Raw genomic sequence first — 72,089 nt, 5'->3', positions numbered from 1 at the left:
GTTTGAGGTGTTAGAAGGTGGAGAAAACTTATTTCTCTCCCTTTTCCCTATTGTGAGAGAGAAAATATACAAAATTGTTCCTTACTGTACCATCTGGCTCCTGCCTTACCAAACCTTGATCCTTTTGCAACTAGATGAGGATTCTATCTATAAATATCTTCCTTTGTGTTTAAGAGTTTTAAGCAACATAAGAAGGTAGCCTGGATTTTGGAAGTCTGAGGGAGAACAGGGAGGGGAGGAAATGATACCATGTGAGTACAAGGGCCCTGGGTCCAAATGACTGTGTGGTAGCCCACTTATGGTAGGACATTGAATGATCCACCCAAGTCTCTCCTCAGACATTTCTGGTAGATCTCCCAGGACACAAGACATTCAGCAGATGTTTGCTGGAATAGTAAATAAGTACACGAATCTGTCAAATACTGTCGTTGATCTGTGCCAGTGGCTTTCAAACTGTGCTTGGGCAAACCTAGAGGACTGACAAATTGCTCTAGGACCCTTTGTGGAGAGAGAAGAGTCACAGTGAGAGCTCTGAATTTAATGCTTTCTATCAATCAACACAGACAAAGGCATGCATCAGAGAATCTGCTTGGGACAGGGATTCTGGAATGGGAAGGAATCTTTTTTTTTTTTTTCCTGGTACATCCCAAGTAGAGTTTTAACAACTCAACCTGTGGAATTTTCCATTTTGTAGCTGAACAATTTAAAATATCTCCTTTAAGAGGGAGACAAAGCCAAAGTCATATTTCAGTATCAATAGAAAAAGCCACAGGCCTCTGTCAGTACAGAACATAAAAGAAACTTTGAACATACAGACGTTGCCTGTCTGTATCAAATAAAAACATCAAGTGTTACTTTAAGAATACATGAACCTTAAAATCCTTTAGTTCTCAAGATGGGCATGAAGCCTGCTTTTTCTGTCTGCCAAGAGCTCCAAGTGTTGGAGACAGGAAGAGAACCCTTGAAGAAACCTGCAGGAGACATGAAGAGGCCCCTTGGTTTTCTCTTTGCTCTTCATTCTCATGAAATCCAGTCTGCATCCCTTCCTATATTTTCATGGGTTTTATGCTTTTCTTGGTTTTCCTAAAGATCTTAAAAACCTTTCATTGACGTATGACAAACCGGACCAATTTTCACAAAGTGAACTCACCCAAGCAATTTGTACCCTGTCTGAGAGAGAGTATTTACCTGAACCAGAGAAACATTCCAAGGCCTCCTCCTTCCCCAGCCATTCCTGCACAATGTGCTGGCTTGAATTCTAGCACAAAAGATTAGTTTTGCCTCTTTTTGAACTATATATAACTGGAATTGTACAGTATATAATATTCTGTGTCTGGTCTCTATTGTTTGTGAGATTTATCTGCTGTATCTCATTGCACTGGGAATTCCATTGTATGAAGGCATGGTGGTTTATTTGACATTCTGTTGTTGATACACATTTGGGTTATATCTCAATTTTGGCAAGTATGAATGAAGTAGCTATGAGTATTCTTGTGCATGTCCTTAAGTGAACAGGTCTATGCATTTCAGCTGGATGTGTACCGAGGAATGGAGTCATAAGTTGATTTAGCTTGGGGTGGGTTCTGCAAAAGAGTTTTTCAAAGTGGTCACACTGATCTGTAATCCCCTCAGCTATGTGTCAAAGTTCCCATAGCCTCACAGTATGTCCAACCATTAACATAATGTCTTTCTGTATTAGGCATTCTGACATGTATGATGTGGTACTGTCTGTGGCTTTAAATTCTGTTTCCTTGTTTAATAAATTTGAATCCTTTTTTAGGTGTTTATTAACCATTTGGAGATACTTTATCATGAAGTTCTTGTTCAAGTCCTTGTCTCATTTTTTCCCCCTCAGTGCCGCTTCTTTGTTGTTGTTGTTGTTTAAATAAAAAACTGTTTTATTGGTGTTCTTTATATTTTCTGGATGTGAGTCCTTTGTTGGATATGTGCAATTCAGTATATGTAGATGTATGCATTTCAATTATGCTTTCCTGTTCTATGGCTTGTGTTTTCATTCTCCTAATAATGCTTTGTTCTGAATATAAGTTCTTAGTTCAATTTATTTTTTCTTCCCCTAGGATTAGACTCTTATTTTTTAATTTACTTTTAAAGTACAATTTAGACTCCAAAGTGTACCATAACAATAGCCACATGTCTTCATGGTTTAACAAAAATCAAAGGACAGCTTTAAATCTCTTATACATTTAGCAAACAGAAATTGACTTAGTCATAGCAAACAGATATAAGACATGTCTTCAAATGACAGTGTGGCCCTTCTATGGCAGATACCATGTATAAAAGAGAGCACTTATTTGTTGTCCTGCCAGTAAACTTAAATAAACTTTCATTTTATAAACTTTTACATAACATTTAGACAAGGCTTTGACAGATAGTTCTCATATGCATATGTATATCTAGTCACATATATTTTGGGTGTCAACAATATTGTTATAACTTAAATAACAGTTGTTTGTTTAACCAGTTATAAAGTAATCACTTGAGATTTTAAAACGGGAACAAACCCTAATTCCTTTAAGACTTAGTTTCCCCAAGTAATATAACCTAACAAATGAAAAAAATATATTGATAGATAAGAGCAAATCAATGCTTCAGACTTAGCTTCTTCTCAGTATATTAAAGTTCAAGTAACTTTAACCGACTGTGCTAATTACAGCCAAGTTAATCACAAATGCAAACTTTTTGAGATTTACCTTCCACAAACCTTCTGCAATATACTTAGACATTCATGAATTGATACCCTTAGTTTTCTGTCTTTCATCTTGAACTTTAGTCCAAGAATATTACTTTACCAGGCAAAATACCTTCTCATCAAGAAACATTTCTTTTACCTTCTAATTTTCCATACTAAAATATTTCCAAACCTATAACTTTTATAATTTTTTAGTTTCAGACCTTTTTTTTAGTTTGAATATCCATATATATTTTCATATATTCCTGTATATGTCTATATACATTTATGTATATGTATATATATATATATGAATATATATGAATATACTCTAACAACAACCAAATTCCTGCTCATGTATTTTCATATATATATATACAGTTACATATTCATAAATAATAACTAAAACAAATTGTAAATATCCATCTCACAAGGAAAGTATTTATAAATTTAGACCCATTAAAATATTTTCATGTATATTTCACATATATATTCATATTTGTATTCCTATATATGGAAAAAAAGTTCAATCCCTAAGCTAACACTATTTTTCTATATTAGTCCTATATCTATTAATATATCTCAGGGAATCTCTAAACATATAAACCATAACATTTTATATAAAAGTACCTATGTATTTGAGGATATAAATTCATAAATTCACATAAAAACCCATAGATGTTTTATATATCTACTCATTTCCATTGGCATAACCCAGATTTCACACCTAATATAACAATATTGCTAGCCTTAAAAACACCCATATATAAAAGTGTATATATATATATATATATATATATATATATATATATAAATTTTGATATATAATATTACCTATATACTCATATTTATATTCATATGTGTTGATATATATGTTCCCTAAAAAAAAGCCATATTCAGAACTAGTTCTAACATTACCCATAATTGTGAGCCTTTTAAACAAAAATTATAAATATTATTGTAAATACCCATATATATTTTCACATATATTCTGAATATGAACTCTTTATATGTGTATATGAACTATATACAAATCCATATCCATTTAAATATTTTATGTATATTTTTACACATATATTCATATTCATATCCCCATACATGGATAAAAATATTCAAACCCAGTATTATTGTGTTGTGGTCTATTTGATTCTTGAAGTTGAAAGGGGTTTTCTTGATGTATGTAGGCACTCCATTGTTTGGGGCATAAACATTCATGATTATTATGTCCTGCCAATGCACAATTCCCTTAAGAAGCATGAAATGTCCTTCTTTGTCCCTTCTGATTAACTTTGGCATAAAGTCCACTTTATCTGATATGAGGATAGAAACCCTTGCTTGTTTATGTGATCCATGTGAGTGATATGTTTTTTTCCCATCCTTTCGCTGTTAGTCTGTGGATGTCTTTGCCTATGAGGTGAGTCTCTTGGAGACAGCATAGAGTTGTTGCTGTTTTTTTTAATCCAATCTGCCAGTTTGATTTTTTTTAATTTATGAGTTTAGACCATTAATGTTCAGGGTTATTGTTGAGATGATTTGTGTTTCTAGTCATTTTGATTTATTCATAGTTTTTAAATTGATATAGTTTCTCCTTTGATTGACTATTCCTTTAGTGTAGTTCCTCTCTTTGGTAGTTTTCACTTTTTCCCCCCATTTTACCTTCATAGAATATTTTGTTGAGAATATTCTGAAGTTCAGGCTTTCTGGCTGCAAATTCTTTTAATTTTTGTTTATCATGGGAGGTTTTTATTTCACCTTAAATATGAAGCTTAATTTTGCTGGTATAACTTGATTGGCATCCATTTTCTTTCAGAGCTTGGTATATGTTTTTCCAGGGCCTCCTAGCTTTGAGGGTCTGGGTTGAGAAATCAGCTGAAATCTATATTGGCTTCCTTCTACATGTAATCTGATGTTTTTCTCTCACGGCCTTTAAAATTCTATCCTTATTCTGTATGCTAGACATTTTCATTATAACATGACTTGATGTGAGTCTGTTGTAATTTTGCACTTGACTTTCCATTTCATTCTTAAGTTTTGGGAAATTTTCTAATATTATTTCATTGTAATGGTTGTTCATCCCTTTGGTTTATAACTCCGTGCCTTCATCTGTCCCAATAAATATTAAATTTGGTCTTTTTCATGTTATCCCATAATTCTTGGAAGTTCTGTTCATGGTTTATTAACATCTTCTCTCTGTGGTCAACTCTGTTTTCAAGATTATATATTTTATCTTTATTGCCTAAGGTTCTGTATTCCAAATGGTCTAGTCTGTTGGTGATAATTTCTTTTGAATTTTTTAAAAAAATTTTATTTTTATTTTTATTTTTAGAAGTTTATTTTTTTTATTGTTGTTTGTTCAAAACATTACATAGTTCTTGACATATCATATTTCACACTTTGATTCAAGTGGGTTATGAACTCCCATTTTTACCCCGTATACAGATTGCAGAATCACATCAGTTACACTTTCATTGATTTACATATTGCCATACTAGTGTCTGTTGTATTCTGCTGCCTTTCCTATCCTCTACTATCCCCCCTCCCCTCCCCTCCCCTCTTCTCTCTCTACCCCCTCTACTGTAATTCATTTCTCCCCCTTTTATTATTTTTCCTTTTCCCCTCACTTCCTCTTGTATGTAATTTTGTATAACCCTGGGGGTCTCCTTCCATTTCCATGCAATTTCCCTTCTCTCTCGCTTTCCCTCCCACCTTTCATCCCTGTTTAATGTTAAATTCTTCTCATGCTCTTCGTCCCTACTCTGTTCTCAGTTACTCTCCTTATATCAAAGAAGACATTTGGCATTTGTTTTTTAGGGATTGGCTGGCTTCACTTAGCATAATCTGCTCTAATGCCATCCATTTCCCTCCAAATTCTATGATTTTGTCATTTGGTTTATTGTTTTCTTCATTTCAAGGATTTCTGTTTTTCATTTTCCAGAATCTCTACCTCTTTATTGAAATGGTCTTTGCTACCTGTAATTGATCTTTTACATCATCCTTTACTTGGCAGGTCAGTTTAACCATGTACATTCTAAAATCCTCTGACATTTCTTCTACTGTGGTGTGGATGGATTCTGTTATTGGAGTATCTTGGTTTGCTTAAGGTGATTCGCTCCCTTGCTTTTTCATGTTGTTTTTGTGTCTGCCCATCTAACAATATAAATATGAGGAAGTAGAGTTTCTACCTTGTGGACTTATAGTATCCCTGGAGGCTTCCAGTACTTCACTATTTAGGGGGAGACAAATAATAACAGCAAACAATGCAAACCATTTATAGCATTAAACCAAATAGTTCCAGATATGATGTCTACCATATTAATTATCACAAAAAACAGAAATGATATGATCAGTTATTGCCTATAATAAAAACAGCAAGTTTTCAAAATGGTTCACATTTTCTGATGGTGGACAGGGAGAAAACAGACATAATATAGGATGTGATGATTGTGAGGGTTCAGAAGAGAAGACATAAGTAAAAGATTAAAGGAAGAGTGAAAGAGGGAACAACAGAGATTGACTGTTAACTGCAAAGAAGCTCAAGGAAACTTTGGGGTGACGGACACGTTCTAAACCGGGATGGTTGTGACAATTGCGTAACTATAAATTTACTAAAAATAATTGAATACTTAAAAAAATATAGAACAAGAGTCAAGCAAACAGGTTGGAGAAAAAACATGCAAAGTAAAAGTTAAAAAAAAATAAAAATAAAAGAATACAAACAGAACTAAAATATACTTACCAAACATCCTTGTTCACCAAAAACTAGTCCATGTAAAATAACTGGCTTCAGAAATGCTAGAGATGAGAAGAAAAAAAAAAGGAAACTGTATAAATGTCCATATACCATTAAGCTCACAATTAAACAGTGAAAAATAATTTTTCAAAAAAAAGGAAAAGAAAATTAAAAAAAAGAATCTTGATGAAAAGTTAAATAATTCATTCCATTGAAGTTAAAAATATTCTCAGCTTCTCTTCTCAGCAGCTTTATGTGGGGTCTTCTGAAGTGTGATGCTCCACCCTCTTCACTGCTGGAGTGAGAAAGGTAATCCTGTAGTTGGAATTCCTGGAGGCAGGGTTTAGGCTTAGGTGGGCTCTAGGCTTTTCACTGAATGCTAGTTGGTCTGGAGATTTTAAATCAGCACAGCTCCACAGCCCAGTAATTGCTGGTCCACACTGGAAGACTTTACCACGGGTTCCACTTGTGTGATGGGGGAGCCACTTCTTAGTTTCCCCTATGTCACCTGCAGACACCTACGTTTTCTGGTCTTGGGTTTAGTCTCTATTCAATCTCTCCTGCCCCCACCCTTCTGAGTTCCCAGCCAGATGTGTGTCTCCCAGCCAGTCCCTGCAAGCAGTTGGATTGATAGAGGAGGGGTAGAGCCGGTTAGGTTTATGCAACCAGTTGTCCCCTGTGTAAACTTCTCACCACGTTTGATTTTCTTGTGGTCACTTAAGCACACTCTGTACCATTCAGCATGTGTTTATTGGGCCCACATTTTGGGCCAGACTCAGTTTTGCCAGGAATTGGCTTCCTCAGTTGCCACTCTGGAAAACTGCAACTATAAAATGATTCCTTCCTTTGTCTTCTGCAGGCTGCCTGGAGAGATGGTAGCTTCTATCTCCAAACACAGATATCCTATATGAGTCCTTCAGATTTGTTGCACAATGTCCTTGGTCTAAATGCTCTGTACCCAGACACACCTCAGGCCTTCTAAAAATGGGGGTTCCTTTAATTCCCTCTACTGTGCTCATGCAGGGACCTTTCTGGCTGGAGCTTCTAGCCCAGGTGTAGCAGAGGCTGTGTTGCTGGGAATGTTTTTCTTATTTTATTATATCCAATGTCTTGGGTCCCTGATTTGCTTTGAATGTCCAGTTTTAGGTTCCAGTAAAGTCCCCTCCCTATTTTTTTGCTCACCCACCCTGCAGAGAAGCTACCTGTCTGCTTTCTTGATTTCACGCCAAGGAGTAGCGAGAAACGTGACCTCCTCTATTCCCCCCTTAGAGTATTTTGCATGCTTAGAAATGTTTGCTTACCCTTTCTTCATAAGTGTGAAATTCGATTGCTTTTGTTTTCACAAGTAGGTCTACAATGTATCTGGCATTGACTTTTGTAGCTAGTGTTAGATGAGGTTTAAGATTAATTGTCTGACTATATTATCAATATCCAGTACTATGCATAGGAGAGCCCAACTTAGCATGGGTATCTCTAGTGCTAAATCAAGTGACCATGCATATTTTTGTTGGTTTCTGGGATCTATGTTCTGTTATTCCACCTACTTCCTTCACTTCTTTTATTTTGTCCATTGTTTTTATTGGTGTCTTATAGTTGTACAAAATGGTGAGATTTATTGTTACATATTTGTACATGCACACAATATAATGATATAATTTGGCCAATGTCATTCTTTCATTTAAGAAAATGAATAAAATATTACATCTATAGTTAAGACCTCATGCTACCATATTAATCAAAACCTTAGCTTCCCTTTCCAGAAGTATTCATGAATCTGAACTTTATTCCTGTGGCTAACTATATTTTTACCCTACAGGTATATGAATTTGTAAAATATATAACATCGTTTATATGCTTTTAAATGTTCAATAAGTGGCATCATATCATGCAAATTATATTTTTTGATTTGCTGTTTCATCTTAACATGATTTTTGAGATACAACCATGTTGACACATGGTGCTCTTTCATTCATTTAAATTTTAACTTCTAAGTATTGCAGTGAATGAGTATAGCACTCATTTATTGTGTGTTTAGCTTTCTCTTCAATGAAAACTCAGTCGGTTTTAACTTTTTCTTTGGCTGTTATAAAGAATGTTGTACCAAAAATTCTCTTATGCATCTCCCTACATATGAACTTACTCAAGGGTAAAGATCTGGAAACATAAATGTCAGGTTGATGTGTATTTGTAACTTCAACTTTCCTAGATAATACAAAATGCACTCTGGTTTGGAAGTGCCTATTTATGCTTATTGGTAGAGTATGAAACTTCTACTACACATCTTTACTAACAATTACTTTGATTAAGATGCTTTAATTTTTTCTGATCTAATGTATGTGAAGTGAAACCCATTATTGTTTTAAATTGCATTTCCTTGTTGAAGAGTGAGATTTAGCAAGTTTTCACTTATTTACTGATGATTAGGGGTTTCTTTGAATTGCTGCTTCATTTATGTCTTCTCTTAGGTTGTCTCTCATCAATTTGGAAGTGTTGAAGAATAAATAAAGCTTCATTTAGAATTGTAGGTTTAGCCATTTTCACAAATGCTTTTGTTTAAAACTATGGAGTGAAGAAGACAAGGGCATAATCTCTTATTTAAACATGACTATGTCCATTATAGTAATTATCTTGTCTGTGGAATTTTGTTTTTTAGTTCAATTACTGTATTTTATATTTAAAAGATTTATAATTGTTTTTAGGTAATTTTTGAAATTTGTCTTTGTTTAATAATTTCTGTTCTTAAAATTCAACATTATTCCTTTGCTTATCTCTGATAAAACTAAAAATTTTTACTTTAAACTCCTTGTTCCCAGACATTGCTTCTACCATCCTGCTTTATCTTGAGAAGGTATGGGCAACCTGTAGGTTTCTAAAAGATCCTGGCCCAAGATGAAGAAGCTCCCTGCAGTTGGGTGAGAGTTAGATTTGGAGTCACCACTCTGTGTTGGACTCTGACTACCACTTACTGATTTTTAACCTAAAACCATTACTTCAAACATAAGGCAAGAATTTGTAAGAGAAAAGGAAACAAACCAAAACAGAATATGAGGACTGTATGAGATGAAATTTCTAAATTACTTTGTAGCACCTTTGAGCCCTAGCTATGACAAATATTGTCTCTGCATGCAATAGCTTCTTTGCCAGCATCTAAGTTAGGCGATTGTGACAACATCTCTAGGTCTTCTCACCTCTAACAGTGAAGATAATATCTAAGTTACATCTACTGTCAGGGTTAAAGGAAATAGCCAAATCTATGGAATTATATTGTAGACTTTAAAATGATTCAAATATAAAAAATACTGATCTAAACTGGCATCGCCATTACTCTTTATTTCTCTGCTTTATTTTTCTTCATACTACTTATTACTACTGAAATTTATTTAGATATTTTATTGTCTTTTACTACAGAATAAGGGCTATTTACTGCCAGAGCCTCTTGGCACCTACTAGGTGTTCAACACAAATTTTCAGAAGGATATAAGAGCAGGTAGTCTTTTTGTTATGTTTTCGTTGTTGAATGAACTAAACTATTTCTATTCTTTTACACCGATAACCTCAAATCTTCTTTCCTCCTTCTCAGAGTTTAGTGTATGTGTCTTTCCATCCTTTTCAGCATTGGGTAGTTAGATTCAGGAACTTCTGCATTCATTCCATATCCATAGAGCCTGTGTTACAAGATTCTCTTTAGTTCTCCTTTACCCCTGTGATGTCAGCAAGTTGGGGACATTTTCTTAGCATTAAGCAATCACAGGCACAGACAGCCAGGATGCTTATCTCATTTTGACTGACTACCTACTGGCAGGATGAACTTGACTGGAGAATTAAATATGGCAACTTTAACATTTAACTGCACAAGAAAGGCAGTGTTATCTGTTGATTTGAATGGATGTGTTTGCTCTTTCTTCTGTTTCTTGTACTGTAGTTATCAGTTCTGAGCCATTTCCAATTCTAGGCTTTTACTGATTTGTAGTGTCTTTGCTGGTTCAGTAACCTTTTTGATAATTACATCAAATGTTATCAAGCATTGCAACCAATGGCCTTTTTAATCACCACTATAATTCTTATATTGAATATTAGAGCGAATTTTATCTTTTATCTACAATGAACTGCAACTTCATAAATATTTACCCACTTGGAAAAAATTGTCCATGCTAAATAAGATAACATGGTATGTTAATGAACTTACTGTAAAATCTGCATTCATTTATTCTTTGAGAGGAAAAAATCATCAAAGAAAACACATTAAAAATGCTATTAAAGTCAGGACTATTTACTGTTCCCCAAGCACAACATGACATTTCCTACCTCCATAATGTTGTGTTGGTCTATTATTTGTTGGCGCACTTCCCCAAACCTCAAAATGCTGTTTTTCTGCCTGATATCAAAGATTTTCTACTTGTCCTTCATAGTTCAATACAAATATCACCTCCTCCTTAAAATTTTCTTCAGTGTTCAAATTGAAACTATTTCCTTTACCTCTTGTGATTATACAGATCTTCTAAGTTAAAAAATGTTTTCTGGAAGAAATTTTTTCTGAGAAAGAATACATGGAAAATTTGTGTTGGCATCATATATCACACATCTTAAATGTGAGATGCATTATGAGTCTCCAAGATACCCTTAATGACAAGGCCCAGAATAGCAAAGCATGAAATATTTGGAAATGATTATGAGGATTCATTTGAGAAGCAATTTGCTGATCATGGGTCACCATGTGCTTCTTTAGTTTAGATCATTCTCAAAATGGTCCTGGCTTGGAGCTATAGTCTAAATTCACTTTACTGATCTATGAGCTACAACTATGACTATTTATCTGTGCTATTTATTTAGTTGGTCAGTTGCTCTCTTAGAAGTCATGTCATTCCATAGACCATATGCCCACTCAGCATAGGATCTTCATAAACTCTCTAGGGTGTGCAGCCAAGGCCTTCTGGATTATCAGTGAGAGAAGCCCACAGCTATTCAGTTGGATATTTCAGCACTGTTTTACTAATTTTTTGGGGGGTCACTGTGACCAATGCACATGACAAGAACAACGTGGAGGAGGAAAAGTTTATGAGCTCTTAGTTTTAGGGGTTCTGTCCATGGTCAAGTGGCTCTATGTCTCTAGGCCTAAGGTGAGGCAAAACATTATGGTGGAAGGGCATGACCGAGGAAAGCAGCTCAGGCCACGGCCACCAGGAAGCAGAGACAGCTCTTCTCACCAGGGAGAAAATATAGACCCCAAAGACATACCTCCAGGCACTGACCTCCTCCGGCCACCCTACCTGCTAACAGTTACTGCCCAGTTAATTCATATCAGTGGATTAATGTACTCTCATAACCCAATCTTTTTATCTCTGAACTTTTTGTATTGTCTCATATGGGAGTTTTTTGGGGACACCTCACATCTAAACCATAGCATATACCCTTGGGGTAAACTTTGGCACCTATCCCCAGGCTCTTCATGCCTGCCCTACACCCTTCTAATGGTTCCTCTAACATATTGACAAAGTGGAGCTTTTCAAATCCATTTTCAAACCCATTGATCATGTTTCTCATCTATGATAGATTGAATCATCATTCCCTATAGCCACACCCTTTGCCCTGGAGCTTTGGAGTTCCTCCCACTAGCCTTAGGGGGAGCCACATTCCCCAGCTCCATAACGGGTTGCACCATGTGCTCATTCTGACTCAGGTAACACTCTGGACCTGGTGTAAACAGTTCAACATGTTTGTGTGACTTGACTGTGCTTTTCACTCCTATGAAATATCATGAGGAAAGCCTGCCTAACCCTCCAGCCTGGATCCAGTAATAACCAAAGTTGTCCTAAAACCCACTGGAAGACTGGAGCACATGCCTGGCACAATCAAAGTCAACTGAATTGTAGCCAACCTGAAGACATCCAGACATGAAAATTAATCTTTCAATTGTAAATTCCTGAGACTTTGAGGTTCTTTGTTATGCAACAACATTTTGACTAATACATCTCCCCACCAAAACCCTTGCTTAAAATGTTCAATTGTTTCTCCTTGCTTAGAAGATGTATCCCACAGGTCTGATGCAGTCTGGTCCCAGGCTCCCTCTTCTTCGCAGACACTGGCTTCTTTTCAGTTCCTTGTGCTCTATACCTTTCCTACTACCACTTAACTTGCCTTCTGAATTTCTGCCACTAGATCTTTTCATATCCATCCCATCTACCTAAAGTATTGTTTCTTCTCATCTTTTCCAAATTTATTTTTTGTCCTCTTGACACTTGGTTGTACTTAAGGGTCTATATTTGAGAATCTTTTCTTGACCCAACCAAAAAGTTAAATACATTTGTTTTTGGTACTCACAGTTGCAAGAACCATCTTTTGTAGACTTGTTATATGTGTCACAAGCTGTATGGCTATTAGTATATATTTCCCTCATTATTCGGTAGCTCATTGAGGGCAAAGATCTGGTTATTTTTGTTCACTTTTTATCTCTAGTACTAAGCATGGTGCCAGGCAAGACAAAGAGCTCAATTAACATTTGCCAAATGAATCAAATTGATGAGTTATGCTCCCTCATAGGCACCTTGGCTCATTCACTTCTGCATCAGCCTCATTGCCTAGAGATAAGATCAAGAATGGATTTGACATTGGAGATTTGGAACAGTCATAATCTTTTTCCACCTACTGATTCCAAATGCTCAATTTACCATCACTCATCCTATTATGACTAATTCTGTAAATAAATTGTGCCTCATATGGTCATGAATCTGTAGAACTTTTGTAGCACTAAGTAAAGATCTTAGATGCAGAATTCTGTCTTTTAAAGCCCAACCCTCCACTGGTTAGCAAGGACAACTTTACTCAAGCCTTTTAGCTCTCCTAGCCTCAGTTTCATCATCATTTGTAAAAAAGGAATAATTCAGCCACTTCTCAAGGCCATTAGGAGTATTTAATTCAATTGAAATAACAGACTGTGATCTGTGAAATGCAGTCCAGTGTGAATTGCTAGTGATAGCTTAGGGTGTTCTGATGTGATTAAGGCCTTCTCCTAGTCTTGGTACAACCTGTTGTTTCATTTGCCTTTTTGGGTACCTTTTTTTTTTTTTTTTTTTTTTTTTTTTTTTGAGAGAGAGAGCGAATAATGAACAATCTCAGGAGCATCATCTGAGAAAAGATGGTTTTAAACTAAAAGAGCATTTGAGCATATGGAACATGCTTTTGAGGGTTGGGAAGGAAGGGAGAGCCATTTTCCACCCAGAATGAGACTACTCCTTGGATTTGGGTAATGTCCCTGGCAAGGTTAGCTGCCCAGGATTCACAGTGACTGGTGTCAGTGGGTAGCTGTAGCTTGAGCCTCCCCAGCTGGCTTTTTAAGAAACTTTCTCATCCTCACTTGGCTGGACTCAGTACTCAGGACAAAAGTTGTTGTTGAACTTTTAATTACTGAAGATAATTTTCCTCTCTGATTGGGAAGAAAGCATAGGGGTCCAAGTTTAATCATCTCTCTGGAACCTAGTACAAAAGCTTCCCAAGCTTCCCTGTTAATTAATCTTTAATGTCATTAATAGGCTGTCTGTGTGATGACAAGGAAAAGAGGTAAACACTGTTCAGAAATCAATCAAGTTTCATCTGACCCTGCATTTAGTTTTCAGGTGGATAAAAACAATTACAAGCTTTACTCTGGCCAGATTTCTAGGGCCCATTGATAAGATTATTGAACAACAAAAACAAAACATATTCAGGCTACTATCTCTGCTTGCAAATATGCTAAATAAAGGTATGGTATGACCAGTGTTCCTTTTGAAACTGGCTCACTGGTTGGGTATGGATTAGGATGAAATCAAAAAGCAAATATCACAGGATCACTGTTTACGCGCGCACACACACATATGCACACACACACACACATACACACACTTCTGCTTATACTTATTTTTGTCTCCATGATGTGTTTAATCAAAGTATCTAAGAGGCACTCAATCTTGAATATTATCCAGACCTGACAGATTCAGTGTGGTACAGATTCATGGTCCATAAAGTAGGGGTCCTGGTCCTACAGGGTTACCACCCACTGAAACCTCACTAGAAAAGCAAATTCTTAGGTCCTGCCTCAAATTAATGAGGAGGATTTGTGGTTGAAGGAACTATCCAGGGGATTCTAGGGAGGGCTTATGTTTGGGATCCACTGTGGCAGAGCTAGGCTATATCTATTAATACAAGGGCTTTTCCTCACTGAGGGGATCAGCTCTATGAGGACAAGTGTGTGAGGTGACTGACTTTAATGGGATGATTCCACTTGACTCCCTGATAAAATGTTATGGGAAGTAAATTGCTTTTTCTGGGCCTCAAATGCCCCTATAACATTGGCCCTGAGCAGTTTCTGACCTCTCATAGTAGAAATGGTCATTCCAATTTCTTCAATTTCCGATGTCATTCTTAGTTTACAGGGGTAAATAATTAGGGCCTAGGGGCTAGTCTGCAAAGAAGGACGAGGCAGAAGGCACATTGCTCCATGTGAAGGAAAAAATTCTCCAGGACTGAACATGGCCCTCTGCTGAAGAAGTGGGGGTGGTAGTTCTTGTCAGTCTTGGAAAAGAAATATTTCCAGGCCCATGTGAGAGGCCACAGAGGCAAGGGGTACTCTGCTGACTCACAGCAGACGATTGTGAGGACAGAGGCTGGGCGGTCAGAAAACCTGTGTCTCCCTCCTGCTGTGATGGTCATGGGAACCTGGCCAAGTCCCTCTGGAAGGGAGAAACAAAAAGTCCAGGAGAACCAATTCTTCCTTCAGAAGACGAAACCAAGACTCAGTTTACCTCCATGTTCTGATAATTTTCCCATAAATCTTTTTCTAGGCTTGCTGAGCTTTTCTATCATTTGAATCTTTGAATACATCTCAGGACCCAAAGCCCATGTTGCATTTATGCAATTAGAGCAGAAATCCCTAACCAGCATGGATTTATGTTTCAGTTTTAGGGTTCCAACAGTTGGGGCAGAAGCCACAGAGTTCTCTTTATTACAAGTTGATGATGGAAAAGCAGAAGCATGGGAATTAATTTCACTCCTCCTGGTAAATTATTAGGGACCCAAGGACTTTAGGAGTGGAATCTGTGACAGATTCTTGAGGGTGATAAGTCAGGAACAAACGAGAATGGGTCATTTTGAAGAGACTTCTTATGTACTGCTAAATTTGGAATCTTGAAATTCTTTTCGTCCCTTCCTCAACGCCTATCTTCTCTCACTTTTTTCTCTCCCTCCTTTTTCGTTTTTTCCTCCTGAAATTGCAAACGCATGGACATAAATGGATATGGATGAGACCTCTGTAAAGGCTCCTTTCTGGAAAATACATTGTTCTTGCTTTGTGTCTTATAAATGTTTTTACACGGAATATGAAAGTTAACTTAAAACCTATGAATTAAGTGACAGCCTCTTTCATTAGGAGAGGAGAAAAACAAACCTTTGAAAAATGGTATTGTACATGTATTATAGGCAGCCCTTGCTTTGTGATACCCCTTACCTCTGCTAGCACCTCTCTGGCATGGACTACCAGATGGGTGATCCAGACTCAGCCTTGAGGACTCTGAGCCAGATCATTATGACCTTATCAGGTCATGGAAGCTTTCTTGCCCATTTGCTGTATAAAGTGGGTAAGGGTTTGTCAAAAAGCTCCACTGGGTCAGTTTGGTCTCCTGAACACTTTTTCCTGTCCACATTGGTTTGTTGTGCATCAAGGATGAGATAAGAAAGCACATATCATAGGGTCATCACCCCTGCTCCATACCTCCACCCCATTTATCCCTCTTCTTATTGATTTTGCTTTCATGTCTTTGGATTAAAATATATAAGAGATGACATCTAATCCTAAATATGATCCAGATAGTGTCTGCTATACTTTCATCCCAAGCAGGATGAAGATATACTGTATTCAGTATAGTAAACTTTTCTTGCCTTTCTATTCTTTGGGCATAAGGAATTTGAAGTTATAAGACAGTAGCCAGAGCTTAGGGTTTAATGGGGCTTTTGCTGCATCCCCAGGTGGAAGAATCCTTTCTCTGGTAATCAGAATTTCTGGGCCCAAGAACCTATATTTCTGTGGATAGAAAGAAAATAATAACAAAACTTTTGAGGTCCCTCATTAGAAGTGATGATATGTGGAGTCACTAGTGCTTCTAGTCCTTTGTTCTTAGGCCTGTGTGTTCTTCTTATTTGGACACAAAACTGCATAATGGACTGAAGGTATATTTTATGTCTTGAAGAGTGCCCATTCTTGCAGGAACAGTCCAAGCCAGTGGCTCAACAGTTGTACCTTCAAAATGTTGTTTTATGTCTCTATTATGCCAGCAGTTTCTAGGCAATGTGGTATAAGATGGATAGAGCCAAGGATTATGTGTCAATTCCCTTAATTTCTTTGTCTTGCCCAGATGAAATGTTGATGAGGACCTGTATCGGGAGGTCAAACACTTGATAAGCCCTCAAATAATGGTGCTGCTGAGACCCTGCTGACAAAAAGGGCAAACCCATAACTCGGAATGAGTCAATCTCAGTTACCATGAGTTGTTGTACTTTGTAGGGTAAAGGATGTTGAGCATAATCAGCTTGCTACTAAGTGGCTGGTTCATCTCTTTATATGTTGGTGACATATTGGGAATTCAGAATCTGGAAGATTAAATATTCGGCAGTGACAGTAGTTAGGAAAAACATTGGTGAGTAGAAGTCCATGCTTTTGGACCTGTGCATAGTCTCCATTCCTGCTTCTTTGGTTGCTGTCTTCTCGTAGCCATTGTGATAACATGGGCATGGCTGGTGACTGAGGCTAACTGTCTTCAGAAGGCAAAGTTTTCTGTCCACCTGGTTGTTTCATGTCTTCCATGATGGACATTTCTGTTGATCATTAAAATGCAATGCAAAGATCTCCACACTCTGCATCCAGTTCCATAAGTCCAATCACACGTGTCTTCCACAGACCTCCTTGTCCCTGTAAGCTCCTAACCAACCAGCTGAGCCATTTGCCACTGGCTTTGTCCAACAAGGGATTGTTAGGCCAAATCTCAGGGTTTCACTCTTTCCCAATCAAGGTCCTGAAATTAGTTTAACCAGCTTTCCAGAGTTGGGCTTCAACCTTTTCTGGAGCTCCACTATAATTTTAATTAACTCTGGGCCTGATTCTCAGGCTTTCCTAGCTTTTGGCTACTCATATACACTCCTATAAAGAGATGAGTATCTTTTTATATGCTGCCAAAGGGGCCATTTGGCTTCCATACTTTGTTGTAAATTAGTAATTAATCAACATCAGCTTTTCCTTGTCTTTTTTTACATGTAGCAAGAGAAAAATAAAATTTCATTGTTCTTATAATTGCTGTTTCTCCTGCTATCCTCAAGTAACTAAGATATTGCACCCACCCATAAACTTCCTTCTACCTACCACCAGTGGTAGTTTTGATAGCCTCTTCACACTGCTGCAGGATGACTATCAGTTTCACTCCAACTATCAGCCATGTGACTCTCATTGTCTGCTAGCCAGCAAGAGATTTAACTCCAAAATCCCATTTTAAATTCTGCTGCCTAGGATGGATCTTGGCACCAATGCCATGAATTGGATTTCCTGGGAAGGGACTCTTCCTGCCATTATGATATGGACAATTGTGTGCAGTTGTTTAATTGGGGCACTGTCTTGGGAACTTTATCTGTAATGAAGTCAAGGTTGAGCAAGAGGAGAGGCAGAACTGCAATGCAGTTACAAAAGATAGCTCCCCAGAAGGAAAATTGGGGTAGTGTTGACCCAAAAGGGGGATGGCTGCTGGGCACCTAAAGCAAAACAATTCTAATATTCATATCTTTCCTAGAAAATATCTTATTTTCATGTGAACATTTTATGTAGATTAGGATTTATGGACACATTTTATAGTCAGGTCTTCTATACATTATAGGTTTAGGGTGGCCACATTTAACAATTTCAGTAGCTTCCCCCTATGTGTGGGAGAACAGGTTCCAAGATCCCCAGTGGATGCTTGAAACTGCAGATAGTCCCCTACACATCATATACTACATTTTTTCTATACATACATAACATGATATATGGTTTAATTTACAAATCAGGCACAGTAAGAGTTTCAACAATGCTTTCATAATAATAAGATAAAACTATATAATAAATGTTATTTAAAACATGAATTTTTAAAAATATTTTTAGTTGTAGATGGACATAATACCCTTATTTTGTTTATTTAGTTTTACATGGTGCTGGGGTTTGAACCCAGGGTCCCACACATGCTAGGCAAGTGCTTTACCACTGAGCTACAACTCCAGCCCCTGAATGGTTTATTTCTAGAACTTTCCATGTAATATTTTTATACTAAACTTTAACATGGGTAACAAAGCAAAGAATGAAACCAACAAAGGGAGGATTACTGTATTGTTGTATGTTTGTGTTTCTGTTTGTTTCTTCTTTTATTTACATAAATATCAAGCCATCCTCAGGATTTCAATAGAAGTTAGCCACTTTGAATTGGAGTTTTTCTGTTTACATGTTTTTGCTTGTAGTTAATTATGCTTGATTTTCCAAGAGAATAATATGTTCTCAGTCTGGGATAATTAGGCAGTCTAATTAACCTTAAAAAAAAGCAAAACATGGCTTTATAGTGGCTATATTCCCTTCATTAGGTTAGTTTGGCTCCTCTTAACTGGCATAGTTAATATTACAGATTTGCATATCATTTCCCATGGTATTTAGCACCATAACCTGTAATGAAAACATATTTTAGAGCACACTGAAGATTGACTTAATGGAGTTGGCTATATCATCGGCAAAGATTCTTCCTATGGGCCATGGACCTATCTTTATATTTACTACAAGGCTCTTAAAGGTACAATTCAAAGTGGATAAAGCTTTTTGAGTAATCATTTTTTAATAATTAGCTTAGGAATAATTTGGAAACTATCACTTGCAGCACTTCAATAATGTAACGTAGGCTATTTCTGGAAATGTTAATGGAAAGAAAGCTCCTTAGAGACTACAGAGAGTTAAAAGATCTGTAAGAATGGCTATTAATTATGGCCCAAAGCCCTCTTTCTGTTATTAGGCATCACAGTTATAAAGCAAGATAATGCTGCATTCAGATTTCAGAGCACCTCTCCCACTAGACACAGGAGCAGTCTTAGCTAGCACAAAGTTCAGGCCTTGGTAAAATATACCTCACAAATGAAGGGCCCCACCTGTACCCTGCTGCATTTGCATTAAATTTCCTTTGACTTAATGAGGGAATATGCAACTTATACTTAAATTAACAAATATGCCACAAACATTCTAGTATTGAAATAACTAAAATAATTACATTTTAAAGACCTGCCTTTTCTTTGACCATTTTAACAAAGAAAAACTTTCCACTGTGTTAGTGCTGAAATTAGGAACTGAGATCCACACTACAACTCAGATGTGCATTTGCTTACTTGTGGCAGGACCAAAGTGTTCTCAGACTCAATCCATCCTTCAATCCTGACCCCCTTCCAATCCACCCAATTGTTCTATGAATTCTCTTGATGAAGTTCTGCATTTGAGATGCATCAGTATTGTGCACGACAGGTCCTATCTTTTCTTTGCAGTGTTCTTCCCTGCATACCCAAACTTGTTATAGGATACCACTTTCCAGAAATCAGATGGCTTCAATCAGCCAGTTTTTTCCCACTCTTGTTTGCCTAGAAGCAGGACTCTATCCTGCGCTATGGCCAGGCATTTCTTGTTTTTAACCTTGATCTTGCTGCATTTGGGCTCTGATAGATCATCAAAATAACAGGTAATATCTAAAAGGGCTATTTTTGTACAGTGTTTCCTGTCCTAACTGGGGCTTGCTTATGTCAGAGATATGTACCAAATAATCAGCTGCAGGCTTAATATTTGTGCAGGAAACATACATTATCATTTAGTAGATAGTCTATAACAAATCTTTGATCTTTTAGCTTTGGAGGCAGAAAATAGAAAGGCACAGGCTGTTCTGCTTATTTATTCTTCCAAATATTTTAAAACAAAGGAACTATGAATCCTCCTTCAGTAACAATTCTACGTGGTATTTGCCATTTTAAGGGTAGGTTTTCCAAGACAGCTCCTTTGGATTTGACTAATATTTGTTCTTCCCTTCTTCTGCTTAGTTGCACCAAAGCCACATTATAAACTAATTAGAGGCTTGTTATTTGAAAAAGTTATAATGAGTTTGCCAACAAGGGCATTGCCTAATCTCGCTGCAGATACACCAGTGGCTGTACATGTGTGAAATTAAGTTGATTGGGCTGATGCCTGTCCGCCTGCCTATTTTTATCTCTAGACCACATTCCTCATCCTATGATGCATTAATGGCTGCTATCAAGGGCTTAGTGTAATGTATGTGACACTGTCAGCATCCCTTTGATGGCTCTTCAAATGCTCTGTTAGCAGGGATCAGAAAGTCAGATTTAATAGCCTACAAGATTGATCCTAAGCAAGTGAAATCTGACTGAAATTTTTTTTTTTTTCTAATCTTGGCTGCAAAGAATGGATGTGTTGTGGCTGAATGCAGCTTTTCTGAGAAAAGGAGGTTTTGCAGAATCGTATAGGAAGCTGTCATAGCATCAGCCTCAGAAACATGTGTCAGTGTGTGGCCTGTGTTACAATGAAGAGCCGGTTCAGGACAGGGGTAGAGGTGAACAAGTGAAAGCATCCATCCATCCATCATCACAAAATGGCTAATTTGGGGGTCCTTCCAAATATCTTTTTTTGTTGTTGTTGTTATTTTAAAAGCAAATAAATCTTACCTTGGTGGCATTTGGGTAAAGATGAAAGCCCTGGGGGAGAAAAAAAAATCTCTAAAACTCCAAGCTGTTAGGATCATAAATGCATGTGTGCACATATGCAGCATTCAGAATCTATTTTTTAATACCTGTTTGTTTTCCCTACAGAGTAGGGAACTGCTCCGTAGGTCCTTTATTAATTTCATGTGCATTTATGGAGCATAATCAATAAATTTAAAAATTAGAAAATTGTATATTGCTGAAGAGCCCCCAATGAGCTGTTATTTATTTTCAAAGATCAGAAACTTTCCTCTAAGTGCCTCCATTCTTTTTTCAGGTAGGATTGAAATGTGCAAGAAATTCCATTAAATGCATATATAGACAGCAGGTTCTTCAAGGAAGAATATGATGTGGTCTTTGTCTTCTAGGAGTGAAGCCAGCTATGCAGATGTCTAACTACAAAATAACAGATGAGAGCTGTACACGAGAGACTCACAATGAATTGAGCAAAGAAATTGGGACTCTGGAATTTAATTATCTGTGAGCATGTCATCACAATCAACTTTAAGAGAGAAATCACAGCTATTTGTACAATATTATAAGTATTCATTATGCCTTGCTCACAACCAAATGTTACATGTTAATATGGAAGTTTGTCTTTCAGAGAATTTCAGAGAATGTCTACAGCTTATCAAGAGCATCCTGATGTATTCACATCACAACAGTGAAAAAAATGTCTTAAACCCAAGGATCTTGATAATTCTCCAGAAGTTGGTGTACACGATGCCTTGTCTCAAGATGCAAACTTATCCTGACTACTTGGAGCCAGAGTATAAAGGGAGTCCTACCATCTCCATATATCTAATTACCAAAAAGGTGTATCGTATACTAGTCAATGTGACCAGCATACCTTGGTTATGATGAAATATGTGTATAATTATGTTTCTATCTGACTTAAAATTGACAAACAATTAAGTACAACTAAATTTAATTATTGCTCATCTACAGACATTGTTTGAACAGGCCAGTGATGTTTGCACAAGCAATTGTTTTATTTTGCAAAATATTCCTCAGCTCAATTATATCATTATATTCTGTGCTTGAATGAATATATAACAATATATTCAAGTATTATATAAGATTATAATTCACCAGTTTAAAAAAAACACTTTGAAACGAAGAACTGAAACCAAAGGGAAGCAAGAAATTGGCCCTCAGCATCACAGGGAAACTATAACTCATTATGCAAGAGCCCATCAAATTTACATCTGAGAAGACAGATAGGACAAGTTAATTATTGTGTCTTTCCTTCTACCCAAACTTTCCTGACTGTTGAATCTTCTTCACATTCTAAAGCAGTCCATCTCCAATTTTGGTAGTGATGTAACTCAAAGACTCTCACACCACTTGTGTTCAATTCTTTTTTGCCTGGGGCACAGGATAACAGATGTGGAAAGGTACTTTTCTGGTGCCTAAATGATGTTATTCCAGAATAAGTAGATCCTTTAGGCTTGTGAGTCTATCTCTGTGAATAGAAAGTGTCAAATGCAAAGTGGCAGAGGTGACTATATTCAATAATGTGCTTTGGCATATATTTATAATATAAGAATCCCTTCATGGATCAGAAGTCCCTTTACATGATCTAAGGAGGTATGTTCTAATTGCGCATTGTGTCAGAAGTAATCCAGTGTTATAATGACAGAAAATTGAGAAAGATCAGGGTCACTGTGATTTGGAATACCCTGAATATTCATATATGAATGAGTTATGGAGACATACACATTAAAAAGTGTTCTAATCTCTTTGAATAATTCTGTATAAGGTATCATCTAGTCCAGAGGAGGTAGTGGTGAGATGTCTATAGGAAGATAGGAAATTCTTCCAGAGTATATGAGCTTCAGGATGTTTCTTGGAGGAGCAATAGAAGTAGCCAGGTGGAACAAGTTTAGAAGAGCATTTCTGGCCCAGAGTAAAGAACACCCAAAGCACAGATATATGTGGTTATAAAGTATCCAAGAAAGTGAAGGCAGTTTAGGATAGTTGGGAATGGAGGAGGGGCTGAAAGACAAAAATGAAGGCTAATATCATCAAACAAATGAGAAATAGCTGAATGTTCCTTTTTTGGTACCAGAGATTGACCCCAACGACAATTAAACACTGATCCACATCTCCAGCCCTTTTTATATTTTATTTAGAGACAAGATCCTGCCAAGTTGCTTAGAACCTCGCTAAATTGCTGAGGCTGGCTTTGATCTTGCAATCCTCCTCCCATAGCCTCCTGAGCTGCTGGGACTAAAAATATGTGCTACTGCACCTGGCTAGAAATAGCTGAATTTTGAACCAAGGCAGAGGCAGAAAAACAAAGCAGCAGTGGGGACAGATGGAGAGGTATTAGACATAAGGAGCTCTGTAGTTCTGAATGGGAAAGTCCCTAATACACCACTCTCTGGCCTGTGATTAAGTCAGTATGGGTATGGCAATGCTGCAGTTGACAGATGTGTAGATGCATGCAGATGTGACCTTGCTTTAAGCCCTTGCAGTAAGCTCTGGTGCAATTCACTACATTGATCCAAAGAATGCGCAGACCCAAGGAATGAGTGGAATTTTCCAAAGGCAGTGGAACCTCATACTAGGTAGCCTTCAAATGCTCCTTCTGGAATAAAAAATTTAATAACCTCCTGGAATCGTTCATTATGAAAATTGAGTACAGAAAAGATAATTAAACCTCCAAGTGATGGCCTTGCTGATTCCCGTGATTCAGAGTGATTAAGATCAGCTGGTGAAGGGCACAGGAAGGGCTCCTGCCTCCTCAGAAGGAAGTGCCTCTCTGCCCCACCTGCTGCTTGCTCAGTGTGCGAAGTCTTTGGGGAGAAAAACCACACCTGGAGCTCTGCCAGTGGGGATGCTTTTAGACCATACTGGTTGCCTAGTGCCCTGTAGCCTGGACTCCCAACAGCACAGGTGGCCTCGGCCTCCTCTAGAATTTTGAATAACTCATTCTTTCATTTCTCATTCATCGTGTCTCATTTGACTGATTTTCTATGCCTTTAAAAATCTTAAGTAGAACCAAGGCAAGTTGAGAATTGCATGACTGTGGTGGTTATGATTCTGAATACAAAATTTTTTTTAAAAAAAGGAAAGGAAATAGAAAAATGGTGAAAGCAAGATTGTAGAAACACCATTGCATGTTGATTTCCTTCTTCTGGAATCTTCCTTGTTTGTGCCAAGGATGTTTGTAAAGACTCTAAAACACCTGCCTCTCTTTTATTCCATAAACCCTCGAGTGGGAGTACACTTGGAAGAATGGAATAGTCTTTTGTACACTGCACCACAAAGGAGGAAGAAAATATATTCTTCACTGGGTAGGTAGTTTTACTGTCTCTTTAGGCAACTTTTAGGGGGGAAAAAGAGTATTCTCTTATTTCCCAGAGACCCTTTTTATTATTTTTCCACAGATGGGTCTGCTGAAGGCCCCCTAGTAGACTTGACCCCTCTCTTACTGATCAATTCCCTTAGGACTGGGTTCATATTATAGTAATATCCCCTATCCTCGAGAAATATGGGGCTGGGAGAAAAATGGTCATACCTGGAGGCATACGTCACTTAATGATGAGGATATGTTCTGAGAAAAATCCATAAATGATTTTTGTCATTGTATGAATATCATAGTTGTATTCATACATACCTACATAGTGTTGTGTACACATTGGGCTATTATATATAGGCTCTTAGGACCATGGACACAACATAAGATTGATCAAGTGCAAAAGAAAATGATGCAATCATAAGATTCAATAAACGTGAGCTACATGAGGCAGCTGCTGGCACAATGTGGCATACTGTCATGCTAGTGACAGTGACAAGGAGAAGTAAGCTTTTCATTTTATAGGTTCAAGGAGTATTCTCCAAAACAATGATAAGATATAGTATAGTAAATCCACAAACAGTAACATGGTTGTTCTCATCACCAAGTACTGTGTACTGTTTATAATTGTATGTGCTGTGCTTTTATGTTACCTGCAGTCCAGTGGGTTTGTTTACACCAGCATCATCACAAACATGTGAGTAATACATTGCACTCCAAAGTTACTATGCTGCGATGTCAGTAGATGATAGAAAGTTCTTAGCTCCATTATATTTTATGGAACTACCATCCTATATGCAGTGTCACTAATGAAAATGTCCTTGTATGGCATGTTTCGTGGATCAGCCATAACAGAGCCCTGCAGAATGAGTGGCTTCAAAAACAGGTTTATTTATTTTTTTCAAAATCCCGGAAGCTGGAAACCCAAGATCTTTGTCAAGTCCTGCCTCTTACTGATTATGTGGCTTACAATAGTGCTCTTTGCTTTGATGGTCCTTGGTCTCCTTATGCATAAAATAGAATTAATAATGCTTGTGTTCCCCAATTTGTTTGGAGTCTGAAAATCTTTGCAAATCAAAAAAGACTAATAAAACTTGTTTGTATAAAAATATTTTTATAATTAAAATAACCATCAGGATATGATATGGGAAGAGGGAAGGGTTGAGAAGGAAACACTGAATTATTCTCCCAAGAAATTCTTAATTTGCAAGAAACAAGCTTTAGGAATTACAAGGGCAGACAGATTTAATCAGAAGTACCTACAAAAGCAATCAAGATCAAATGAACTCTAATTATGGTAATAAGTTTGTGAACTTTAATGTCGTGTTCCTAATTTCAAATATTATGAAGTCCTGTATAGTGAATCAACCTGTCATTGCAGAGATAATAAAATTTTCATGTCTGATGTGATGTAGTCTGATTGGAAATTTGTCCTTTTTCATTGGAAGGCTCATTAGGGTCACCATTTTTAATTTTAATTAAAGTGAATGAATCCTATGAACCTGTCAGACTATTTTGTAAGTAATAGATTTAATATAACTGGTCTTAGAACTTCCTTTCATATTTCTCCACAAAATCTACTTCCTCCAAGAAGCCATCCCCACCAACTAACTCAATGGGATTCTGTGGAAAGCAAGATGCCATGTGGGCTGGGGTTTTCCTCTGTGGCATGTCTCAAGTCTGTGACTCTGGTGATGCTCTTGTGAGGATTTGGTTAGTATTTTTCCCACAGGTTGGATTATAAGACTCAGGAAAATTGTGAGTGTATAATCCACCTGGCCAGCTCGGGTCCCTTACCCAGGACTCCACTCTCCTCCCCACAGCCTACAAGGCGCTAGACAAATTGCCCTTTGCTTACCAAGCCATTCTTCCTCTGTGCCTCAACGTCCCCAGTGTATTTCCACTTCTGGCCTTTTCTAGGTGATGTTTTCTCTGCCTAGTGCACTTCTTCCAGGCATTTCCTGTCCATCTTCCAAGAAAACTCTCATATAGATGTGGCTGCCTCAGCACAGCTTTCTCTGATCCACCATATCAAAATGAGAATCCCCTCCCCAGGCACTCCTAATCTCATTTCTCTCTTGTATTTCTTTTAATGCACTTGTCACGGTGTGAATTTTCTTTCTTACTTACAAAGCTATGTCCTTACATGTGTGTGCATTTGCATATTTATTACTCATGTCCCCTCTAAGTTGTAAGATCTCTACATGGAGAGCTTGGCTTTATTTGGCTTGTTTACTTCTGTATCATCAAGGACTACAAAAATGTCTGCTATGGTAGGGGTCCAACTGATACCTGACATAAATGAATTCATCAGTAGATGTTAAAGGCATATTTTGGGTAAATGAGGCAATCAATGAATGAATTTTATTTTGACAGATTCTTTCAGACACTGGTTGTTTTTTTTATTTTTCCCCCATCCACAACCTCTTGTTTGGGTATTGCATAAAAATGGAAGTTTTCTAGAAAATAGTTTTCTCCTGGATGCTGACTTTCAATAGAAAACAAAACCTCTCAAGATTTGAAACTCCATTCAGAAGTAGGTAGGATGACCTGATGCCACCAGGCCTGGGTGTTCCCGACCATGCTTGAGATTGATATGGCTCCTAATCTCCTAATGGAAATTTGTCTTCACAAGTTCATCCTTGAGAAGAGGCTCCTTAGCCATTATATGCAGGATTCTCCTTTTTCCTTTGCAAATTCACATACCATAAAGTTCATCTTTTAAAAGTATTTTATCCAGTTATTGTTAATAAATATGCAAAGTTGTAAAAAAATAATAATCATCAAGAGTTCAGAACTTTTTAAAATTTTTTTTTGTGGTGCTGGGGACTGAACCCAGGGCCTTGTGCATGAGAGGCAAGCACTCCACCAACTGAGCTATATCCCCAGCCCTAGGAGTTCAGGACATTTTAAACCCCCTACCCCCAAAATAATCCTGTACCCATTAACAGTCATTCCCTATTCCCTCTTCCCTGTCACTCCCAACAACTGGTGACCACTAATATATTTTCTATCTCTATGAAGTTTCCTATTCTGTACATTTCCTATAAGTAGAATCTTTCTGACTGGATTCTTCCACTTAGTGTATTGTTTTCAGGGTTTGCCATGTTATAACTTGTATCAGAACTTTGTTCCTTTCTGTGGCTAAATAATATTTAATTCTGGGAATATCCAGACTTTTAGTCATCCACTCAGAAGCTGATGAGTATTTAGACTATTTTCACTTTTTGGATATTATTAATAGGGCTGCTATGAACATTCATGTACATTTTTTTCTGGGTGGACATATTTTTCCAATTATTTTGGGTATATTCCTCAGAGTGGGTCATATGCTATTTCTATCTTTAATTTTGTGGAGCATTGACAAGATTTTTTAAAGTGACTGTCTTATTTTACATTCCAATTAGCAATGGATGAGGTTTCCAATTTCTCCACAATTCCATCAATACCTGTTATTATCTGCCTTTAAAACTCTACCATCCTTGGATGTGTGAAGTGGTATTTCATTGTAGTTTTGATTTGCATTTCCTTAGTGATTAATAATGTTTAAAAAACTCTTCTAGTACTTATTGGCACATATGTATCTTCTTTGAAGGAATGGCTATGAAAAATTTTTACCCAATCTTCACTGAGTATTTGTCTTTATATTGTTGAGTTGTAAGAGATTTTTACATATTCTGGACATGAATCTATTATGAGATATATGATTTTCAAATGTATTGTTCTACGTGTTATGTTTTCACTTTCTTGATAATATCTATTGAAGCAGAATTAATTTTTTAAAAAGAAATCCAACATATGAACTCATGCATTACTTTAACAATGAGGATAAGTTCTGAAAAATGCAATGTCAGGTGATTTCATCAGTGTACATACACAAACTGAGATGGCTATGGTGTCACCAGATAATACAATCTCATGGGACTATGGTTGCACATGCAGTCTGTTGTTGACCAACATGTTATTATGTGGCCCATGACTATATTGCCAATGCTTTCATTGTCATAGCTAGGAATCCATCACCTTGGCCAAGGTCATGAAGATTTACTCATATGTTTTCTTTTAATTCTTACAGTTTCAGTTATGATATATGATCCATTTTAAGTTAGTTCTTCTATATAGTATGAGTTAGGGGTTCCAATGTCATTCCATTTAAAAAATTAACCAAATTTTTAAATTGACAAATAAAAACTGTATATATTTACTGAGAACATGATGTTTTGAAATATGTATACATTGCTGAAATAGATAAACTGAACTAATTAACAATACATTATTTTGCATACTATGCTTATTTCTTTTTTTGTGGTGAAAACACTTAAAATCTACTCTCTCAGCAATTTAAAAATACAACACATTTTGCACAGTGTTAAACAGTAACATCATATTTTTTCATGTGGATATCTGGTTGAAAAGACTTCCCCACATTAACTAGTATTAGCATACTTATTTAAAATAAATAAATGTGAAAGTTTGCTTGTAGACTGTTCATTTTGTTTTATTGATGTATATGCATACCCATTATGGCTTGGTTACTGTAGCTTTGTATTAAGTAAATATACCAGGAAATGTGAGTTCTTCAACTTTTTCTTTTCAAGATTATTTTGGTTATTTTTAATCCCTTGAGTTTTCAAATAAATTTTCGGATAACCTAGTCAATTTCTGCAAAAGAAAAATTATCTGTGACAGGACTTATATGAAATTGGTAGATCATTTTGAGGTTAATTACCATCTTAACAATGTTAAGTTGTCTGAATCATTAATATGGGTTTTCTCTCCATTTATTTAGACATTTAATTTATTCTAACAATGTTTTCTAATTTTCAGAGTATAAGTCTGGGACTTTTTTGTTTAAATTTATTCATGTATTTTATTGTTGTGATAATATCCTAAATAAATTTTTCTGAATTTTATTTTGAGATTATTTCTTGCTGGTATATAGACATATAAATCATTTTACACTTTATTCTTATATCCACAGTGAATTCTAATTGCATACTTTATTGTTTGGAAACCCTTCAGAGACCATAAGCTCCTTGAAGTCAGAGACTCTTGCCTGTGATGTTCATTTAGAATCTGGAACAGTGACAAGGATAGAGTTAGGATCCTACAAACAGCTAAGTATTGAATAAACAAATATTTGTTGAATCCCTTCTATCTTCATAGGATACTATGAGAGTCTATGAGAAATACAAAGAATTATAAGTGCATAATATCTCCCTTAAGTGTCTTAAAACTTGTTTACAATCATATCTTTCTTAGAACAAACACTAAATACAATTTTAAAGTCTACTTTACTTCTTTTTATTACTCATCCCTTATAATGTCATCCTGGACTCTGTTTGCCATACCTCTCCTGAGGCATCTAATAACTTATATTTTCTGGTCCTAGGTGTACATTAATTGACATTAAAGCCCATTGTCATAATATATTATGTCTTGTGTCATTTTGCACTTTTAAATAGAAAGAACTATAAAGGGCACAAGTTGAGAGTGGGAGAAGATTGTATCACTTCAACTCATTTCTTCTGCAGATATTGAAAGGGTAGAATATCAGGTATGGTATTTTTCGGGGAGGCTGTCTATCATGTTTGGAACATGCAGTCTTATAAACCATCTATTCTACTTTAAACATATGATTATTATTAACAGTACTTGTCCTCAGTATACCTGCTATTCCACAAATCTACCCACATCCAGTGCACTGTGAGTCTTGCTGACCTGCTCTTGGCATAATGTTGAAAACTTCTCACTAGTAATAGTATATCTTTTTCTATAAATGTAGAGTCTTATTTTTTAATGCTTATAGACATAAGCATGACAGGTGTTTCTGACTAAATGATGAATTTGTTCTAACTGGATAAAATCTTAATACCTTTCAGTAAAAATGAATTAACATGTGAAGAAAAATCTTGAAAGGTGAAATTATCTTTATTAGTTTTTTAAATAAAATGCAGATCATTGGCTTGACTAGATCTTTCATGTACTCTAGAGTTATTAGGACTATTTTTTTTTAATTTCCCTTTCTAGTTTGAGAATCAAAATTTTTAAGCCAAAATCTGACTTAATTTGCCATATAGAATTGTCATTGTATTAATGCATATCAGTTTGCAATTTATTTAATGGGGGCCACAGAGAGGTGTTCTTGAAGACTTACACATATGAGCCACTTCTGAAAGTTATGCTAGAAAATATATATGGTAAGGGAGGAGATATACAGTAAGATGAATGAACATATGCTAAAGGATGTGGGAACATCATAAATTACTCAAGGTTTTCTGGAAGTCATCTCAGGGAGGCAGTGTGGAACGAATGGAAATGCAATTTATCCATTTGAAATCTCATTATTGGGCTTACTCTGGAGAAATACCATGAAAATAGATGGTTCAGTTATGAAAGCATAAAGTAAGGGGAGTACCAGGTCATGGGTAGTATTAGATGTCTACACCTAGCAATTAGCTGGTCTCAGCACAGCAGAAGTAAGTGTCATGTTCTCCTTGGCCAAATTATTTCTACAAAATGTGGGAGTTCTCAAGTCTCTTTAGCTGAGAAGCAATTCTGGAGATTGGCTGACATTCTGACTTGAATTTCACATTTACCATGTAACAATGATTTTCCATTTAGCATTTTCTCCCTATAATAAGAGAATGAGTTTGTGAGTCCTGAGAATGGCAATGTTCCCTTCTACTATAGTTTGTATATTAAGAGACACTGAAAGGTCACTTGGTCCCCAGAGAGATGACATTGAGAGGTGGTGAAATATTTAAGAAGTGGGGGTCCTAGTGGCAGGTCCTTAGGTCATTAAAGGAAAGCCTACAAAGAATTGTGGGATCTTGGTCTTTCCAATATTGAGTTTGAGATATGACCATCTGTGAATATACATGTTTTTGCCATGATGAGCTGCTAGGATGTTTCACCATCTGCCATATCACCAGAGGCCAAAAGAATAAGGTTAACTGATCTTAGACTTCTAGCTTCTCAAACTGTGATATCCATAAACCTTTTCTCTTTACAAACCTTTTCTCTGTAGTAATACAATGCAGACTTTTACACCATCTTAAATTAATATATTGGCAGTCTGTTTAAATGTGACTTTGCTCCTGAGGGACAGAGCAATTCTCAGTGTTCCTACAAATTATACCTGATAATTAGATTTTGGAGTTCACCTTACAAGTTCTGTCTGAGCCACTGTCTAACCCTCATTAGGTGACATCATTTTATTTAGCTGAGATCTATATCAAAGCACAGGATACTGCTATAAAATTGAGTGGATAGGCAATTTTGTCTTCTGTAATTCTAACTTATCAGTCCTCTGCCAGTTCTTTGACCTCAGGTTCTTTTCCTCACCTGACAATGCCACTCTGTCAGTTTTCAAAATCTGTCAGCAAAGGATGTTTCAGAAATCTTCTTGTCAAGGGGTAAATGATTGATAACACCTGGCAATGCCCTCTAGTCATGTTTATATTGTTATACTCTAATACTCTGGCCCAGAATGAATGATATTGGAAGTTTGGGCATTGCCAAGCTATGCAAATTACTGTAGACACTTAGGGTGTACACCCCTATCTGCTATGACTCATCTCTGATTCATGGAAGAGTGACAGTTCTCTGTCCCTCTATCCCTTTGCAGGTGGAGTCTTGTGACAAGTTCTGACAATGGCTGTGAGTAGAAGTCATGCATATGCCTTCTGAGCCAAAACAAGGGGCAAAATCCCACAAAGCTCTCTGCGTTTTAAAGGACAATAGAGGAAGTTTCATTTTTATTTATCTAATCAAAATGATAATCTCTCCAACAGATTAGGAACCTGAGAGATTGCAAGGAACAGGGCCCTTTAGCTACATTTGTATGGGTACAATTTTTCAGTTTCAACCATTGCTAAAATATTGACTATTCTTGCTCTGTTTACTACTGAGAAATCAGAGTTTATCTATTACATAGCATATTGAGATCAGCATAGTCTAACACAAATATCATGTGAGCCATATAGATAATTACAAATTGTCTAGTATTCACATTATAAAAGTAAGCATGGAATTAACTTTAACAAATAATTTTCTTTAACATATCCAGTGTATTATCATTTGAACACATAATTAAGTTAAAAAACACTAACAAGATACTTTACATACTTTTTTATTACCCTAAGTTCTCAAAACCACATGTATATGTTACCCTTACAATTCATCTTCTTTCAAACCAGCTGTATTTTGACTGCTTGAACTCCACAGCTGTCCATTTGGGTAGAATTGTATGGAGCAGTGCTGATATATAGTATTCTTTTTTCCTTCTTCTTATTCTTCTTCTTGAAGCCAAAGGCCTATTTCTTTTCTTTTTTTTAAACTATTTATTTTTTAAAATTTATATATGACAGCAGAATGCATTACAATTCTTATTACATATATAGAGCATAATTTTTCATATCTCTGGTTGTATACATAGTATATTCACACCAATTTGTGTCTTCATACCTGTACTTTGGATAATAATGATCATCACATTCCACTATCATTAATTACCCCATGCCCCCTCCCTTTCCCTCCAGCCCCTCTGCCCTATCTAGAGTAAAAGAGAATAAAATCATGCCATTTGCAGGTAAATGGATGGAGTTAGAGAAGATAATGCTAAGTGAAGTTAGCCAATTCCAAAAAACCAAATGCCGAATGGGAGAGGGAGCATGGGAGGAATAGATGAACTCTAGTATTCTTAATTAATATATAAATCATAAAAGCATAAAGTTTTAAAGAAATTATGACCATGGTCCCAAAATGGTTATTTACATAAAATTAAAGGAAGTTTTCTCTTATTGTCTTTGACTTCTAGATGTTTCTCTTTGCTTTGTTTTTCTTCCTATGAATTTAGAGACTCTAAAGCTGCCTTTGCTGTGGTAATCACAAGGTACAGCTCTTCTGAGGGCTTCTTGAATTGTGCAGCATGCTGTGATGTGAGTACACATAGGACACTTTGCTGGTCACACCAGGCAGCTACAGGGTTATGTAGTTTTGCAAACTGGCATGTTGGGCTGTTTACTTTGCAGAGAAGGCAGACAAGTAGTTCCATCCAGTTCATACAAGCATCTCCCTGGATGCTGACTCTTCACCCATGTATTCTCTGGAAATTCAAAGAAGAAAGAAAATATACAAAGAGTTCAACACTTGAAACATTACTGTCAATTCATTTTAATGTATATGTGTGTCTTAATTTGAATTTTCTCAGAAGCATACCCTGAGACATAATTGAAGTATAAGAGTTTATTGGGGCTATGCAGAGCATGGGAAAGTGATACAGGGAAGGAAAGGCAGAAAATACAGTGTACCTTAGGAAACCAGTTGCCATTGTGGGCTACTCTTCCAAAAGGAGAGCATAGGAAATGGTGTCCAACACAAGGTTTAGCATAATTCAGCAAGGAGAATGGGGATCATATATACCAAAACTTGAGAGTCTTCGGTAGTTCATGGGATGCTCCTTTGGGATGTCAGTTCTCTGATATTCCTGTCCAGCAGCACATGCAGCCTTTGAGCAGTCTGCATCTATAGTCAGAACTCCTCCAGACAAAAGGAATGGCTGGTTTGATGGATATGGTGAAGACTGGCAGAGAATATCCTCAGGGAACTTCCATTTCAATATTGGATGAAATCATAGAGTCACATTATGGTAGCCGAGCCAGGGAAAAGAGCTTCAGAAAAGAGATTTAACATAATGTCACAAGTTTAGGTTACAAGGTGGAGAGTTTGGGGTGTAACAGCTATTCCACCATGAGAACATTAAGGTCTCAGAGACAAACACTGCTTGAGATCATAAAATGTAAAGACAAAAAATAAATAAATAAATAAAGGGCATCACCATAAGTAGGTGATAGGTCTGCAGACTCAAAGATCTGATGGTGAAAGGCTGACTGCTGCTTCTGAATGTCGTAGGGAGGATCTCCATACTGGACGGCCCTAAGCAGTGTACAGGCTGTGCAGAAGTAACTGGATTCCAGAGACTGATTCTGACTATGGATAGAACTTTAACCTGGTTGGATAGGCAGTCTGCTCACTTTCAAAGGACATTTTTTCCCTTGGTGAAGTTCACAGTTTATTTCTCATTCAGGCTTTTTTTTTTTTTAAGGACTTCATGATGTCTGTGACACTTAGGCTTTATAGACACACTCCGTACACCCTACTCTTTACAGTCTTTCTGGAGTAAGTCCATTATGGTAAAACTCATTCATTTTATAGATAAGACTTGGAATTAAATATTGGAAGCATGATAATTAATTTTCTCTTACCAAAATTCTTAAATATGTCCTTTTTGGGAATTACAGCTTCCTATGTAAAGTCCACAAGTATCTTTCTATTGTCAATATGATGGAAAAGTAAGCCAAAGTTTTTCTTTATATGTGTCAGATACAAATAGATGAACAAAATTCTATTACCAACTGTTTATTTAGCATCCACTATTTAAGTTTAAGGTCAGAGGGAAGAAGAAGGAGGTTAAAAGAAAAATAAATGAGGTAAGATTCTTATAACTCGAACTTCAGAACATGTTAAAGTCATTCATTAAAAAAATATGTGTTGTGAATATGCTACTTGTCAGATACTGGGCAAGTACTGGAGGTATAGAGGTGAACAAGATAAACATGAGCCCTGTGCTGATGAGGAAGACAGATGAGTGAAAAGGAAGACATACAACCACAACATATCCTAGTTCTTCATCTTATAAGCCAAAGACCACAGTCAGTTCTTGGACTGGTTGGAGCCTATTCACTTCAGTGGCCAGAAACATCCTATAAGCCTAGGTCTTTGGAAGCAAGTGTTCTAGCAATTGCAACTCTAAGTCATGTTTCAATGAACAGGATTAAGAGAGGACTGTGAACATATTTGTTAAAAGATAAAAGTGCTAGACAGATTTGGAGAGTTGCTGCTTTCTAGTGTTTGCACTGGGATCCCTGGTTGAGTTACATTGTCTCTACATGTGAGGGTCAGGTAGGTGAATTTGATGGGCTCATGGGGTGTCGATCATGAATGTGTTTCCACAAGAATCCTCCAGATAAAAATTTATTTCAAGAAAAAAGAGAGTATCAGGCACAAAACACCTTACAGCTAGAGGGCAGAGCAGGATGGTGTGTTTGTTTGGGCAACCAACACTGCTGTATTCGTGTGTGAAAAGGAAGGAGAAAAATCCCCCCCCGCAAACTGCTATCCTTCTTGGGCACTAACGGGGTCTAATGTTTTGGGGCAATATTGGATGGGAGCTGATGGGGTGGCAGCTCCATCCAATGGATTCTGTAACATCTGCAAGAAAATGACTGGAATGTCTTAGTACTAGTGACCGAGCTCATAGCTGTGATGGTGTGTAGCAAGTAGAGAACACAGTTGATAGTGCTCAAGGGAAATAGCAGCAGTGCTAACTAGTAGAGAGATAAAGATTCCATAGAGAACTGACAATGATGTTTCCTGGATGCTGATGCCCGTATCTTAGAGGACATGGGAGACACCATTGGGGACTCCTCTTGAAGATAAAGGGGGAGATATTTTAGGGAGTAGAATTTCTTGTATGAGCAAAAGAAAGCAAGAGCCAGAAAAATACGGATGAGATCGAACTCCCATTTGTGCTCTCAGGCAGATGGAAACTCAAAGCAATTTTCCTTCTTCTCCTCAGCCTCTCTTAAAGTAATTATTACATTTCAGTATTAGTATTTCCACACATAGATGCAGGGAAACGTTTTTATTTTTGCTCCTTTGTCATGTCAACAGCTGGGATTGGGAAACATTAAAAATGAGTAAAACTCACTTTCAAAGAAATTTGTCCTGTGAATCCTGGGTTTGCACACTGTTTGTATTCACATTCCAGGCAGCATCCCAGCTTTGACTTAGTAGCAAATGATGACAGTCATCAAGTCCCTTCAGAGAGTCTTGGGCAGAATGACTGATAAACCTGTTTCTGTTTCCCTGTAATTATGGTGCCATCTCATCTTCAGGGAGAAAAATCTCCTGACACTGATGTGAAGATACTTTGCAACCTTGTCATAGTTGAAGTTTCCTCCCCCGTGGCTCTTCAGCCCTGTAACACTCCATTTCCCTTTCTTCCACAACACCAGCGTTCATTATTAATTATGCTATTTTATGCTGAGCTATTCACCCAGAATTTGTTTGATTCTCCACCCTGAACACCAAGGATTCCAAATAGATAATGCTCTTTCACCTTGGAATTGGTAAATTTCTTTTCATCCCTTAATTATAGTGTGTAATCTCTTCTTTGGAGCACCTTTGCCTTTAACAATTCATAGGAGTAATGTAGGTAGCTAGGCACTTTTGCCATCTCCATTAATAAGTGAAAATAACCATGGCCCTCTTCACAATGATTAAGGTGTGAAATCAGCTTAGTCGCCCACCAATAGATGAATGGATAAAGCAAATCTAGTATATATACACAATGGAGTTTTATTTAGCCATAAATAAGAATGAAATACTGTCATTTGCAGCAAAATGGATGGAAATGGAGGGCATTATATGAAATAAGCCAGGAGCAGAAAGACAAGTACCTCATATTCTCTGTCTTATGTGGAAACTTAAAAAAAAAAAAGTTGAGTGGGAAGGTGGATAGTGATGGTAACTAGAGATTGGGAAGGGGCAGAATGGTGGTGGAAAAAGGAGACTGGAATTGATCCGTGCATGCTGAATGCATATATGGAAATATCACACTGAACCCCATTAGCATGTTCAATTAACACATGTTAATAAATGTAAAATGTGAAAATAACTCCTGGCTCTTGAACTCAAGAGGGTCAATGTCTGTCTCAGGAGAAGTGAGTGCAGGGAAGAGTTAAAATGAAGCATAAATGAATTCCTCTGACTGGTGGGCTGCTCTGAATCTCTGTAGCTGAAAGAGCTACAAAATACAGATTCTCGTGACAGCTTGGGAAATTGAGAAACTTTCTAGAGAAAGCAATGAGTTCATTTAGCTTGACAATTATTAGCAATTTATTTCAGTAGGTCTGATTATAATAGTAAGTGAGTGAAAATTTACAAAATAAACAGCTCTTTCAAAGCCCTGAGAGTGAGCATGAGAATTTTTATTCATTCTGCTGAGTGACTGATATTAGACATTCAAATCACTCTTCTGCAAATTCATTATGTGGGGTTTGAATAGCTTCATATAATCCTAACCTGCTGTGTTCTTCACTTGCTAATCTATTCCAACACCGGCAGAATATTAATGACAATGGAGCCAGACCATTTTCCACAACCTCTGCTATTTGTGCTGTGACAAAATTAAGTACAGACTGCATTTAATTACTCAACATTGGACTTCAGCAGGAAAGAATTCAAATTTGTAAAATAACAAACTTTGGGATAATTGCATGCATAATCAATGCACATATTGTCAATTCACTGGCCACCTTGAGGTCCAGTCATTCTTCTTTCTCTTGTCTAAAGAAACGTTGCACTCTTAATGTCACTATTCACAGGGCCTTAATTAACAGCAAGAAAAAAGCGAATTGAACTGTAATGTTTCTTTTTTGGTTTCAAGATCACCTTTATGCATTTAGAATTAAGGTTGCAGATATTTTTTTTAAAGGTCAAAGCAAGGTTATTCCTGGATATTTCTCTTGGCCCACTTTCTTAGAGACAATTTGCATGCTGGTTAAAGGTGCTGCATTTCCTTTTTGTCAGAAAGAACAGTTATAAAATTGTTTGTTGTGCAGGGCTGAGAACATAATAAAGGCCCAGATAATAAAGGACAACTTCTCCTTGACCCTAGAACACACCTCTCCAATAATATTACCATTAACTATATGGGAGTCAGCTGGTTCCTTAGGGGTGCTTATTAGGTAAAGAAAATGAGGATAGAGAAACCCTGCTTCCATCTCAGATGTTGATGTGACCTGCTATGGCTGATTTTTCTTCTAAATTACTACATTACTTTTATCTGTAGCCCTCTGGGTCCAATATTTTAGTATTAATTCAGGAGTCTATTCTTCTATTCATTTTCTATCACTCTTCAATCCCTCCTTTTTTACCATCTCTAAAATAGCATACTGTACATGCATAAAGGTCAGGGAACATAACTAGAGTTTCTCAGTTCTACCAAGTTGGGAAAATGAGAGGTTTGACATCTTCTTTCCTGGTGTCTCCTGCTAGTCTGCAGGGCGGTCCCCAAAGCCTGGCTTTTATCTGTTCTTACACATATGGCTCCCAGGGAGTGTTTTATTAGAAGAAAGAGCTCTCCATCTAAAAAAAAAAAAAAAATGGAAAACTACTGAAGAGGCCTAAATACTTTGTTTTGTACCAGAGGAATCTGGAGCTCAGAAATGGTAGAGGACATACTTGGAGTCAGAGCTCAGAGAAAGGTGGGCGAGGAGTGATATGGGCTCTCTTTTGTCCTATCTTCATGTCAGTTGCACATTTATGTACCTTCAGGTGCTCATTCGACCCCCAGGTCACTGTAGGAGGCAATCAAAGACAGCCATACCCACAATGAGAAGATACATAGTCAGTTCTAATTTCTTACCTTTGCACAAAGAATATACAGCTTGTCTAAAACGAATGGTAGATAACATAAAACTTGGGCTTCATCAACTGTTGGCCCATTGTTTAGTTTCAAGGTTTATTGATCCACATTCCTGTAAAATTGGATCCAGCCCTTACCATTATACAAACCCACCCTCTCCTAACTGCTAACCCTATTCAAGAAGTCAATCTGCTTGCAGCTGGCTACATTCTCCTCCTGTCCCCACCTTCTACAGTGTTAGGCAAGAAACACAAAACACATGAATGCTCATGAATAATTCAAACCCCCAAGAGAAGGCCACTCGATACTGACCCAACACAAACCTTTCCCATCAATCTGCATTTTTTAAACTAACCCTGGGAAAGTCAACCTCCTTCAGACGTGCGAACACAAGGCAGCTCTGATTTGCAAGCCTAAAAGGTCCTCAAATAAGAAAATCAATTCAAACCCAAAGTGACATTTCAGTTTTATTAAGTCAGGGTTGTCTGGCTTGCATTATTTAATAGGGTATATCTATTATGACCTCTGAAGAGTTAAATCTCATGAACAGTGGGACAGAATGCTATCTATTATAATTTCTACTTTAATGATTAGAAACACAGAATTCATTATTCTGCTGAAAGTAGGCTCTGAAATGGTTTTCATTTCAGCTCATCTATCAGGAGGGAGCATGCCTCCGAACATTTTTCTGACCTCATTTTGGTCCCATGACCCATTTGTTTAAGCGTTTAGAATTAATACTCCTGAAGAACAATACCAGGGAGCATTCTGACCAGCCCTGGTTTCCAGGTAGAAGGTGAACTCAAATATGCAAGACAAAACAGGACCCCAAAACAAAAAGCTAAGAACCTCGATGAAAAAATGAACTTTGCAAACAAAGACTGTCTTACTAGACTGAAAGGCTGAGGGCAAAACAGGAAATACAGGTGTGGGGAGTTCCTTGTTTGAGTGTTCTGATTTGACACTCACCACCTCACTAAACCTCACAGGGATTGAATTTAAGGCCACTGTAGTCACTGGGGAAATTCAAAATTCACATTCAGTTTTAGAGTTCAATTTATCTCTGCTAATTTGATGCATTACAATTCTCCCTCAAACTATTAGTTGACTGTGTTATCTAAACATGATGCCTTTAGGGGTTAGATGGACGGTGCCATTTCTTGCACTGGTAACATGGTTATAAATGGAAAATAAAATTTCTGCATAGATTTCCAAAATTTGAATTGAGACACCTAAGAACAATCTGGGTCAGGGTCTGACAAACAATGACCCTCAGGCCAAATTAAGTCCACCTCTTGTTTTGAGTCAATAAAGTTTTATTGGAATATATCCTGGCCCATTCATTTTTAAATGTTCAATTGTTGCTTGCACACTAAGGTGAAGAGTTAAGTGGTTTTAGCAGAGACCCTCAGGCCTGGAAAACCTAAAACTTTTACTATTTAGCTCTTTGCACAAAATGTTTGCCAATCCCTGGGCTAGATTATATAGCACATGAAATCTACAAAAGGTGAGCCTATGTAGAAGCCATCTAAAAAGGTGAGTGACAGAGAGAGAGAGAGAGAGAGAGAGAGAGAGAGAGAGAGAGAGAGAGAGAGAGAGAGAGAACGATATCCTGAAATCAAATTAAGGCTAGATTGCCAGATGAAACTTTTGCCAATTAATGGTGTTATTATAACCTGAAGGATAACTGGGCGACTAAACAGGTATAAAAGTTTGCTTCTGATGCTCTGCAAAGAGTAAGAATCACATCTAAAAATTTGTTTGCACCACTTAGACAATGTTGTGCAAGTCCAGGAGACTGAAACCAGGAGATAGAGGACAGGGATGCTTCGTTGAGTCTCTCCATAGCTTCAATGAAGGGTACACCGTTTTGTGGGGTGGGGGGAAGGGGTAAAAAGACCAAGTAGTAAATATTTTTGGCTTTGCTGGCCAAGAGACAAAATCAGGCAACTGTTCCCAGAAGGCTAATACTCTTTTTCATATTTTACATTTAGCTCACTGACTGTACAAAAACAGGCAGCAGGCTGAGATTGGCTTATGCGCACATACGTCCACTTCTTTGTGCTTAGCTTTGATGCTCATTAACCATTCTTACAATTACCAAGTGCTAATGTGGAAATTCCTATTTAAGGTACCAAAAGGGACTTTTGGGATACTTAAAAGGACTGGAAATATTGCCATTCTGCAAAGCAAAATTCAGAACTTTCCCCAACACCCAAATAGAGTACAAACCTACTTATATCCTCATAGCTTGTCTAGCCCAGTGCCAGGCATATGGTAGACAGTATTGCTGAAAGACAATGAGGTCTCAAAGGCAGTTCTGCCCTGTGGGTGCCCAATTGAACAAACAGCTGGTTTCCCTAGACAACACTTCTGCTTTTCTATTTCTGATTCTAACGGATGTTTGAAAATCCAATTTAACAAATATTTGGAATGGACAAATTTATTTCAGGACATCATATTTCTTTGTTGTTATTGCTGACATCCGAGATGAGCTGGTATTATTGACCTGATTGTTGTTGGCATAAACAGCCAGCTTCTGGAGCCTTCCTTAACGTAAGAGGGTTGGTTGTTAAATGTCTTTTTCTACCATGCCATTGTGGAAGAAATCATTTCTGACCAGACAGCATTTCCTAAAGTTCTACTCGCTTGGAGATCCAATTCTGCCTACATTTTGGGCACTTTTGATATTATTGAGAAAATGTCCTTAAAATATATAAATAAAGCCTTAGCTAATCATTTTAAGACTTATTCTATTGTTATACCTGCCTCTTCCAAGCTTTATTGTTATTTTCTATCATTTAAGTTATCCTCATCCATTTATCAAAGATTTAACACTTGGCTCAATGTCTTTTTCTCTCTCCCAATCCCTGCTACAATCCCGGGTTCTTTCAGTTTCTAAGTGGGCAGTTCCTTATAGTGATCTCTCATTTCTGTGCACTTCTACACTCCCTCTCTGCCCTGAGAACATTGGTGGTCCTGGTCACTCTCCAAAGCTGCTCCCTCTGCAGGCAGCTTTCAGTGATCCCCTGATCTGCCCCAAACTCCCTCTGGTGCCAGGTCTGTTCTTCAATCTCCACTGTCGCCATTCTTTAGACCCGTGAGGACTCTGAGTCCTTGTATACCTCTATGCCACAGTCTCGGCTGGGCACAGAATCACGAGCCACCACACAGCTTTGTAGATTCAAACAACAATCTTTATTCCCGAACTCACACCGGCCTCCACACACGTTCTGGGGCAATCCTAGTTCTCCTGCCCAATTCACCTACTACACGAGGCTTTCTTCCCAAAATCCTCTCTGAATCTCTCGAGAGCTCAACGGGAGCTCAGGCAGCAGGACCGCCCTAATCCCGGCAGCAATCATCTTCAACCTCCAACTTCCCTAAAATCCCTATTGTCTTAAACTGGGAACACCCTAAACCCAAGGACCGGGATACTATACTTCCTCAAACTGCAGGATACACCCTAATCCTGGATCCACCCTCGTCCTTGAGTAGGGTCACCTTTCTCAAACACACATGCAATGTCAACAGCGAAATTCCAAGGCAAGTCCATTTAACATGGGGTACGCCGGCAAGGAAATTTCGATGCGTCATTCCTACTTGGTAATGGCCCTCAGCACCTCTACTTTCCCCCAATTTTTAGGGATCCTTCCTATTCTTTCTTTATTCCTAGATGGAGCTTATTTATATTTATTTCTTCAACTCTTTTAACATAAGGCAATTTACAAAACATTTCTTTGATCTTAATGTACAATTATACTCCCATTTGTCAATAATGATCAAAGTAAAATTCTTTAACAAATTAGTTTTAGATCTTTGGCATGTTGTACTGTTAATATAGCACTACAAAGGAACAAGGTTTGAAAATTTCTCATTTTAAAAATATCTTGTAAAAAAATACTTATTTTACTTGCTTTACTTAGAGAGAACAGCTACATTTTGAGATTTCAAGATCCAAGATAGTAATATTTAATTTTCTACAAAATTTCTTGGTAGATTCTGGCTTATGTAATTACTGTTATTCCCAGAAATAATTACATAATTTGAGTTAACCTTTTGATATCAAACATATGAATAAATGATCAAAGTCAGAATGGAAAATAAACAAAATAAAATTCTTCCTAATTCAATGTTTATGTTTTGCATGTTATTTGTCTGTTATATGGTGAATATTATAGCAATATGTCATTTGGCATAACTACAAGAATTAAAAATGAATATTTTTAAGAAATAAATTATATTGAATTCCATGCTTAAATTGGTAAAGAAACATAACAAAAAATTATATATATGGAGAAACATAGAGAGACACAGAGAGAAAACTTTGAATTACTGGTATATACACTATATACCCATATGTATGAATAGTAGTTTTAATTTAGACAAATTATCACCCATTAATTAATGGTTATTGTTCTCATTTATGTAATAGTTTTACATTTTTATTAAGTAAAATAATACCTATGTCTCAAAATAGGAAAAACTATTCCTTTATGTAATGCTCTTTCTTTTTAACCTATTGCAATTATTATAAAAACTCACTTAAATAATGTTTTGACTATTGCTTCATTTTCCTCTCCAAGTTCCATTTTAATAAACTTTTTAGACCTAAGGGGAAATTTAACTATGAGTAGTTTAATGGGAAGAATATTACTACATTTACATCTGAATTATTTTGTGCCAAATAAGAAAGCTTGGAGATTAATTTCAATAATGAAGGATTAGGTCATTCAATTCAACCATCTTATTGAGAGCAACTAGGAAACTGCATTATATTCTTAAAAAAAATTGTTGAAAGGAGTTGACATGAAGGTGAGGGCCAGGACTTAGAGAAAGACTAGAACCCAGAGAGCTGAGTCCTGACTTAGGACATTTTTAGAACACCAGATACTTGGCTTCTAGACATTTCTGATGTCTTATTGGGAAAAGTAGATGAAAGAAGAAGAATTAATAAGATTTAATATTGAACTTAGCAATTTACTAAATCAAAAGTCAATTTTCATATTATAACAAGGGAAAATTTAAAAATTTGAAAGACAAAGACTATATATATATATATATATATATATATATATACCAATGAATGAAATATCTTGAGATAAATTCAACATATGATATTCAAGATCTCTACATAGAAAATTATAAAAACATTTTGTGATAAATCAAAATGGTGAACTAGAAGTTTCCAGGTTCTAAGAGTCCCTAAATTGATTTGAGGTCATTGCTACAAGAGCAATGCAATCTCACACAAACTCTCACCAGGCCTTATTTTTCAATGACATTTGGTAAGACAATTCTTGCAAAGGGCCAAGAATAGTCAGAGTATACTTAGAGAAGAAAAACAAGCAGGAGGACTTACTCTTCCATATATCTAGGGTTGTTATAGGGGGTAAGACATTGAGCTATAGGTGCAAGGACAGTACTACTGTTTGGATTTGCATCCCTCAAAGGCCCATGTATTGAAGCGTTCATCTCCAAATTGTGACTTTAGAGTTGGTGGAACTTGTAAGAGGGGGGCCTAGTGGGAGGAAGTTAAATCATTGGCAGGGTGCCTTGAAGAAGATTGTGGGATTCTGGTCTCTACCTCCTCTCTTTCACTTTCTAGTCACCATGAGGTAAATAGCTTTCATCTATTAGGTTCTCCCTCCATGATGTAACGCCTTGTCATGGACCCAAAGCAAAAGAGTCATTCCATCATAAACTGAACCTCTGAAATTGTGAGCCAAACTAAACCTTATCTCTCTTTAAATTGATTACCTTAGATATTTTGTTACAGTAACAGAAAACTAACACAGATAGATGTGTAGACAATTAAATCAATGTTATTAAATAAAAGTGATCCTCAGGAACAGACTTGTATATAAATTGACCAATAACTCATGGTAAATGTGGCACTTCAGAACAATAGGGAATACATTGTCTTTTCAATAAATGCTGAAGGAGTGATGAGATATCCACATGGAAAGAGATTAAATGTGATCTCTATCCAAGTACACTCAAAATAATAATTCAGGTAGAATGTAATCATCCATATGTCCAGTAAATATGTGAAAGTACGCCAACCTCTTTAATTATTAGAAAAATTCATTTTAAAAGAATAGTATATCATTACATAGATGCCAAATAATAAACATGCAAATTCAGATAACCCCATGTATTGGAAAGGACATGGAACAAGGAGAATTCTTATGTATTGCTGGTAGGAGTTGACTTGTTACAACCATTTGAAAAAGTGTTTTGGTAGTATCTATTAAAGTTGAGGTAGGGCAATTTTATAGCCCAGAAGTGCTACTCTTACATTATATACAGAATATAAATATGCATCCAGGAGCACAAAAGAAATAGACAAGAATGTTTATTGTAACATTATTATGGAAAAAAAAAACAATTTCAAATGAGTCCAATGTTTATGAAGTATAGAATGGTGAATTTGATATATTTTACAAGTAGCATATATACATACAAAGTAATGATAGACAGTAATGAAAATGGATAAAATACATGATATATGACATGCGTAAATATCATAATATATTTTTTACTAAAGAAGTCAGGTATAAAAGAATATACACTTTATGAACCCATTTTTTATAATGCTTATAGAAAAGGAAACATCATATTTTGTGTCACCAACCTTAAAGAAGCACGAATGTTACTTTAAAAGGGTAACATTAATTAATGGCTATTGTTTTCAAGGGTGGAGAGGGAGTACTTATTAGTATTTGGTATAATACGGCAGGATTCTGTGCAGTTGGCAACATTCCATTTATTTTCTGCTCTGGGAAGTGGGTTTTAAATCACTGATCTGAATCTTTTTGTGTGTGTACTTTGCTGTGTGTGTTATGTATCACCATAGCAATGTTGAAACTGTGATGTGTTTTTGTTGTTGTTTTCGAATAAGCTGACAAATGTCCTACCCAATAAGAGGTTATTTCCTTTCTCTCCAAGTAATGAAAACTTATTGTTTGAACTCAATTCTTGAGCTAATAATTGCTAAAACACCTCTTTTTTCCAATTTCTTTTAAAAATGGAAGAACTGTTTGTCATATTAGCAAGATTTTCATAATTGCCTAGGATTTTGAATTTTAATCTGCCATAAGGCACCCACTTGGAAAATGTACTTTTCATAGAGAATATAGACCAAGTCCTTCTGTACTGATTCTCAATTTATTTTTTAATCACAATTTTCATTGAAAAAATTGCTTCATAAACACTGGTGAGACCTAGACCTTAGAAAATATCATTAACAATAGGGTGAAGTTCATTTATGGTACCAGAATTTATGTACTGTGTCCAGAGATACAAATTAATTTTCTCTTCTATTTCAGATAAAAGTGTAACAAAATCATCTCTACTGTAGTTTTTCTCATGCCTATGTTTTGGAAGAGTTTAAAGTACAACTGCCATATTAACCTGAAGTCTCTGAGCACCGGGGAAAAGGGAAGGTCAGTTGCAGCAGTGTGGCAACGAGATGAGATGAAAAACTAGTCTGGTTTTTCTGACTCTCCAGTTACTGACTGTGCTATGTATGGAACTCGGCTTTGTGACATGATGCTGATTTCAGCTACTTCTAGATTTGTATGTCAAGATTCATAGTCTGTGTGGGTTCAAAGTTCTGGATATGTATGTGTGATTTGGGGGCTTTATCACCTTCACTGATTGGCCTTGGGTGAATTGTTTGTCTTCTCTAAGGCCTAATGACTGTATTTATATGATAGACAAAATTGCATTCACCTTGCAGAGTTTTCATGCATACATCTGGCATGCAGTAAGGTAACTCAACAAATAAAAAGGTATTATCTACACTAATGTTTTCAAACCATTATTTATATTGTTAAGGGACCAATACCCATGGAGGAGAGAAAAATTACTCAGTATCTCATGACAAAGTTAGAATAAAACCTAGGTCTTCAGACCCACAGCTAGGACCCTTCCTATCAACTTCTTTGCTTCCCAAATCATCATCAGTCCTTATCCAACAACTTATAATAGAGAAAAATAAAAAGAATAACAGCTACATTGCAGCCCACTTCCCTCAACTTTGCAGGCTAATTTTATAGATTTAATTGGATTGGCATGGACAAGATTTGTCTTAATAAAAGAACGCATTCATTAGGTTGTAAAGTATAAACCCCAAGCAGGAGACAGCATGTGACAAATTACAGAAATAACAAGGCTCTGAGTGGCCCAGCAAGTGCACCTGCAGCTGTCCCACCTGGGGCTGTGATTTCATTACCCTCATAAACCAAGGCAAGGTCAGACTTAGTCAGACTTCCATTAAGAGGCCCCCAAGGAGATCCCAGGTGCAAAAGGAACTAACATAGATGCTTTGAGAGATATGTGTGATGTTCTCCTTCCTGTCCTGAAGTGGGCCTTGCTGGGGCAGTAGAACCATGAGGTTAGTTATGTAGGCCCAGCAGCGGGCCTAAGCCAGAAAACATGGGTTAGATTTGTCTTTAGTCTTTGTTATGAGTGGGAGTCAGGAAAGTTTTCCATAAACTGCATGCAAACCTAACCTTGCAAGTTTGTTCAGGTGCGGCTGTTTCTGTTAGGAGGCAGGAAGAATAAATCTGTTCCTCTATTTGCTGGTAAGTGGCCTGTCTTCTATAAGCTAGTGCCAGTTGGATGAGAATGAAGCCAACGTTCTTGAGCCTTGGGAATAGCATGTGAAGCCAGTTGACCTGGCCACATTTCAGGTCCCCCAATTAGATCTGCTTTTCTAAGTGGCTCCTGCAGTTTCAAATTTTCCTTCTCAGAGTTGACGATGCAAAACGATCCCTGGTGGTGGAATACCTCTTCCAACACCAGCTGGCAAGATGCCTTGAGCTATATTTAAAGCAGAGGGGGCATGGAACAGTAAACCCCATGTTTTCAAGATGCATTCTGTATAAAAAGATCTTAAGAGACAAGGTAAAAGAAAGTTATAGTGATTTAGGGGTGAAATGTTTTATGATTTTTAGACTACACACATGTTCTAGAAAAGCCCCACAGTGTCCAGAAGTGAACCATGGGCAATTAGTGGGAACACAGTTACTCCTTGATTGAGATACAAAATCCAAATACCAGTTTTGAGAATGTCATGATCTTACTGTATCTAATAAACTGTTCACATAACCCCCAGTACCTGAGGCCTGGAGTATTTTAAGGGGCTTTATTAATTCTCTTTTGTGGGTAAGTCATGAACCTAGGGCTAGAATGTGGCTTCACAGTAGCTTGATTAGGCCACATGGGTGGGGGAAGTGACCCCTGGGGATTTATGGGACACCAGGGAGTTAAATCAGTTGGAAGAGTTACTGGAAATAACCACAGACTGGGCAATCCAAAGGGTTGTAAAAACTACATGTAAGGAACACCAAGAGCCAAATCTGGGAACACTAAACTTTATCTTCAAGTAGAAGGACCAAGTTGAAATTAGGGAGTGAAAGGAAAAGCACAGGGGGTTCCAAAAGTCTGTTGATAATACAATGAAATAGAAAAGATAGAGTAGACACACAGCAGAATCCTGAGATGTTTGCCTTTAATTGGAGCTACAGTTTTTGTGCTTTTATCCCATTTCATTCCATTTGATTAGTTTTTTTGTTTTGGTTGGCTCCAAGCTACATCAATATGCCCACTTTGAACTCTATATTAACTTCACTGCAATCTGTTTGGGTTTTGTTGTTTTTGTTAGAATTACTCAGACAAATGATTCCAAAGTATACCTTGAGGCTTAGTTGCTGATGGATTTGGTAAGGTGCAACACCTATTTTTTAAACCTCAATTGTATAGTTGATTTACATCCGCAAATGAAACTGTAGATTTTTACCAGGAAAGAATATTGTAAAAGCAAAATAAAATGTGATTTAAAAAAAAAAAAAAGACATGATAGTCTGCCAGATACCTTTTGGGTCCATAGCTTGATACCATTTAACCCTGTGTACACCTTAATAATGGTGGTTGTTTCTGCATTGGTGTTTGCTTAACAGAGGAAACAATTGTTTCATCTCCTGAGAAATGAATGAATATGCACTGAATATCCAGCAAGCAAATGGTAGACTCTGCTTGTTAAGAAATTACCCCTTCTACAAATAAAAGTCCAATAAAGAAATGTGGGCAACCAATACTCACTCTCTCTCTCTCTCTCTCTCTCTCTCTCTCTCTCTCTCTCTCTCTCGGCAAACTAGCAGTAGTTTGACTAAGAGTCTTAAAGGAGGAGAATTTTTTTATCTCAAGTGGAACTTGAAAATTCTACCTCTCTCCTATCACCTCCCCAATTTGTAGTACCAAGACACCTACAAAGGCAGTATAATGGCAATTGGGAATCTACCGTAGACTAGCCCCAAGCTTCTCATGTTACCGAGACCAGAGCAAATACATTCACACTGTAAATATCTAGGGTGAGTTTCTCTAAAGATCTGGGACTTCTAAGAAGTCACTGTGAGAAAGCCCTCTATCGGAGAAGGAGGACTTCCAAATAGGTTGCCACAGTTGGTTGATATAAGCAAAGCAGCTGGGGTCCTGACCTCTTGGATATAGGCCATTTGATATTCTGGGAAGCTGGTGGAGAATCTTGATCTTCTGAGTACGTAGGTAGTAGGATAAGGTTAGAACTTGTTGAGCTCTTGAAATGGGCAGAACCAAGGTTTTGAGGTGGGTGGGGTCAAAATCTTGAGAAGGACAGACTGTGAGAGTTGCTGGTGTACTCATCATTTCAAAAATATTAAAACTAGAAATAATGAATACCCTTGTCTTAGGGAAGGTACATTTGAGTGTCTTATGTATAATATGTTTATATGCACATGTTTGTGTGTGTGTATGTGTGTGAACAGAAAGGAAGAAAAATATCTGTGACAAGAGTGTCCTATTTTTGCAAAAGACCAGGTCTGGCAGTCCAAAATTCCAAGTCTGCTTTGATAGCTGATCATATTCTGGGACCCTTTATAAGATACAGGAAAGCTGCATCATTCAAAGTGTAGCCTGAGTTGAAGTGTCACTTTGTGGGGTTCCTGTTCTGGATTAAGTGCTATTGAGTTTGTTTGTGCTTTTGGCGAATTATTAGTTCCTTGGAGCTTCAGTTTCCTTCTAAGATAAGAATAATAGTAATACTTACCCATGGGATTATTGTGAAATTTAAATAAATTAAGTGACATAAAGTTCTTAGAATAACCTTTGAGGTGTGCTAAGTTCATAGTAATTGTTGGAGATAAGTTATTAAAGAACCTGATGGAAAGTACAGGACCTCATCCACAAAAATACATGTTCATGGGCTGGGGATGTGGCTCAAGCGGTAGTGCGCTTGCCTGGCATGCATGCGGCCCGGGTTCTATCCTCAGCACCACATACCAACAAAGATGTTGTGTCCACCGAGAACTAAAAAATAAATATTAAAAATTCTCTCTCTCTCTCTCTCTCTCTCTCTCTCTCCTCTCTCACTCTCTCTTTAAAAAAAAATACATGTTCACACTAAATTTTGCATATAGTGTGCCGATGAAGTATGTACAAGACTCCTCCTGCTGAAGGTGCCTCCTGGGTCTGGGTCTGAGCATGAAATAGATTACTGACTACTTTCGACCTGCTTATAGTCCGGTTGAAAACCATGCCAAGAGGGCATTTACCTAAACTGGGTGCTAAGATTTCCAGGAAGACGCATTTGTGGCAGAACTGATGAGCACATCCTATGGAATGGCTATCATTTTAAAATGTAGTAGGGAATGATTTCATTGAGAAGAGGAAGAAATATGAACCCTAGTTTGAACAACGGAATACATAGTGAAGGTAGAAGGCTGTCTTGTGGAAGAGCATTCAGTCTAATGTCTTTTGCTGGGTCTGCTTCTGTTTCCCTCTTGGGTTTCTAATATGTTATCCTTTTGGCACACTTTTACCTTCTCCGAATACTAATACACCTGCTTTTTGGTGCAGATGTCATGGCTACTCCAGGACTCAGAGCAGGTTCTCTCCATTCAGGTACTGTCAGATGTAGGCTGATATCAATCTCAATTCCAGAAGAGAAGATTTGGCCAGCCCAATCAGTAACTTGCACTTACCTTGTGTTCCTGTCTAGTCTGACCAGTGAGATGCAGGCATCTGTGGCTGTAAGGTCCATTGGGAGTGGGGGGTGGTTAGCTACCTAAAGACATCTCCTCAAGAAACAGGTATCTACACAAATGGGGAGGTGGAGATTTGTTCCCAGTTCCCTACGGAAGCATAGTCCAGTTCCAAATATTGGAGCATTTGACCACATTTTAAACAGTAAACTGGTTTAAAGTTTCCTTGAGGCATTTATTTCTCCAACAAGATATCCCTTAGTTCCTCCCTTTTCCTTTGCCTTCTTTCCCTCTCTTCCCTTTTCTCTCTTCTTCTTCCTTTCCCCTGCCCTCTCCCCTCTCTTTCCTTCCCTCTCCCCTCTCTCTCCTTCCCACCTCTGCCCTCCTCCTCCAGAATCCTCCAGATCTGTGAGAGAAGCTGTCAAGAACGGGATAAGCTGGTCCTGGTTGAAAACACATCACAGTGCAGAAGAGATCATGCTTTTGATAAACCTGAACATCTGCTAAAGAGAAAGGAGGTTGGGGAGTTCAGAGGAAGTTACTGATTTCAGCCTCCACTTTTGTTATCACTCCACAATACTAAAGATGTGCCCTGGTGGCTCAAGAGACAGTTATGGGTGAACTGTTACAATAGGGGGCCTGTGTGGGGTCAGGGACCTTGAATACACAGGAGGGAATGTCAAGCAGTGAGCTTCATGCCTACAGTGAATGGCTCTGGACTCTCCAGAAGTTTAATTTTGAGATAACTGTCTTGGGGAAGGGGTGTAAACAGAAATTTATAAAATGAGAAATTTGCTTGGCAATAAAAATAAGGATAATTTAGAAAGTTCTGTTTTGTCACTGAGTATCTCTGTTACCTTAGAGATAAACTTTATTTAGAGATCCCCAGTGTCATCCACTGACACATACTGTCATATCCATCTTAGTCACTGTGAGTTTCCTTTGCTAAAGCTACAGATTCCCTCTGGCTGTTATTTTCTGGTGAGTGCTGGCAGTGTGTGGCCTCTGGCTCAAGCTGGATTTTGAGAAGCTGTAGACCTCAGTTTCTGAACTTCCAGGTGACACACAACCTCCTTCCACTAGCCCCAGGAAACACTTGGGTGGAATCAGCAAGAAATCATATTAATCTAGGCTTGCCTTTCTGTTTTCACCTTTTCCTGAAAATTCTCCTGTTTTGGAAATAGTTCTGAGCAAATATAGCTCAGATGAATAATGGGAATAATAACAGCTGATATCTGCATGATATCTTTAAGATTTTTTTTAAAAAGGATTCCATAAACATTAAATAGCACAAAAATCCCATCATATTTATTTCTTATCACCTTATCCAGGTGTTCTGTTATATACTGGGGGTATTGTGAAAGTCAAATATTTGGGAGAAAATCATGTAACATGATAGATCTGTATGTGTGTGTAATCATAACTAGTAAAATAATGATATAACTCTAACGAATAGGTGTTTAAAAATGAATGGGCTAGTTTGATTTCTCTTTCTTTATTTACACTGAGGATCCATGGAGGAGTCTTTGAGGAAGTGTCATTTAAACCAAACTCAGAAGTATAAGAAGAAATTAGCAATGTTAAGAGAACCAGCAGTGCATTTCAGGCCTTGGAATACTGTGTGAGGGCATTGAGGCATGGAAGAATACAGGATTTTCAATTAAATGAAGAGCCTAGTGAGCCTAGTTCATAATGAACAAGAGGAAAGAAATTCAAGAAGAATGAGAGAGGTGAACAGGGGCCACTGTATGCAGAGAATGAAAGTCATGGTTAGGAGTTTGGGTTTATAAGCAATATGAAATTTCTGCATGTGTTGGGCAGCAGAATAGAATTAGATTTGCATTTCTGACAGGTTACATATTGTAAACCATAGATTGTCTAACAGATACTCTTGGCATCATTAGAAAAGTGCTCTCCCCTTGGACAAACGACCTGCATGTTTTCTAGTTGCTATACTTCTGATATTTCCTAGACTTCCTCTAAATATCTGGCAAGTAAATTCAAACTGCTTGATGTATAAACCATAATGTTTATTTCCCTGGTGTAAGGCTGCTCTCATACTTGCTCCATAAGATGGGAAGTCAATGCGCTCAGTCTTGTTCAGCTCCAGCACGTCTCTTCAATATGGTATGAGAGCTGGAGACCTGTATGCTTTGCTGACCGTTCTGGCAATGATGCATATAGATCATCATATGATCTATAGGCATCATCATATGATGCCTATAGATATTCTGAGTCTCATGTGCAATAAACTTACTGGCCACTGTGAGGGGGAAAAAATAACTAGAGAGGGACAAAGCAGATCCTGACTGGAGAGAGTAAATAATGATTGTGAGTTGGGAACTGGTAAAGGCTGAATTGTGTTCTTCCCAAATTCTATGTCACAATCCTAATCCCTAGTTCCCCAGAATGTAAATGTATTTGAAGATAAAGTCTTTAAAGAGCTTATAAAGTTAAACCTAAACCCTTAGAGGAGACCCTACCCAATATGACTGATGTTCTTAAAAGAAAAGGAGATTAGAAAACTGGCACACAGAAAAGAAAGATCATATTAAGACAGGGAGGAGATGATGTCTGCAAGCCAAGAGGAGAGGCCTTGGGGAGAAACCAACCCTACTGACACCTCAATTTTTGACTTCTAGTTTCCTGAACTATGAGGAAACAAAAGTCTGTTGTTTAAGCCATATGGTTGTTATTTTGTTATAGTATTCTAGAAGGTGAATTCAGGAACTTAAATAAATGGAGCAAAGGCAAAAAGAGCCAAGGGATGGACATGACAGGAAAGATAAGGACAAAGGTTAACTCCACTCCAATGGCTATCACACTAATGCTCTACATCAAATGTCCCCATTTTTTCCCTTGGGCCTATGGTAAGACTGCCCTTCCTCACCCCTTTGAAGATAGTGAAGTTCATGTGACTTATTTTGGCCAATGGAATATGAGAAAAGGGGATGTGTGTCTAGCTGGACAGAAACTTGCCTTTCCCTTCCACCATATTGATGAGCGACATCTCTCACGGTGGCTGCTTTGTAGCCTGAATGGGATGATGAGGAATAGAGCTCCTAGAATCCTATGGAGGATTTATGCTGTAGGAGAGAAATAAGCTTTTCTTGCTCTACCCAATGAGAAACTGGGGTTACCTGTTACCATGATATCACTTGCCTGTGTCAACTGACATACTCATTATCGCTAAGCTCCTCCACCCAGGTATGGCAGGAAGCAGAAGTCAATTATGCTAAGGAACTAAGGAAAACATTCTAAGGCAAGGAGATAGCGATGAACAATTTACCTATCCAAGCTTTAGCATGGCAATCCTGTGGTCTGGCTGAGGTAAGTGAGTGTTTAGCAGTCAAACTCACAGAGGAGTTGTTACTGTCTGCATGCTATTTGCAAACACAATGTTTTCCCATGTTTTAGCTAATATGGCCCATTCCTTACCTGTCTTGTGATAACACTGATATATCATGTTTTTCTGATATTTAGTTATTTCTAGGAGTGTTCATGTGATACTGAAATAGCTCAGACAAAACCCAAATTAGCAATGTCCTCTAAGCGTCACGACCAGGGAACATACATACAAAAATGCACTCAGGTTTAATAAGACTAACATGAAAGGAATATGAAATAGAAAAAAATAATTACCTGGAAAAAGGAAAATATATAATATAGCAAACCTATGGGTCAAATCGGTGAAAGTAGTTGGAGGTAAAAAGTAGTTATAAGCATCCTGGCCTTCCCAATAAGGAAGAAAATGCTAAATATCTGTAATGCTCAGGGGAAAAAGTGAGGTTTTTGAAAGCACTGCATGTGGAAACCAGAGCTGCTACATTGATTCCTATGCAAGTGAATAAAGTTCATGGCCCAAGGAGAGGGTTAACTCAGAAAGGAAAACACTAGGGTACTCTCAGGGGCATCCCTTGTTTGTGGTACTTAGATCAAGAAAGAGTTCTTCATTAGGATGCACACAGATTTTGATTCAAATATGAGAATTCTTACTAACTAGTTAGGTGATCCTAGACCAGTAGTGAACCTAAGTCAGCCTTGGTTCCTTTCTTACATAAATGAGAATAGCAAAAATATTGATATCACAAGGTAACTATGTAGGTAAATGAAAAAACTGATGAGCTTTGTCTCTATGTTGGAAGGGAAGCTTTAACAGAGAGGTAACATTAGTTCACACAATGTGAACTAATTTATATTTTTTAATCACATACTTGGAGGCATAGATATGTTATGACTCCATATACATCTCTCAAATTTAGAATAAAATTGGTGGTCAATTAAATAACATTAAATAAACTTGCTATTCACCCAAAATGCTAATAAAAGAGCAAATCAGAGATGGGCACCTAGTACATTATTTATGGCCACCTAACAGCCTCAGCAGCAGCAGTCTGGTAAATCAGAAACCCACGGACATACAGGGTCCCCATGGGACTGGCTCCAGCTATTCTCTTTCCAGGGATGAAGGGCCTGATAAGAGAGATGGGCTACCAGGATGACTTCAGATGCACATGGCATTTTGATTTAGTCTTTTAATAGTAAAAGTCCCTGGGTCATCATTTTTTAATCTGTCAAGAGACAGTGAAGAGTGGGAAATAGAAAGAAAAACCTTTAGAAAATTGGAACATGCAAAAAAAAAATGTGTGAAAAGAGCTATGGGAACTCTGTTGAAATATTATTTAATGAGAATCAGCTCAAAGAGTGGTTTGTTTTATTTTGTATCAAATTAGCTTGTTTGTCTTAAACATCCTTATGTCCTGAGAATTGTAGATGATGCCTTGTGCTATTGAAGTTTGATTTCAGTTCATCAAATCTGGATTTTGCTTATCCTCTATAGTAAAAAAAAAACTATTAGAAAATTCTTTTTCTACTTTCCCTAGTTTTAGAAGTGAAATCCTTTTCCATGGATCAGTGGCGATGCCTTTGTACCTGGTCATGGAGCATGTTAACTCAAATAACAGGGACTCTAAAATAAAAAATGTGGTGTGTGTTTTCTGTTTGGGATTCTTTAATCCATTCTCCCTTCCTTTCTTAATGCAAACCGAATGTTCATTAGCCATGTGTTTATTGAAAATTTTTAAACAAGTGCCTAGTTCCCACTGTTCCAGGCACTATTCTAGGCACTTAGAATTAATTATTAATAATATAAGCAAAGGTACTGGCTCTCATAGATTTACTCTCTTTAGGAGGAGGCAGAAAATAAAGTAGCTGCAAAAGATTAAATGGTATTAGTGTAAATACAGTAGAAAATTAAAATGGGAACAGGAAACAGAGATCGGGAGTGTCAGGTTAGAAAAGGCTTGATTTTAAATATTACAATCTGGATAAACCTCACGTGAAGATGACATCATATCAAATTATAACTTAAACTTTGGTCTTCTTTAATGGTCCACAGTATTTTTATTGTGAATCACTAATTCTGTGAGATGAGTGTATGTGATAGTGAAAATCATCAAATAAATGTAAAAAGTTTTGGTTTCTTAGACTACAGATTGTCTTATGATTTACAACTTTGGCCATATTGTCTAATTTTTCTTTATAGCATTTTTGTTATTGTGATTTCCAAACATTCCTTCATGGCAGATTTTATTTACTATTTGTTTTGGTCAGCTTTGTGTTGCTGTGACCAATATACCTGATAAGAAAGAAAACATTTATTTTGGCTCATGGTTTCAGAGGTTTCAGTTCACAATCAGTCAATTCCATTGCTCTGAGTCCCAGATGAGGCAGAACCTGAAGGTAATTCCAGGGAGAGAGATATGAATGAGGCAATCAAGATATACACAGTACAGTATAAGAAGATGTAAGTACTTTTAACAGAAGTTATAGAAGGAATTAATAAAGGGAATGAAGAAATGTATATATGCAAATAGATTACAGCTAAGTGTTCTTCAAAATTGTGAACTCAAACTTAGGTACCCCAATAAAACATGAGTAGAATAAATCAAAAGGCAATCTTTATCTAAATGTACAGTGAATTACAAAGTAAAACAGTCAAAGAGACCTAACTATTTGATATTTATAAAAAACATTATTTATTTATTTATTTTTGTGGTGCTGGGGATCAAACCCAGGACCTATATGCTAAGCATGCATTCTACCACTGCAGTATATACCGAGATTCAAGAAACATCATCTAAATATAATAATAAATACAGATTGGAATTTAAAATTAAATGATAAATATTGTAAATACTAACCATGAAATATTGTTGTGGTTATATGAATATATATCAAGTAAAGTATAAGTCAAGGAGTATTGCTATAGATGTTTCATAAAGTACCAATTAAAGGGCAAGATATAAATAAAACTAATACCATTCACCTAATATTATTGCTTCAAATTATATACAAAGAATGTGACAGAATTGACAAGGGAAGTACCCTGGAGCTATTCCATAGCTGAGTGCACTCCCTTGACCTTAGGAGAAGAACTGAGCCTGAAAGGTAAGAAGTCAGTTAACACCTGAGATGGGATATTGTCAATGTGTACAAAATACTGTCCTTCATGGGTACAACAGAAAGCAGGGTGGGTGGAGGGCAGTGGAATAGGGAACAAAAAGTGTTTGACTCACTGAAGAAAACACTAATGTAGGTTCCTTATGGAGAAGGAAAATTATGACATAGGGAAAACTGGAGATGCAGAAAAGAATGAAGAGCAAAAGAAAGAATAAATACATAATTAAATTTCGATGAGATATTGTCTCCTAAGTTAATCATAATTATAATGCCTTGTCAAGGCCAAAGTTATATACAAACAAAATCATAAGACAGTACACAAGTTAGGGTGAGATAAATGGGGTTAAATATTCTACGTGTCTTGTATTATTAGAATGATTTTAAATATTAATTTATACTAGATTATAATCAACCAAGAGTATTTGTCTAAGCCTCCAAGGTAGATATTAAAATAATAATAAGATAATGTACAACTAGTAAGATGGTAAAGGAGGTAGTGGGATAATAAAATACCCAGAGAAGACAAAAAAAAAATGAGGTAAGATAAGAATATCGAGCAGTTGAGACAAATAACAGACAGAATAAAATGGTAAGTACAAAATCAAGCATATCAGTACTTTTTAAATGAAAATACAATGAATATTTCAATTAAAAATCAAAATGTTAGACTAGATTAAAACACAATTATGTGATGATTATAAGATACATTGAATTTAAGAATTCAGAATATAAAATGATGAAAAATATTTCAAGTAAATCACAATGAAAAGAAAGCTGATGTAATAATGCTAATATCAAATGATGAAGATTTCACAGTAGGTAGTAATTTTTAAAGATTGGTGTTATTTCTTAATGATAAAATGTTCAACTCTTCAGAAAGATCAACACATTTTAAATTTTTATAACCTTTATGACATAGAGTCAGAACATCCTCATTATAAGCACAATTATAAGATATAAACAACACTCCTAATCTTGTTGGGAGATTTTAACTGATAGAACAGCAGACAAAAAATCATTAAGGATAAAGAATATATAAACAAGTTATTGTTAGACATAATCAGATTTATACACAAAACACTGCAAACGATAACTGCAAAATGCACAGTTTTTCGAGAACAGAGAAAATGTTTACTAATGAATAATGTTGAGCCATTAAACAAGCCACAACAACAAAGAATTTAATTCCTTCAGAGGATTTTATCTTACCATAGTGGCAATAACTAAAAATCAACATTAAAAAGAAAATACCAAACATTTTTTAAATTAAAAGGTACACTTCAAATAACCCATGGATCAAAATGGAAATTTCAATGCATAGTAAGCATTTTGAACTGAATGATTTAAAAAATGAGGGAATGCAGCCAAAACTTCAGAGAGAGGGAATTGGATAGATATTTTTGTAAATATATTTTTAGAAGCTTGAGATGAATTATCCAAGCATCTTTCTCAAGAACATAGAAAACACCTGAGAATTAAATTTTAAAAGGGAAGAAAATCCTAAGATAAAATAATAAAATAGAAAATTAACATATAATTTTAAAAGTCCACAAAGCGAGACAATGTGCTTTTAAAAACACTATCGTAATCAGAAACTCCATAGTAATAAATGATCCATAAAAATAGGAAGAAAATGTACAAATAACCAATATCTCTAATAAAAAGGCATATCACTATTTTAGATGATAGAGACATTAAAAAATTCACTAGAGAAAAAATTTACTATATTAGAGAATATAAGCTATATTCTGATATATTTGAACATTTTGATTAAATGGATAAGCTTTTGAAGGAAACATTTGGATAGGTAATATCTATTGAAGAAATTGAGTCAATAATTTCAAATCCTCCCACATAGACATTTACATACCAGAAGGCTTTGCTGGAATACTGGAATATTCTAGCAAATACTCGCTTGAGAAATGACATCAATGTTGTACAACTCTTCCAGAATATAGAAAAGGGTGAATTTCCTACTTCATTTAGTAAGACTAAGGTAAGTGTCATATACCAAATCTAAATGAGAATTCTGTAAGAAAAAAAATTATAGTTTACTCTCTCTTGTAAACCAGTGCATAAAAATCCCTCAAAGTATTAACAAAACAAATTAAGCAATAAATAAAGAATATTATATAAAAATAAAGTTTAGCTAATTCTAGGAATGTAAGATTGGTTTCATATTTGAAATCAATGTAATTCATCATGTTAACAAAAAAGGGGGAAAATCATATGATTATCTTAATAGACATAGAGGAAATAATTTGATAAAATTCAACATATATTTTATAATAAAATTCCGATAGAGTAATAATAGAAGGAAATGTCTTTAATCTCTTGGAAGTTACCAGCAAAAACCAAACAAAACTAAAAAAAGACAACACACAAAAAAACTCCAAAATGACTGTCATTGTATTATGTTGAAGAATTGAAAGCATTTCGTCAAGACTAAGAAAGAGAATGTCCCTTTAGACATTTTTATTCATTATTACAATAGAGTACTTAATCTGCTCAATAATGGCAGAAAAATTGAAATAAATGAAACTTATTCACAGGTTATATGGTTATATGGTTAGGATGTGTAAACAATTCAAAATATCTAAATAGAACTACTGGGGAATGATATTTGCCAAATTAGACTGTTATATTGTATGCATGTATGAATATATAACAAAACCCCCACCATTATGCACTATATAATGCACCTTCCTATAAAGATATGGAAAAGAAAAAAATTCATTTTATTGGAAGAACCAATTCTGTTTTGAAGTCATCAACAATAATTAGAAGTAAAACATATTCTTTTAATTTAGAGTATAATTTATAGTGGTACCCAAAATATAAAATAAATATAAATAAATGTATCAAAGCATATGCATCTTCTATGTAGAAAATACAAAACATTATTAAAATAAAAAGAATGAAACAAATGAAGGAACATGGTATACTTATGAAGTTGAAACTCAATATTGTAAAGATATTATTTTTCTCCTAACCTAATCGAAAGATTTAATGTGAATTTTATCAAAATCCCAGTGGGCTGTGTTTTCAGGCAGAAATTGGCAAGCCAACTTTAAAAAATTAAATGAAAATGAAAAATGCCAAGAACAGCAAAGAATAAGAACAAAATGTATAAACTTACTGTATTGGTCATCAAAAAGTTAAAGCTATAAGGATACAACTGAGTAGAATAAAATGGGTGTTAGGTAAGAACAAAGGACTGCTGATTTCCCTAAGTGTTGTCTGGGTGTTGGTGCTACCCACCAGTTAAAAGTCTTATTCTTCAGTTGAACACAAGGAGGATAATGTTTTCTGTTCTATCCTCTTGAGTTTAGGTGTGATTATTGGTCGTGTGGTTGGCTTTAGCCACTGAAATGAAAACACAAGGATATGCATTTCGAGGACTGATCTTCAGGAGTGAAGGACCCTTCTCAGTCCTGAATGAGAGTACAGTTGGTACTTGAAATGGGACACTGCCATAATAGACATAAACATTTGAGGTGCAAGCATTGTGGCTATTTGACCTCTGACAAGAAATCTATTCGAAAACCTGAAAGATGGTGAGTTGCATAATGGTGAAAGTTGGCTAAAAGCATTGATTTTGGTAACTCAAGGACAAATCACATGACTAATAAAGCAGCTCTACTGGAAAAGAGTCAGCACAGTGCTGTGTGATGGTTACTGTGGGCTGTATTTGGGAAGTTACTTTAAGAATGAGATGATGCTGGGCATGGTGGTGCACACCTGTCATCCCAGCAGCTCGGGAGACTGAGGCAGGAGGATTGAAGTTCAAATCCAGCCTTTGCAAAAGCGAGGTGCTAAGCAACTCAGTGAGACCCTGTCTCTAAAGAAAATACAAAATAGGACTGAGAATTTGACTCAGTATTGAGTGACTCTGAGCTCAATCCCCGGTACCCAAAGTAAAAAAATAAATAAACAAATAAATTAATTAATTAAAAAGTATGAGATGAGCTCAGAGAAGGAGGCCAGTTTACAAGCAAGGAAAAAAATTAAAATAGAGGTAATTTAGGGAATGTGTAGGCTGGGTGGAAAGAAGTATAAAATTATATTAATATGATAAAAGATAAAACTAAAAGTGAAAAATGTCCAATTAAAACTCATTTTTTGGACTAGGGACAAGTGAGTAATTAAGGTGTCCAATGGTAAAAATCCAATTAAAAGGTGATATCCATTTAACCTTTTATCCAGACAGAATGTTTTAGATTAATGACACTTAAATATGTGGATTTCCCCCACTAAAGTCTAATAAGCTCATGGCATTTGTCATTAAAGGGGCAAGACCTGGTGGTGCTAAAAGAATATAATAAATATACAAATATGTATAGAAAAGAATTGTGGGTAAGACCACTGGCACATGGAATTCACTAGAATCAATAAAGACCCCTAGAGTAACAAGTTGGATCATTTGATACTTACAGGAACCCTCAAGTGTGGCAATCTGGGAAGCTACTGAGAAAGATGTTTAAGCCCTAGGAGGACTGAGTGTCTGATGCCTATTCTAGATGTAATCACAGAAGACAATAGAAAGGGAACAGTGTACAAAGAGCACAGCCAAAGACTCAGAAGAACAAGAGAAAAAAGGGCCCTTCCTAGAGACAAGAACTGGGACATGTTCTAGGGGCAGCCATGCTTCTACCCCAAGAACCATGATAACATGTGCTGCATCTGATGGCAGAATGACCTCTGCAGGGAGGAACTGAGGAATGAAAACGAGCAAATCATGCTGAGTACATATATGAATAGTCACAGACAATTTCACCTTTATGTATATCTATAAAGCAACAATTAAAATATGATAAATGAATAGAAGGAAGACTAGTAAAGTAGAGCAAGGGAAATGGGGAGAGAGAGAAGGGAGGGAAAGAGGAAGTACTGGGAACTGAAAGGATGCAAATTATATCCCATGCATATATGATTATGTCAAAATGAATCCTGCTATTGTGTAAAAAGTATAATGAAATAATATAACCTCTTAAAAAGGAAAATAAAGAATTAACTCTGCAGAGTTAACTAAAGTCTCTGAAACCTAGTTTCCTCATCTGTAAAATATGAATTTAAAAAATACCTATTTTGGGATTTCAACATGGCGGCGGGCGCAGAGAGATCAAGTCCCTGACCTCTTCAGCTGTGCAGGCATAGGGAGTCGTAAACAACCTAAATCTGTTTGCTCAGGATCACTAGGCAATGCTGAGCTGACGTGGATCTGGGGTGAACAGTCTGGGCCTCTCAGAACACACACTGAGCCCGGATCGGCTGAATTCAAGCTCCCGTTTGCCTGCTTCCCACAGACAAACAGCTGTGACTCAGCACTAATGCATCCGGCTGAAACAACTGGTCAGCCCTTCTGATCCTACGGAGGTAAATGCCTACCGAGCCTTCATAGGTAGTGGCCACAGGTTTGAAACAGGGCTTGGGAGAGACAGTAAGGACCCACCCATTGCATTGGTCGCCCGGCAAAGGGAAACAAACTGTGGCCATTTGCAAGAGACACCACCATGGCAGAGAACTGACGTCATCAGACTGCGGCGGAGGAGATAACTTCATTGAAACCTGCGGCTACAGGTGTGTAATTCGCTAGCCTGCCCTCTCCACACATCGGGGAAACCTTAAGGGCCCCTCCCAGCTCTCCTGTAAGGGCCCCTCCCAGCTCTCCCGTGAGCGCGATAGCCAGCCCGAGGGAATCAGAGGTGGCGTGGGACCCGCGGTGCGAAACTACTGCTCCCACCAGGGCTGACAGCTGAGGTCTCTTGCACCAGCTACCGGGGGCGTGGCTACCAGAGGGCAAGTAAAATTCGCTAAGGATTCTCAGCCCCAAGCTCTACAAACTTAGGGTCTGAGGGAATGGCAAACTGGAAGAGTGTGCCCAGTCATTCATGAAAACAGGGCTCCCGGGAGCAGCAGACCTGGCATGTAGCCAGTATTGTGGTGAGCGGCACCCGTGAGAGGGGCCTGGCTAGAGGAAAAGGGGGAAGTGACTAGACACAAGAGGAGGCCCTAGGCACTCAGGATTGGAGACTCGCCCAGTATGGGAGGAGCTGCTGCACAGTGATTGGTTCCCGCATATTGACAGGAGAAACTTGGCCTGGTGGGCACAGTGCCACCTACTGGAAGAGAAGTTAATAAACTCTAAGACTGCATTTATTAGTTTTTTTTTTCTTTTTTTCTTTTCTCTTTTTTTTTTGATTTGGGTTTTTCTTTCATTTTCATTTTTCTTTCTTGTTGTTTTTTCAAATTTTTTTTTACAATTTTTTAAATTTTTTTTTCTTCTAATTTTAATTTTAATTTTTTAAATTATTTTTAAAAAAATTTTTTTTCTTTTTTATTTCCTATTTTTTTTCTTCTTTTGTCTTTTCATTTCTTTTCAATTATCTTATCCCCCTTCCTTGAATTCTACCTGCTTACTCTCATTCTCTTTAGTGACTTCTTCCCTTCCCCTCTAATACCTTTCCCCCCAAGCATCAAATAAATTTATAGGAGTAAACAGTAACTTAGCAGTCAAACAGAACAAGAAGTAACATGAGCAGCCTCAAAAAGCAAGGAAGAAAAGGAGTACAAACAATGCAGGACAACCTAAATATTCAGGAGGACCTAGAGTCATCAGAAAAATGGTCATATAAAGAACTCAAGGAACACCTTAGACAGATGGAATGGAACCTTAAAGAGGATACAAGATAGCAAATTCAAGCAGTTAAAGAACACATTGAGAATTAATTACATAAACAGATAAAAGAAGAAGTAAAGCATCTTTATCAGGAGATAGAGATTATAAAAAATAATCAAACAATAATTCTAGAAATGAAGGAAACGATAAACCAAATTAAAAACTCAATTGAGAGTATCACTAACAGAGTGGAGCAAGTAGAAGCCAGAATGTCAGATAATGAAGACAAAATATATCATCTTGAAAAGAGTCTAGCCAACTCAGAAAGGCTGGTAAAACATTACGAGAAAAACATCCAAGAGTTATGGGATAACATAAAAAAACCAAACTTACGAGTCATCGGGATAGAAGAAGGTACAGAGATTCAAACCAAGGGAATGAGTAACCTATTGAATGAAATAATTACAGAAAACTTTCCAGAAATAAAAAGGAAACAGATATACAAATTGAAGATGCATACAGGACACCGAGCACACAAAATCACAGTAGACCAACGCCAAGACACATTGTTATGAAGATATCCAATATACAGAACAAAGAGAAAATATTAGAAGCTACAAGAGAAAGGAGACAGATTACATTCAGGGGTAAACCAATAAGGTTAACAACGGATTTTTCATCACAGACCCTGAAAGCAAGAAGGTCATGGAACAATGTATTTCAAACACTGAAAGACAATGGATGCCAACCAAGAATTCTGTATCCAGCAAAATTAAGCTTCAGGTATGACAACGAAATAAAAATCTTTCATGATAAACAAAAGTTAAAAGAATTTGCTGCCAGAAAACCAGCATTGCAAAGAATTTTGAGCAAAACACTACACAAGGAAGAAATGAAAAACAATAACCAAAACCATCAGTGGGAAGTGCCTCAGTAAAGACAGAGGGCGAGGGGAAAGATAATCATGGAGAAACAAACTAAATTTTTTTTAAAAAGGATAAATAATCAAACATGGATGGAAGTACAAACCATATATCAATAGTAACTCTGAATGTTAATGGCTTAAACTCTCCAATAAAGCGACATAGGCTGGTATCATGGATTAAAAAAACAAATCCAACAATATGCTGCCTCCAGGAGACACATCTGATTGGAAAAGACATACACAGGCTGAAGGTGAAAGGATGGGAAAAAATATACCACGCACACGGTCCTTGTAAGCAAGCAGGGGTGGCCATCCTCATATCGAATAAAATTTACTTCAAGACTAAGTTAATCAAAAGGGATAAAGAAGGACATTATATACTGTTAAAAGGAACCATTCACCAACAAGACATAACAATTATCAATATTTATGCACCAAATAATGGTGCTGCGACATTCATAAAACAAATTCTCCTCAAGTTCAAGAATCAAATGGACCACAACACAATAATTATGGGTGACTTCAACACACCTCTCTCACCATTGGACAGATCCTCCAAACAAAAGTTGAATAAAGAAACTATAGAACTCAATACCACAATCAATAACCTAGACTTAACTGACATATATAGAATATATCAACCATCATCAAATGGATATACTTATTTCTCAGCAGCACACAGATCCTTCTCAAAAATAGACAATATATTATGCCATAGGGCAACGCTCAGAAAATATAAAGGGGTTGAGATAATACCATGCACTTTATCAGATCATAATGGAATGAAACTGGAAATCAATGATAAAAGAAGGAAGGAAAAATCCTACATCACATGGAAAATGAACAATATGTTATTGAATGATCAATGGGTTACAGAAGACATAAAGGAGGTAATCAAAAAATTCTTAGAGATAAATGAAAATACAGACACAACATATCGGAATCTATGGGACACAATGAAAGCAGTTTTAAGAGGAAAATTCATCGCCTGGTGGTCATTCCTCAAAAAAAGAAAAAAACCAACAAATAAATGAGCTCACACTTCATCTCAAAGCCCTAGAAAAGGAAGAGCAAAACAACAGCAAATGTAGCAGAAGGCAAGAAATAATTAAAATCAGAGCGGAAATCAATGAAATTGAAACAAAAGAAAGTATTGAAAAAATTAACAAAACTAAAAGTTGGTTCTTCGAAAAAATAAATAAGATCGACAGACCTTTAGCCATGCTAATGAAGAGAAGAAGAGAGAGAACTCAAATTACTAACATACGGGATGAAAAAGGCAATATCACAACAGATGCTACAGAAATACAGAAGACAATTAGAAATTATTTTGAAAACCTATATTCCAATAAAATAGAAGATAGTGAAGACATCGATACATTTCTTAAGTCATATGATTTGCCCAGACTGAGTCAGGAGGATACACACAATTTGAACAGACCAATATCAATGGATGAAATTAAAGATGACATCAAAAGACTACCAACCAAGAAAAGCCCAGGACCGGATGGGTATACAGTGGAGTTTTACAAAACCTTTAAAGAAGAATTAATACCAATACTTTTCAAGTTATTTCAGGAAATAGAAAAAGAGGGAGCTCTTCCAAATTCATTCTATGAGGCCAACATCACCCTGATTCCGAAACCAGACAAAGACACCTCAAAGAAAGAAAACTACAGAACAATATCTCTAATGAACCTAGATGCAAAAATCCTCAATAAAATTCTGGCAAATCGAATACAAAAACACATAAAAAAATTGTGCACCATGATCAAGTAGGATTCATCCCTGGGATGCAAGGATGATTCAATAAACGGAAATCAATAAATGTTATTCACCACATCAATAGACTTAAAGATAAGAACCATATGATCATCTCGATAGATGCAGAGAGAGCATTCGACAAAGTACAGCATCCCTTTATGTTCAAAACATTAGAAAAACTAGGGATAACAGGAACTTACCTTGACATTGTAAAAGCTATCTATGCTAAGCCTCAGGCTAGCATCATTCTGAATGGACAAAAGTTAAAGGCATTCCCTCTAAAATCTGGAACAAGACAGGGATGCCCTCTATCACCACTTCTATTCAATATATTTCTCGAAACACTGGCCAGAGCAATTAGACAGATGAAAGAAATTAAAGGCATAAAAATAGGAAAAGAAGAACTTAAATTATCACTATTTGCAGATGACATGATTCTATATCTAGAAGACCCAAAAGGGTCTACAAAGAAACTACTAGAACTAATAAATGAATTCAGCAAAGTGGCAGGATATAAAATCAACACGCATAAATCAAAGGCATTTCTGTATATCAGCGACAAAACTTCTGAAACGGAAATGAGAAAAAACACTCCATTCACAATATCCTCAAAAAAAAATAAAATATTTGGGAATCAACCTAACAAAAGACGTGAAAGATTTATACAATGAAAACTACAGAACCCTAAAGAGAGAAGTAGAAGAAGATCTTAGAAGATGGAAAAATATACCCTGTTCATGGATAGGCAGAACTAACATTATCAAAATGGCGATATTACCAAAAGTTCTCTATAGGTTTAATGCAATGCCAATCAAAATCCCAACGGCATTTCTTTTAGAAATAGATAAATGAATCATGAAATTCATATGGAAAAATAAAAGACCCAGAATAGCAAACGCAATTCTAAGCAGGAAGTGTGAATCAGGCGGTATAGCGATACCAGATTTCAAACTATATTACAGAGCAATAGTGACAAAAACAGCTGGGAATGGAACCACCATTTGACCCTGCTATTGCTCTTCTTGGACTATTCCCTGAAGACCTTAAAAGAGCATGCTACAGGGATACTGCCACATCGATGTTCATAGCAGCACAATTCACAATAGCTAGACTGTGGAACCAACCCAGATGCCCTTCAATAGATGAATGGATAAAAAAATGTGGCATCTATACACAATGGAGTACTATGCAGCAATAAAAATGACAAAATCATAGAATTTGCAGTGAAATGGATGGCACTAGAGCAGATTATGCTTAGTGAAGCTAGCCAATCCCTAAAAAACAAATACCAAATGTCTTCTTTGATATAATGAGAGCAACTATGAACAGAGCAGGGAGGAAGAGCAGGAAGAAAAGATTAACATTAAACAGAGACATGAGATGGGAGGGAAAGGGAGAGAAAAGGGAAATTGCATGGAAATGAAGGGAGACCCTCATTGCTATACAAAATTACATATAAGAGGTTGTGAGGGGAATGGGAAAATAAACAAGGAGAGATATGAATTACAGTAGATGGGGTAGAGAGAGAAGATGGGAGGGGAGGGGAGGGGGGATAGTAGAGGATAGGAAAGGTAGCAGAATACAACAATTACTAATAGGGCATTATGTAAAATTGTGGATGTGTAACCGACGTGATTCTGCAATCTGCATTTGGGGTAAAATTGGGGGTTCATAACCCACTTCAATCTAATGTATGAAATATGATATGTCAAGAGCTTTGTAATGTTGTGAACAACCAATAAAAAAAATACCTATTTTGCAGGAGCAAATGAACATTGTACATAAACCCTTGAGTCTAGAGTCTGTACATACAATCAGTATTCAATAAAAGGAAATGAGTTAGTCTTTTAATTCTTAAGTGATGGCATTGCAAATTGTATGTCCTTCTAGAAATGAATTATCTATCTTCTTTATTTCTTTAAATCCAGCAAAGAGTATAGAGCTGTGCTTCTTGTTGATATTTTGGACCAGCTTCTTTTCACTACATAAAGTTGAGCCTTAACAGATATCCCAAGGGACACTAGATTCACACTTTGCAGAGAGAGTAGAACAAAATAATAATAATTATTATTATTATTGATTATTATTATTAATTGTTTTCCAAACCCTGGCACTTCTTCCATCCTCTATCCCATTTGTGTTTGTAATGCATAGGAGAAGAGCTGTAGCATTCCCTACGTTGTTATGCTTTGCTGTTTTATTTACTTATTTAGTAGAGGAAATATGCAAGAAGTTGCCAGGGCTTTAATCATTTCTTTAATGCCGCTGTTGCTTCTTTTTTTTTCTTCTTTGTGTTTCCCTGGACTGCAAGCAGATAACCTAATTTAGTATAACATGCCAGCTAAGTGGGGTGAAGAAGAGAACAGCAAGCAGGCTGCCAAGAAAATGCAGTATCTGAAGAGAGTTCAGACTTCATGGCTTGGAATTCACTGCTACTTTTGTATGATTTTGCAGTGAGATGATAGATGTGGAAATGTGCAAGACAGAATCTATTATACCAGAAAGCTTAGATTTTTGCACGATTTCCAGTACTTCCTTTTGTTTTGCTCTGATGTGGAGAAAAGGTGAGAAGATGAAGAGGCTGGTGACAGATCTCAAAGAGTTAAGGATTGAGAAGAATTAATAACCAGCCTGTGTCTCTAGGGCTGTCAGTTACTGCTGCCCTAAAAGTTGGCATGGCTGCCAATGACTGGCTTGCTCTGATTATTAACGTTATACAGGTGAACAGAGACTCATCCAGTTAGCATGCTCGATGCAGCAGCTAACTTAGAAAGAAAAAAAATGGTTTAAAAATTATGCCTTAGAGGCCCTGGTTTGGGTTTTCTATAATTGGATACAAATACGGGGCCCTGAAAAGGAATTACTGTGAGATTTAGCGTGGGATTATTTAATCATGTATTTAAAAAGGCAGAATTCTGTGGGTACCAAGAAACCACAAGATTTTAAAGTATAATTGTGGTTGCAGAAGAACGGGCTACCACTGTGTGTCTATACCTGGTTATTAGGAGTGTAGATTTCACTTACTTAATTGTTGATCTATCCATTCTCTCATTAGGATGCCCTAGAATGCCTCCGGTGTGTTAGTATTGTTTTGGGTTCAGTTTTGCCACCTGAGAAGATAAACTGAAGGCTTAACTCTTGGTACCTGCGAATGAGTCATTATTTGAAAATTGGGTTTTTGCAAATGTATTTAAGATGGATTAGGGTAGGAAGAGGAGACAGTGAACTGGATGAGCACTGAGAGGAGAGAGCCATGCGAAGACACACACAGAGGACAGAACCCCTTCTGAAGATGGAGGCAAAGCCTGGAGTTATGTAGCCACAAGTGTAGGAAAGCCTAGGTTTTCCAGCAACACCAGAAATCAGAAAAGTCATGGAAGGATTCCCTTCTAGAAACTTTAGGGGAGGCACAGTCTTACCGATACCATGGCTGTAGGCTTCTAACTTCTAGAAGTGTGAGCAATATATTTCTTTTGTTTCAAGCCATTCAGTTTGTGGTACAGATGCTCCAGAGGGAAAATGGGTTGTATCCCTAATATCCTGTTGAAAGTTGTAAATGTCCATAAGTCCGATATGCATTTAACATGCCTCTGACCTACCAAGAATCATAGCTTAGCAACATAGTACACTGCAGAATATCAGTTACTTCCAGTTGTGACAATGTGGCTGATAGGGAGCTGTGGTTCACTGCTGTTGTCCAGCATCAAGAAATAGTATCATACCAGATATATCTGGTCTGGGGAAAAAAAAAATCCAAATCCAAACCATCATGTGTGGACATATCCTAGGTGGAACCATCCTAAGTAGGGGAGCATCTGTCATTTGTTTCAGAATCCTGAGGAAACATGTAGAAATGGCATGTTTGGTGCTGGGTACACTGAGAGGAAGGCATTTCCAGTTCTGGTCAGCAGTTCTCCCAGTGAAGTGGACAAAGGCACAGATTTGAACCACAACATCAATATCTGAAATAAGACTTGTATGGAGATATGAACTTGAGAGCTGGGGAGACCCCAAAGAGGGGCACATAAAAACTTTTGTGGGAGGAGATGTTTTTATGAGATGTATCCCAAAGGATGGCTCAAACTTTGCTTGGTGGGTCACAGGACATAATGTGTCTGCTCTAGAGTTAAAAAACTCTATGCTGGAGAGAGGTGGTAGGGAGGAGCAGATAATTGAAAGAATAGTTCCTCCTTGGCATGCAATAACTTGAGCAGCGATTAAAATGAACATTTCCTTCTCTTTGATGATGAATTCAATGAAGATGATGGTGACAGTGATGATGATGATAATGATGATGAAGGCAATGATTTAACCTTATCACCATTCTGTTAAACCAGCTGCTCTAGGATGGGACATTACCTTCTTTAATTTTTCTCAGCATATTTACATAGGAACTATTGCCGTCTGCATTACACAGATGAGAATGCTAGCTCTCAAAGAGTTAAAACATCTCCCTAGAAGCATCACAATTAGTAAATAGAAGCAATTCGTGATATGCCTTTTATGTTCTATGGTGTACATCTTTTTAAAATCATAAGCTTGACCAAAATTAAAAACAAGCAATGTGGTGTTCTGAGTTTGATTTATGTTCTTCTTGAGTTGATAGTGAATTTCGCTTTGCCCATGAATCATCTCAACTTTTGAAATTAAGTTCTTGCTACATGGGGCCCTCCCCACAACCATTTCCAACACTGTTCATTCATGGATGCTTATCCACTTCACATGTGGGTGAGGCACTATGCTAGGTGCTGCGTGCCATAGGATACTGTGTATCCTGTCTCTTTTACCACATTAAGCATTTGGTTAACTTCTGTTTTCTCCTGTGTGGTGGACCCTGGCTTTGAATTCTACTTCTTAAAAAGCACTGGATGCCAACCAGATGTATTTTTAACCCCCTAAAATTTATCAAGCAGCTGCATAAAATAAAGAAGGTCTATTCTACAGAACATACTCTGCAAGTTTCTTCTTTTATTTTCCAATTTGTTTATAAAATGAATAGATTTCAGTAGCTGACACACATCTTAGGGATTCTCATGCCTTTGGTCATACACAAGTTTGTGAAATGTTAGAATAACAACAATAAATAACATCCCTTTAACTCTTCCAGGTTTCAAAATATAATTGACAAGCTGTTTCATGATGACAAAATGACTCTTGATTGTCTCTGGGAAAATAAAAAAGACATTAGGTAGAAACTGAAGAAATTTGAATAAAGCATGGCCTTTAGCATACTGATGTCAGTTTATTCATTGTGACAAATGTACCACCCTGAGATATTAATTAGATGGAGAAACTGGGCAT

This window comes from Spermophilus citellus (genome assembly GCF_964194105.1).
Source record: "Spermophilus citellus genome assembly, chromosome: 4".
Lineage (NCBI taxonomy): Eukaryota > Metazoa > Chordata > Mammalia > Rodentia > Sciuridae > Spermophilus > Spermophilus citellus.
This window is presented reverse-complemented; position numbering follows the sequence as displayed.